The 71,390-nt window shown below is 36.6% G+C and overlaps 2 protein-coding genes and 1 pseudogene across 4 annotated transcripts; 1 reads left to right on the top strand and 2 right to left on the bottom strand.

Annotated features, from left to right (window-relative positions):
• Nucleotides 1–12,467: 12,467 nt before the first annotated feature.
• FAM227B (family with sequence similarity 227 member B) lies at nucleotides 12,468–18,956 on the bottom strand. The gene is given in 7 exon segments (XM_052807017.1): nucleotides 12,468–15,245; nucleotides 16,198–16,238; nucleotides 16,389–16,395; nucleotides 16,565–16,632; nucleotides 17,054–17,252; nucleotides 17,254–17,300; nucleotides 18,902–18,956. Coding segments are annotated over 7 exon segments (564 nt in total). The 3' UTR covers nucleotides 12,468–15,098.
• A 1,914-nt stretch (nucleotides 18,957–20,870) lies between these two features.
• On the top strand, nucleotides 20,871–32,256 carry DTWD1 (DTW domain containing 1). 3 transcript variants are annotated; one of them, XM_052807983.1, is made up of 5 exons: nucleotides 20,871–21,124; nucleotides 23,685–23,966; nucleotides 25,048–25,191; nucleotides 26,467–26,740; nucleotides 31,095–32,256. In XM_052807983.1, exons 2-5 carry the CDS (start codon nucleotides 23,691–23,693, stop codon nucleotides 31,322–31,324), a joined length of 924 nt encoding a protein of 307 aa, XP_052663943.1. In that variant the 5' UTR covers nucleotides 20,871–21,124; nucleotides 23,685–23,690; the 3' UTR covers nucleotides 31,325–32,256. The 3 variants fall into 3 exon arrangements, with proteins under 3 accessions (XP_052663943.1, XP_052663944.1, XP_052663942.1); XM_052807984.1 differs by lacking the exon at nucleotides 20,871–21,124 and adding an exon at nucleotides 22,713–22,873; XM_052807982.1 differs by lacking the exon at nucleotides 20,871–21,124 and adding an exon at nucleotides 23,275–23,307.
• Nucleotides 32,257–38,822: 6,566 nt separating this feature from the next.
• Nucleotides 38,823–69,713, bottom strand: LOC128150656 (NAD(P) transhydrogenase, mitochondrial-like; annotated as a pseudogene).
• Between the last annotated feature and the right edge of the window lie 1,677 nt (nucleotides 69,714–71,390).

Genomic DNA, 71,390 nt, shown 5'->3' with positions numbered 1-71,390 from the left:
GCATGCTTGGAATTACACCAGGTAAAAGAAGGTTACAGTTCCAGCAGGTACTGGAACTAATCCGCAGATGGTAGAACCTATACTCAGAGATACAGAAATATGTCAGAGTCTATATGACTAGTCTAAAACTTCAACTAAAACCAATGTGACCTGATGAAGAAAAGACATCTTAATTTTCTAGCTATTAAAGTGTTCAACTAAGCCCTACATGACTAATGCATCGTACCATTTCATTCTGTTCAGTTTGCCTACAAGTTTTCTCAGTATTGTGATACTTGTGCTTAGATAAAAATCACCAAAAAATTAGCTAAAACAGCTGCTAGATGACTGGGATGGAGTCAGGTTAATTACTAATGGTCCTAAATGCTCTCTACTTTTCATTACAAGTGCCTAGAGTCAACCATTTTTTCCTACATGAGACACTTTCTTTTTAACAACACTCACAGAAAATGGCAACAACTGTCTTTAACAAATGTTTTTTTTTAAAAAACATTTGTTAACAAATACTATAATTTGGAAATCATTTATTATTTTTGACTTGCTAATATCAAACATCAAAGTGTAGATATAAATGGGTCTATGCAGAAAAATTTGTCAATACAGCTATATCAGTATATCAGTGCTTTTGCTAGTTTATCTATTACTGTTCACTGAACACAATAGACTGTACTATCAAAGAAACTTTTTCGCTGATAACTGCACTCCTTTCTGTGAATATATAAACACTGAAGCAAAGTTCACACTCATAATCAACATTAACATACTAGCAAAAGTTTCTAGATCTAAACTAGGTTAGGTGAAGCTTTGAAATAAAAATTAAGAGAACAATCCATATACAGACAAGCTCTTCTAAAGATATTTTGATTATGTAATTCAAGAATACAGAAACTTAGTCAAACAATTCCTGAACCCCAACAGTAATTAGCCCTTCCTGCTATATGCTTTATCTAATGGATCACTATATTACCATCATTATCAGGTAAGCCAAGGCTGCTTTACGTTTTGCAGCTGTCATATCTGAAATGCATCCTATGAGTGAATGGTTCACAAAAAGACACCTGAGTGCAAATGATACAGTCCTTCAATAGCACAGTCATATGGCCTTACATGTTGCAATACCTTCCTTATGTTGACTTAGCAGGGGAGGCGCTGTATTTGAGAAAATTTGCCTTTCTTTCATGCTTTCTCTTTCATTTCTTCTGGCATTTTAATAGCCAAACAGACTTAAAGGTTAGAATATATCCTGGGTTGTTCTATTCCAGTACATAATGAAAAAGGTGAACAGAAAAGCAAGATCAGATCGACTCAGTTGAGCAATTTTCAATGTATCTTTAACTTAGAAAATATCTTCTGAAATAAAATATTTCTTTTCAGCTGTCTCTAAAAAAATCAGTTTAGTGCTAAAAACAGAGAATAATAATGAGAAAATTTACAGTGACGATCTACAGTGGCAAACTATTAAAAGGATGAAAAAAGAGAATCTATTAGATTTTAACAGGTGTTATTCAAATAGATGTCGGAAATCCTCACAAAAGCCTTTGAGATCAATTACATCACAATCCAATCTTAACATCAATCATGCAATACACCATGTGGGAGGAAAACATGTTCATATGAAAAGAAACAGGTACACCTGTCTGGATATGGCTCATTACTAACCTTTATAATACCAAAAGTTCAAGAAAACCCAAACAAAGTGGGCTATAAAAGCCACTCTCAGTTGTAATTTCTTTGTTTTTCCTTCAGATGCATTGGCTTTCATATAGCTTTTTTCTTTGTTTACCACAGATACTACAAAATGTAAATAAACTGTGGTTTAGAACTGAAATATAAGGTCCTGTGGTTTAAATAGCCATTCTATTTAGCCACATTCAACAACCATTCACATTTTCCAGAAACTGCTCCATTACGCAGGCTCTTTAAATTTAATTAACAAGGTTCTACTTACTTATCTTTCGTATTAGTGCTGATAAATACTCTGTGACACAGAAATGAGCTAATCTCATCTGGGGAACCTCATAGAACACTGCAGAATCTCCATTCTCAGAGGTTTTCAAGACCTGACTGGACAAAGCCCTAAGCAAATTAGTCTAACATCAGTGTGGGCCCTACTTTGAGCAGGACATTGGACAAGAGACCTGCAGCACCCCTCCAACCCAAACGAGTCTATGATTCCATATGAAAGTTATTTTTCTTAAAACAGCCATTTAGAGTGCAGTTTAACCTCTTTGAACAACTACACAAACACGTTTTCCATGTTAGGGGGATAATTACACATTTGCCTCAGTTTATCTATAATAACTTGTATGTCATTAAAGGTATGCAAAATGGTGTAAATGCATCCCATAACACAATAAAAAAAAGCCAATTGGACAATTTCCATGACCTTTAAAATATATGATATGGTACAATATGGTCTCACTTTTAGTTCTGTTGCAAGTACTGTGCATAGCATCTGTAATAATCAGATTACTAAATAATTAATCAATTAATTATTAAAATACACTTGTCTGTGTTTTAAATTACTTTTTGAAGAAAAGATGTATATTCTTTTTGAATGAGCTGAAGCAAAATGTAAGTTAACATTAAATCAATAAAGTAATAAGAGAACAACAGTATTTCACTGGACTCAATGACCAGTATCCGAGTAGTCTAAATACTTCATAAGCCTATGCAATCTAACTCCTCAATACTAACTTTTTAAAAAACATAGTAATTTCATAACATTTAACATATGTAGAAAATGAAAGTGACAGGTTAGATGGTTTTCCCCAAACTAGGGAAACAGTCATCATCAGAGTTGAGATCCATACTTAGAACTAATATTATACTTTTTTTAACTAACATTTAATAACAACAACAACAAAAAATTCAACTGTTTACATCACTGGATGAGTTTTAAAAGGTAACAGTTATTTAAATCACATGTTTACTTAAAATAGGGGAGAAGGTGAATTTATTAGCAGAAAAAAAAAGCTAACTTCTCTGTGCTGTTAGTAGAATAATTCTGAAGATTAGGACGGTCTTTAAAGCAGAAACTCAGATGGGAAAATATTCAAGGAGTTGCATGAGGTTTTTAACATGACATTTATATTAACTCTAATGATATTCACACAGCAAAATTTCTAAAAAAGCTTTTTAACACCATACATTTAAATTCATAGTCTTACCTAAAATACAACTGCAAATTTAATTATAAAAATTAAAAAAAAAATCATATAGTATTAAAACTACCAAGTGTTAAAACTTGAACTCTGTAAATAACTTCACAATACCTGGCTGAGGAAAGCTAGCTTGTAAATCTCAAGCATTCCAGACACTGAAATTCTGTAACTGCTTACATTCCAGACCTAAAAAGGGAAATTTTCTTCAATTCTGTTTGGAAGGCAGATGCTAGCTTACCAAGATTGGTTGTTTCATTAAGAAAACTCTTTTATTTAGAGGTCTGGCACTTGAAAAGATTGACACAGAGGGGAAAAAAAGAACTCAGTTCAGAGGAAATTACTTCATGAGAATAAACTATTTTCCTTCAGTGCTAACCAGAAAAGCTGAAGGAATTAGAATGAAGATGCATAAACTTGTCACATAAAGGTTACAGTGTTTTCAGACTGAAGTCCAACATCAGATAAGAATCCTTTCTTTTAAGATGATTTCTAAAATAGTGTTTTAGTGAAGATGGTTAAAGATCTGAACACTGAGCATTCTTCAATGAAATACAGATCTTAAAGGATACCAGGTACCTAAAAGGTGGATATGGGTACCTAGTGAGAACTTGAAGTTGTCAGGTTAAGTAGGCTGCCAAAGTTCAATGGATTTCAAAAGGAAGTTGATATCTAGTGTGCTCAGCTACCTGAGAAAAGTAGGTATCTGCCTCATCTAGTACCCAGATAGCTTTGTGAAACTCACTACAAGTTCACTTTACATATATCAACAGCTTCCCCACCTTTGTGGAGTTAGGCTGGTCAAGTTTAAGCTGAGTCCTCTGCAGACTAAGCTCTTTCTGGAGCTAACAGAGTTGGTGAAATTAGGAAGCATTTGTGTCACTTGGATGTTCAGAATTTTGTAAGACTAAAACACAAAAAATCTTCTTCTAGCTTTGCAAGGTAAACACTGAAAACAGCTCATTCTACAGACCAGTCTTCATTGGTATGCACCTCTGTTTTCTGACCATGTGCCAACAATGGACTGAGATATGGTGTGATGCTAACTGAACAACTCATGCGAATCCTTATGTAATGTCTTATTTATATATTTCTGGTTTTATACAGCAGCAAAGGCACTATTTCTAGCCTATATCCCTCTTCCTGAAGGGAATAACCCCAACCAACGATGTTTCATTGTTCCACCTTTATTTAAAAGAATCTCTGTCTCACTTTATTCACAGAATCACAGAATGGTTGAGGTTGGAAGGGACCTCTGAAGGCTATCTGGTTCAACTCTCCTGCTCAAGCAGGGCCACCTGAAGCCAGTTGCCAAGACCATGTCCAGACATTTTTTTTAATATCTGCAAGGAGAGAGACTCCACAACCTCTTTGCATAACCTGTGACAGTGCTCAGTCACCCTCACAGTAAAAAAGCATTTCCTGATGTTCAGATGGAACCTCCTGTCTTTCAGCTGGTGCCCATTGCCTCTTGTCCTGTCACTTGGCACCACTGGAAAGAACCTGGCTCAGTCCTGTTTGCACCCTCCCTTCAGGTATTTATATACATTGACAAGATCCCGCCTGAGCCTTCTCTTCTCCAGGCTAAACAGTCCCAGCTCTCTCAGCCTTTCCTCACAGGAGAGATGCACCAGTCCCTTAATCACCTTCATGGCCCTTCATTGGATTCTCTCCAGTATGTCCATGTCTCTCTTGTACTAAGGAGCCCAGAACTGAACTCAGTACTCCAGGTGTGGTGTTACCAGTGCTGAGTAGAGGGGAAGAATCACCCCCCTATTCTACCAACTGATTCAGCAATATCTTTATTACCACTAGAAATGTTTTTATAATAATAATGTTATGTAGTATAATTTTAATCAGAATTCAGGACTGACTCCCTTTACAATTACAGCTGTCTGTCTGTCTAAGCATAAACACAATTTACTATTACCTTGGACAGCACCAGTTTTGATGGACAAGAATCAAGTCATTGGCTAGTGACTGCTGAGTTTTCATGGTTCATCTATTTGGCCTTTGAAGCCTGGTTCTGCTACAGATTTCTTATATAACTTTAAGCAAGCCACTTTCAACGTCCTATTCGATAAGTAAGAAAAAGAAGTCCAAGTCTGGTACATGCTGCTAAAACATTAAATGTACACCCACAGTAGCTTTTAATTACCGGACTAACCACAACAGGGCACAGGTCAGCAGAGGAGATATAGTTGTTTCTACCCATACTCATGGTGACTTCTGTTGCTACACAGGACTCCATACTGTCACAGTTAGATTGTTATCTCTGTTCAAGCTAGCTAAGAAGGTTAGCTTGTTTATGTCTACATGAGTTGCTATGATATTATTGCACAGTACAGGAACACCAGATGAGACCCTTTAGAGGAAAGGGAACATTTGGAAACCATGGACACTCAATTCTTGTGTAAGACACGACACATTAATATGACAGCTAACTTGCCTATACACCCTATTCCTATTGATTTCACCAAAAGCTAGGCACCAAAGTGGATCGGGACAAGCAACTAACTTCTCAGTAGTCATAAAAGAGAACAAGTGATTATTGAACAGAACTGTGAGCATACTGCAAGCCTAAAGCAATAAAGTAGCTCACAGAATAAGACATTAACAGTAAGAGCTAAAATAGTAAGGCTTCTCCCTTTTATTTTATTGTCATAGGAAAAAGCAAGTCATTATATCTTGGAGTGAAACATCAAGATAGCAATAGCTTCAGTGACTTCAGAAATTACTGTCATTAAACCAGACTCCCTTGGGTCAGAAGTGGTATTACAATCAACAGCTGAGGTGATTTACTGAACCTGCTTCACAAATAATCACTTTCTACTCAGTTTCATATTCTTGTTTTCATGTACTAGTAAAGTAATACAATGACCAAGATCCAAAGGAAATACGATTATACCACAACAAAACCATTGGAATTTATAAAAATCATGGATATGTTTCCACTGGTCTTAGGTTTTGTAAAACTGTATTATTTTTTAAACCCAAATGTTCCTCTGTTCAAAAACATAGATACATTTCTGTTTCTAAAAACTGTACCGCAAACTGAGCAACACACAAAAAAATGGATTCTGGAAACAAGAATTTCCTTTCAAGACTGCAACCTGATGAGATTAACACTGACTTTCAACTTTAAAAAAAACATATTTCATTTTTTTAATTGTACTTGAAAAGAAATACTAAAGTTAAAAAGGAAAATTATTCAGGAAAGCTAACAGGCAATACATAAGGACAGTAACATAGTTCACTTTATTAAGCCACAGATGTGCATAGCTAATCCATACAAAGATTCTACAAAGCTGTATTCATTTGTAGAGACAAATCCTTCAGCTAGGTCTCAAGAGCAACTCTCCTCTTTGCTTAGATAGCCTGTTCCACTGGGAAAACCTCACGCAGTTCTCTCACATCCACATTACAAGAGAAGGCTTTATGGGAATCATGGCACGTGCCAGAACACCTCCATTCCTCTGACATGTCTGCAGTACTCACAGTAAGTCAGGATTTCCTGAGTACAGCATGTTCCAAACCTTCTCTCCTTAACATTAACGGATAAAAGAGACAACCCTCTATCTTTTCCTAAGCATTAACATAACTGTAGAGAAAACGTGTCAGAGTGGTATCATTGAAAATGGTAGGGGCTGGGGAGTGGGAAGACTGTTATCAACAGAGCGGGGTGAGTAGCCTTGAAAATCTGCACAGAGATATCTTTTCCCATTCAGGTGGATTCCATCACTAAAGAATTTCAAAAATCATTCTTCAGCTTATCTTTAAGACTGGCAATGACTATCCCTATATTATATAACCAGTTATACACTAGAAAATGGAAAATCAAAGAATCACAGACTTCACTGCCTTAAATGACACCTATGATGCAAATTTATGAGTTTTCTCCCAGATGTTTTACTCTGAATTATTTTGCAACAAAAATAAGGTTTTCCTACCTTGGTGAATAGGGAATGAGCTAAACCCAGAAAAAGCATATAAGTCCATGGAAAAAAGTATGGGAAAAAAAAGGCAAGGATAGGAAAAGTTGTTTGGTTATGGTTGGGGCAGAAGGAAGATAAAAAGGAGTAAGAGAAGATTGGTGGCACAAAACGATGGCTGTAGTTGTTAGAAGGAGAACAGTAATTTCAGGCAGGGAGAAGAGAGAAGCAGCTGGCTAGCCTGAAGAAACAAAATATTGGTGAAGAAACAAAATGTTGGATAATGTTCAGAAAAGGAACAGGCTAGAAGCAACATCAGCTCAAAAAGCTTGAGAAAAGATGTTAAAATAGCAGCAATGAGAAAGAACGGCAGGCTAGTATGAAAGAATAAAAGTCAAGATCTGATCCATCAGGACAGAGAAGACAAAGGGGTAGAAGTTAGAGGCTAGAATGCAAGACATACTGAAAACAGGAGCCAGGTGCCAGAGAAAGGAATAGAAAAAAGAGTAGCTGTCATTAGTATTAGAGGAACTGACAAATCAAAACCATCAGATTTTATGAGATAGAGTATCAGTAGCTTCTTTAAATACCTTGTAATATTGTTATAGCTTAATCAAATGGAATTATCTGATCAAAATCCACAATTCATTTTTAATTGCTATAACATTTTGATTTTGTGCAAAACAAACTGAAAATATTACTAATAATTTATGTTGACAATTAGATTTTGCAATGTACTATAAGTTTCATTCCAAAATGCATAAAGTAATGTGCATTATATGTTTAAAAATATTTACAAGACTTACTGGCTGCTGTAGAACTGGCAGATGCACAAGCTTATATGTTAGCAGTAGCATCTTTACTAGTATGATTTACTGTGGCAGCCTTAAAGCTTTCGAGATTCCATTTCTTCCATACACATTTCCTTGGTTTTAGACCTGAAAATAAGAAATTTAATTTAGAAAAATGTTTACGTTAATTTTGAAGATCACCCTATGAATATTCCCAAATGAAATAAAAATTGTTTTATTTCCTGTCTCCAATGTGCAGATTTTTATGCCCATGGTCAACTTTAGGCTTGGGATCCAAGCCTGTTAACTGAAATAATTATATTCATATACTTAAAGTCAACCAGGACAGTTTTCACTATCTCCCTTTCTGCTTCTGCTTGGTTTTGCACATGGGTGAATATCCTCACTTTGTGGTTCTTCCAATACTGGTAATTTAATACATTTGCATATGTTTTGTTGAGGTTGTGAATTATTCTGGCAGCAATACAAAATTTACTTTATTCAGTGGTTTTCAATATTCATTCCAGTAGAATTTTGCACAGTTCTCACACCGTAAAATTCATGCAGATACAGAATCTATGCCATAGCAGTGGTCTCCTAGTTTCTTGGGATTTTTTTCTGGTCTGACTAAATCTCAGTTAATTCTATCCATTATCTATTTATAGTGGCTACACATTACAGAGTATACTGTGGACTGTGGGTTTACCCAGCTCTTCCAAGTTAAAGGCCCATTTGGAGTTTGGTGCATATATAACTTTGAAGTATGTAAACCTTCTCTAAATTAAATTTTTCAGGGTGATTTTTCTATATACAATTTTCTCTGTCTGTAACTAAAAAGAAAATTCTGCCCAACAAAAGTGACTGACACAGAGAAAAGTTTTGAGAAAATATTTCTGTATTATATATCTACTTCAAAAACATATTTCTATTGCATTTGTCAATCAGCTTCAACATACAAGATAATGAAATCCACATTGTCATGAAATCTAAGTAAATGAGCACTAAACATAGAAATCTGCTCTAAAACTAAGTTTTGAAATGGATATTAAATGACATATACAATCTAAAAATTATAAACTGTTACTGTTAAAACATGCAGATATTTAATGGTAATATAATACTACTTCCAATAGAAACTTCTAGGACAGGTTCAGTCTGAATCCTGCAAGAATATTTATACAAAGTGACCATATTTTATAGAGAGAGATCTTCAAGGCCACCTACAAATAGTTACTGGGGAAGATCTCCTAGTCTTCTGTTTTAATCAAAAAAACCCAACCTCACTATGTTCAGCAGCTTTTCCAGGAATTATTATAGTTTTGCTTAGGGCTTGAATTGTAAGACTTCCTTCCTGACTGCATTTATGTGCTTACCATAGATTCTTCCAGAATACTTCTCCTACACAGTAGCACAAAGAAAGCAGTGAAATGAAATCTGCATTCATCAGTTCAATTATAAGTTGTCTCTGGGTAGGATTATATCCTTGCTGGGTAATTCCAAAATAGTTAAGCACATTTACAGCTAATAGAGCTACTACAGAACGGAGTCACTGCAATAAGGCAATGATTGGACTGGATTAGAGCCTATACATAGTCTTAAAAATACAATACTTCCTATTCAGTATCATCCTGATACCAACTCTAAAGAGATTAATCAGTTCCCATCCACTCAAACTCTGAGGCATACAAGCTTTTACATTTGTGACATCAGAGCTTAATTTAATGGGGAAAAATATTTAATTAAATTCAACTGAAAAATGCCAATCTAGCTTCATCCTTAGTCATCTTACACAGGAACAGTTCCAAAACTGGATCTAACATGTATCATGATAGAAAGATAGAAACACAAGCAGGTTGTCAGAAATGTCTCATATTTGCAGTAAGACTTTATCATGAGTAAACACGGGGATATCCAGTCCAGCTAATCTTGCTACACAAATAAATAATTAGAATGCAGTATGCTTCCACTGCGTCAGCTGTGGGATACTAAACAGGTTTGTCAGGATAGATTTATACGGCATAGTTTAACAGTTAATGCAGGTTACATACTTTGCTTGACATGCTTTTGCCAAAAACATTTTGAAATGTCCAATCCAGTTTTACCTTTCCTTAAAGAGAAATAAGGCCATGGACAGTCAGCTCAGATTCTTTGCCTCCTTTCCAGGCTAGTTTTAAACTATTTATCCATATTTATATACCAATAATCAGAATTAAGATATCATCATCATCATTATTATTGAGCAGAGAAAGCCAACTTTGACAATAATATTCCTAGTACTCAATTTTCTATGTATGTATATATATGTATATAATTACTAGGGGAAAAAGCAATGGATTCTCACTGAAACGCAGACTTGGTGGTCTGGACAAAATATGCCTCAGGGAGAAGGAAAAAAACCTACCAGTACCTGATGTCCACTGAAAAATTAAGTCTACCAATCTATCGTTAAAATAATCATCAAAACATGTAATAGATTCAGGAAATGCTTCATAGAAAGTGGCACAAATGACTTGTGACAAACAATCAGGATATAACTGCCAACATAAGAATAATGCTGTATCTAAAAAGGCTACAAAAGATATTTCACATTACAATTTTCTTAGTTAATGTAAAAATATTTAAGTGAACTGTAGTAATTGCAAAGCCATTCTGCTAAAAACAAAAATAGTACAACCTTTTATTATTTGTGTGAAACATTAGGCAACTGTATCAACAACAGGGGAATTCACTTCTCAAAAATTTGCTTAATCAATGTATAAGTCTAAGTTCCCAGTTAAGCCTGAACTGGAGGATGCTGATTTCAACTAATTACATACTTTGAACAAGTCACTTAGGGTTAAAATTAGGATGCAGAATAAAGTACTATTTGTTAATATTTAACTAATCATTATATTTAATGAAAAACAAGATGTTTTTAAAAAATCACATCTTTTAATATTATCATTACATTTTACTATTCACACATTATATGAGCCAAAAAAATTACCTTCTGATTGCCCATGATAATTTCTAGCTTTTCCTCACCATTTCTGATTGTTCTCTCTCTGGTACTTACATGTGTGTGCTTCCAGCTCTCTTTTGGAGCCAAACAGTGCCAATCTGGATACATGAAAATTGGTTTACGTGACACATGAATACTTTTATAAGCTGAAATACAGCATCTACCCATATATCACTGAAAATGTGAATTGTACTGTTGCCTGAAAAAAAGCATCTTTAGCATCCCCGGGAACAAGAAGAAAATGTGCCACAAACTCTGCAATTCTGTCAAACAAGTGGTATTGATAAGTGGTATTGATCTTCTTGGTTAGGCTTCAAAGGGGGAAAAAAAATCAGGAAAAAGGTATCAGCATAAATGCAGGTATAGTTGTGTCCTAATATACTGATGCATGACATTATTAAAGTTCATGGTTATCTATCCTATGATGTGAGGTATTGACAATACAAAGGAATACAACTGAAACACATATTCTTAAATTAGTTCCACCTCTTACTCCAATATGTTGTTTTTCTAAATATATTAACAGATCTTTTTTTAGTATATTGCAGTAGTTCCTGATTCAGACTAGCACTTAAGAACATGCATTATTTGAAGCATATGTTAAGTCTATCAGCTAACAATCAAAGACGGAATCTAAGTGCTGTACTGAATCAAAGCCAGTGTACATAATCACAGTGTCCTGCCACATCAGTATTTTCCTTCTCTTCTTAATAAAGAACATAGTGATCACCTGAGGTAACAGAATCCATACACTTGATTTATGTTCTTAACCTAAATATTCCAAACTCATACCTTTTATAAACCCTAGCACCATTACACAAAGTAAGCAAAGTAAAATAAACAGTCAATTTGATATAAAAGTTTATTTTAAGCTTCATGGTATAAACCTGCTAACTAAATTAGTTCTTCATATGTTCAACTACTGCTCTTTAAAGTTACGTGAAAAGTTAATCTTGGGCCTACACTTGATGCAGTTGAGCTTAATCAGTAAAACACTTGCATTTTTGTACTTGCAGAATGTGCAGCTTATTTGTTTGATAATAACAGATCTAAGAATGCTCGAAATTAATTTATACATTAAACTTTTGGAGAAACCACCATCACAAAGAATGCTGAAACACTGCAATAGATGATTTTGAGAGAAACAAACTTTTCCAAACTTTGAGAACATTTTCCTGTCAAAACAACAATAAAATATTAATTACACTGAATGCAGAGATTTAAAAAATTCTAAAACCACAAAACAAACCAAAACTAGACAAAGGCAAAAAGTACAAGGATTTTAATTTGGAACAAATTCCACAAGCAAATAGGAACTTCTTTCAGTTTGAGGAAGTACTGAAGGGAAAAAAACTTGCAGGGGAAATGCTTAACTGTTACTGAGAAGAACAAAAGCAGCTTCTTTGGGTACCTCAACATTTGGTCATCAAAATATAAGGACTGATCTGCATTTGCCAGATACCCACAACTCTCTCAGCATTTTACTGGTTTTTTAAATTTTCAGTAAACCTAAGACTGAAAGTCTAAATACCTAAAGTTTAAAACACAAAATGAAGGTATAAAAAATTAGTAAGACAGCAAGTCACACTTGTGGCATTACATTTATCACATAGTTTAAAAATATGTAAGAACAGAAATTTTGTAAATAACCACAACAACAAAGCAGATGAAGACACTGGATTAACTTATTTCCTTTTACATTAGGAGGCAAGCATCGATTGTAAACTGTGCCAGAACTGTGTGCAGAAGTGCTAACACGATTTCTGTGTTCCTTGCGTCTTGCTTATCTGGGTACATTTGCACATATTTAAACACAAATAAACAAAATTTTAAAATCAGTCCTCCAAAGTTGGGTTTTTTTTAAAACACAGGTGTGGCGTTTCAGAAAGCTACATCAGGTTCTGGCAGTGTATTACAAATGCCTCTAATAGGAATAGCTGTAGATTATAAACCCATACAATATTTTTATCCAGTGCAAGTAGTAAGGTCTACAGCCATTCTTTGAGTGCCAAGATATTAGGTTTTATGCAAAAAAATTATGACTTTTCATATTTTGTAGGACTAGTGATTACTTCTGCATATTGATATTTCACTGTCAACTTCACCAAGCATGCTTCTGTTTGTATTTAAACACTTTTTCTCAAAAATGTTACATTCATGCACACATATGTTTTGCAGCAAGTACTATCAACAGGTCACTATTTAGACATAGAGTTTATCAAGGTCGCTTAACAATCAGAATTTTAAATCTAACCTTCATTCTGCACAACTTGTTTTTATCAGCTTGACAGTATTTGGACTTGGACAAACGACAGGAATTAACAGTTTCCTTCATTTATAAATTTGAAGCAGTCAGAATTCATTCAGAAAAATGCAGTAGGTAAGTGACATAACATTTACAATATCCTTCAGTCTTATCAGTTAGTAACTATTTTAACATAGATTGTGAAATTCAGTCTGTGTAATAGTATTTAATGATAGGTTAATTTGCAAAAAAGTTATAAAAATAATTTTTATTTTGATTAATAATAACACCTTAATATGCAAAATGGATCAAAAGTCAGGATTTCAGAGTATCTGATACTAGTAACAAATTAGTGATTGTTTTATGTTGGTGGTAACTATGATCACATGACTATTAGGAATCTGTTCCACTTGTTTCTATATATTTCTGTACCAATGCAAACCTATTGATCCAACAGCATAAAGGAAGTAATTTGGGGTAGCTACTTATCAAATTTTTAAAATGTTTCTATAGTGAGAATTCAAATTTGTTCGTAAAATAAATTACTTTTTCCTTATGGTTTCATTTATGCTCTAAGTATGTATACTTATCTAATCTGTATCTTATTACATTAAGCATTTACATTTTAAAGATAAATATTAATGAAGGCTTACACATTTCCACTTCAAGTGGAAGTTATAAAAAAATCTAACGTACTGTATCTTGGCGTTTCACAGTGCCATGAATTCTGACTCTGCCCCAAACTGACTTTCCCAAAGAGAAAGCTACCATGACCTACCAGTCAACTAACTGGCCACAGGAATAGGGATCACTGTTTGAAGCAGATCACAAAGACAGGAGACACATAGCTCTAAAACAGCCCTGGTTTTGCAACTGTTACTTAAAATTCTGAATTCACATGGAAAGACTATGACTTCTCGTTTGTCTGCTAGTGAAGTAACTAAGTATTTGAGGCCATAGCTAATTCCCACTGAAGTGAGTGAAAAATCAAACCAGAAAGGTTAGCATTGCAATAATACTCTAAATTGTCATTTAAAATTTTTATGACTAATTCAGTCAAGGGGCAGGTGGAAAAGCTTTATCTTTACATATAATTAGTACCCCACATCAGTCACATAAAAGATGGGTGCATGTACACTGGGGGAATTAACATATCATCAAATAAATCTTGTCTTGGCTGACAAAAAACAGCTGTTAACTAGCATTATTAATAGCACATAGAAGCAGCTGGACACTGTAAGGGCTTCATTTTGCTGCTGTTGGTCATATGAAAGAAATAAGGAATGTTTTCACTTTTTATGCCCTCAGGTGAGAGGCATGAGTATGTATTTGAGTATGTACATGCTGCTGCTAACACTGCTGCTACAAGATCAGTTTCACAACCTTGAGGTTCATGCTTACCAGCTGTGGAGTAAAAGTGAATGATCACCCACAGAAGAAATTAATTTGAAATTAATTTGCATGATAGCATTCAAGTGTTTCACATACTTACTGCAAACTCCTACTTTTCCAATCCTACAATTCCTGCAGCGAATCAGATGTAGGTGTTACAGATAATCATCTCACTGCATAATCTTAAATCACTCCCTGAGCATTGTCAGATTTGTGTACTCAATACATTAAAAAAACTGATCATGTAATTTAAGATGATGTGTAATATATATGCCAAAAGGGACTGCAATAAAATTACATACTCTACATTCTAATTCTGGGTTTACATCACTTTTGAAATTCTTTTCAAAGTTTAATACTATTTTAACATTATTTATTTCAGTACTTTAATTATTGGTCAACTCTGGGACATAAGGACAGGGCAGCAAGAAGAATCTTTCAACAACAATGGCTCCTAATAATAAATGACTACTAGATTTTTCAATTTTGTAGCTTCAAGAAATGCTAATAGTGCTAAAAGGAGAATGAAAATGGAATGCAAAGATAGATGTGTCAAAATATTTGCAATACTCCATATCAGCAGCTTCTGTTTAGGATAGTGGAAGAAAGAGTACATACTTGGGAATGCTGAGCTTTTATAACTAAGTCCCAAAGTTCTGGAGCTTCCAAATGTCTTGGTAATTCTGAAAGTTGTTTTACCTTGGAACCAGGGTAGTTACAGGTCTAAAAAGAAAAGAAAAACATTTAGCAACTAAAGCTAATTATTAAGTTCCCTTTGTGTTAAATAGCTGCTCCAATGAGAAAATACTATTTCAAACACAACCAATTTTTTTCTAAAGTAAAATTTAAAAAATATTTTACAATAGAGGCGTTCACTTGCTGGTGACTCCATTTTATAAAGATACTTTCTTTAGCAGTTGCTTTCTTTTATTATGCTTAAGAGTCTGTCAAAAATACATGAAATGACCACTTCTATCTTTGATGAGGTTTGTTTCTTGTGAGTTTCTTCTTTCTCAAAAATTTCTTTTCTATCAGAAAATGACCAAACCCATGCCAAATTTCCAAGATGTCTCAGAAGAATCGTACAAATGATTTGTTATTTTTACATATCTCAATATTTTCTTCAATAGAAACTTTAATTAACCTTTAGTAAGCCAAATTACAAATATGATATGGCCTTATGTTAAAAATTTTGAATCACTTAACACATTAACTCAATGTGTTATTAATAATTTAAGGCCCAGTTTTGTCAGTATTCACATTAATATTTAAAATAAAGAACCTGCTCATGTCTGGTTATGCCTGAAGTCTAACCAACATCTAAGAAATACCAGGATCAAGATATTCCAAACTACCAGAGACACATTTGTTCTCCTTCAAGTCCCTCATCTAGCACATTGTAAAGTCCCAGACACTAGGCTCCAAAGATTTGACCATAATATGCCAGATGACTAAAACTAATCATCATATTTACACTGTATTTGGAATTTCCATTACCCAATATATCTAAATTCAGGTAGTCTTAGAAAAATTGACTGACTCTTGAATGAGTGAATCTCAAAACTTTTCTTTCCCTCAGTTTGGTATCAGAAGTATTTCTTTGACTTCCAATTCAAAGCACATTCATAAGACAGAATGCTGTGTACTTTTTTACATGTAGTGTAAAAAAGCTCACCTCTACATTTCTACTCTTTGACTCCTCAACAATTTGGCAACCTGAAAAAAGATTAAATACTTAATTCATAATTAATGCTATTTCAGACAATGATATAAACAATATTTTCAGCTAAGAGAATTCATACTAAGAACTGTGAATATACTTTAGATAAGGAACAATGGTCTAAAATGGAGACTTTAGGTGACTACAAAATACCTTTGGAGATATAAGGAAAAAAAAGTACTTTTTCAAGTAGGGTTTTTTTTTCCTGCCCCAACAAACACACAGAGATAGGTGAAATCCCACTTCTGGATCCAATGAAAACACTTTAAAATCTGGTCTTTCTTGTCTAATCCGTGTAAAGAATTAAAAATATGTAATATACCTTTGCTTTCCTCATCTCACTTGTCTGAGTCAGAACTTCCTCTGCTTCAATTTGCTCAGTAGCAATGTCTTAAAAAAAATTAGCAAGGTTTAGCTAGAAATAGAGGCTGGATTGATGCTTTTATTGATTAGAAGTTTTAATCTGGCAAAGACATTTTATATATCTAGATCTACATCTAAATGTGTATGTGTACAAAAGTTAACACACTGTGTAGTCCGACTGCATCACTGGAATGATTGGAAGGCTTAAAAATCACCATTTTGGTCTTTCTGTGTATCTCATCTTTCCTTTGTAACACCAAAATCTGTGGAGAACAACATGTTTTCATAGACACTTGCCCGCACGTTGTTTAGGCCTGAAACAAAATGTTCCTAAAACCCAGGCAGAACTGGGACTTCAGCTTACTAGAATTTTTTAAATTATAAACTTCACACTTGCAAACTGAGGAAAAGCTGGAAACACTTATCTGGGCCAATGTTGGTCGGTTACTCTGTTCAAGGGCAGCAAGATGTTCCTCTAGATATGCTGGTCCACATTGTAATGAAAATATTTTTCAGCATGTTTCTCTTAGCTAAGTGATACATGTGTTTATTCTCTTCTCCAAATCTGAGGGTGGACTGATGGTCAATGGAACATGGTCATACAAATATTTACATATAGCAGTGAAAGAATAATCTTTTTGTATACTTACCCACCAAAGAATAAGGCTCATTGAGAGAGATCAACTTGGCCATTCCTTCTGCAATCAGTAGGTAGTAAAAATAGTTATTTCTGAAAATGATACAAATGCAAAGATTAAATTAGGTAATCTGTGAACTTTATTTTGCATCAAGAATTGTAATACCAGTATAAATACATTTTACATATACCTTCTAAGAATCTCTAATTTTGGCAACATTGTTAACATAGACTGTGATTTCCTCCTCTCCCATGTACTGCATTCAGAGATGATTACATCATCTCAAAAAGACAGAAAAACAGAAATAGGCCAGGGAGGCCCATTATAGCATACACAGAGTAATTAAAAAATAACTTTTTAGTTACAGAAGGAGATAAGTCAAGAAAAAAAGCGCTATTATGTTTCTAAAGGGACAAATAAAATCATGTGCAATTTAAGTTCTCAGAAAGGACAGTAACGCCTTCCATCTGTTGAGAACAGCCTTGGAAGCAGAGGAGGAAACTCTGTTCCTTGATCTAGCAAAGAATTTAAACTACCAGCTTAAATATTTGAGCAAATTGTTGAAACCAATGGCAGTCATTTGAAGTTAATCATCAAATTGGTCACTTTCCTGAAATAACTTAGTAAGTATTAATACAGAGTAATCAATGTGTTTTTAAACCCTCTAGTATAGCTGAAAGACAATGACATGTTCTATCTTAATAGCAGGACAGTAAGACAATTTCTTTAAAAAAAAAATCAAATTAAATGCAAACAATTAATACACATATGTATTTTTGGGTAAAAAGGGAAAAGGTGAGTAAAACCAATTTTAAAATTAAAACATATTAATATTTTATTTTGACATTATCCCAAATTTAAATGTTTCCATTTTTATGTCAGATTGCTCCTCTTAAAAATACACCTTTTAAAGAAAAAATTAAATTTTATAATGAAATGTTCTGCCCATCAAAATACTATTAAACATTTTTCGTTTCTTTGTTCCTGTGAGAAAAAAAGTTCTGGTTCAAAGCAAAAGGGCAATTTTTCGCATAGCTCTGTAGTTAAAGGCTTTGAGTGAATCAATACTTGCAAATAATGTAGGCATGTCAAAAGGAACATTCTGTTTCCTCCAAAGAGAATGTAATTTCGGTGAATCACCGGTAACCACAGTATATTAAATTCTTTAACAAAATACAAAGGCATAGTCAAAGATTTCCCTAGCAGTCTTATCAGTACAAGAAAAGAAAGAAATCTCATTAAAAAGCAAAACTAGCTATTGCCCTTTTCATACTCATCCAAACTTTTTCCCTCAGGGTTCAGGACTTTCCGTTACGGTAGTAATGCTGTGGACTGATCAAATATTTTAAACAAAGCTTGATTCAGTGTCATCACTCAAGCATGCTTCCAACAATAGAAAATTGCTGTACAGCAGACAAAAATTTTCCTCCATGGTTTAGCTTTGAGAAAAAGGGAAGTTAACAACAGAGAGGCTGCTCTCTTAAAGGTTCACCATTTCTACAAACCTCTTAGTTTCCAGTGTCTGAGGGTCTTGGAAACACAATCTATGCTCGAACTCAGTTCTCAATATTTACATTCACATGGCTTTGCTCAGGACCTGACTCCTGCATGTTCAGTTCACCATACACATGGGTAGTTAAAATAATAAGCAGTTGGACTCACCAAATCTTGAGACCGTAAGAATTCTTCAAAAGTAAAAGGAGGCTCTTGCATTTTCTGCTGACATACAGTAAGAATTGTTCTCACCAGAATGCCTTAAAAAAACTTAAGATAACATACATTAGCAACAGAAGAATACTACACATTCTTAGACATTGAGAAACATGCTAAAAATGTGAAAGATATGCAAGGACATTTAATCATAAAGGCAGAACTTCCATTTTCTTCTCAGTATCTCCACGTGAAATATTTGTACTATTATTATCGACATACTAATACATACTGAAGAAAAAGTGAATGTCCAATCAGCGTGCAAATTGGCTCTGTTCTTACTTATTCAGTTTTTGTTTAGAAGTTGGAAGAAATGCGAGGGTTGCAGATTAGAAGAACTCTTACTGAAATCAAACAACTGGTATCTTCTGAGTTCAGTATAATTAAGAACTCAAACTTTACATGGTTACACATGAGCAGAAACCAAGTGTGAGAAATACTGCTTTGAAAAAAATTATCTTTTTAGTAAATTGTGAAATTCAGAACCCCCAAACACAAATGATATAGCAACCATTCCTAAAAATGGTTTTGTTAATATCACAGCTTTTGTGCAAATAACAATAGAATAAAAGTATACAAAGGAGTAATTCAGATTTCAGAGCCTGCTTTTAAATAATGAGCAGGCTCTGTTCATTCCCAAACAACAAGTTCTGGATTAAGCACCCCAAGAAATCACCCAAACAAAGTAAGAGATGGTACACTTAGTAAAACCTACCATAATTAAGAAAAAATTTTAGAAACTATTACAAAAGTCGTCTTTGCATCCAATAAACATTTTGTTATTTCAACATGATTAACTACTGCACATCAAGACGTACTGTCACAGCGTAAGGAGGCAAAAAAATACGGATGGTGAAATGTAGCCATTTTTTCCTACTACTGCAATGTATTACAAACTGCTAGCACAAAAAACGGATCAAGCCAAAACAAAACAAGTAACAACAGAATGCTGGTAGAAATCCTCTGCTACTGAATGTAATACCACACTGAAGTCAGTGAGGTTTTTGGGGTGTAACTGAGATCAAAGTTTGGCATAAAATCTGCCTACAATGTCAACTTTTTCCCCTAAAGCTATTACGACTAATATATCACAGACTTTATTTCACTGAGTTGGGAGAAATATCCTCTATACCAAAATTACTGCTTTAGTTTAGTCACTTCAACCTAAAAATGCAGTTACTGAACACTGAATATTGGGTAAATGCTACTGTAGAGCAGCATCCTCAACCAGGCCAAGGAATTCCACAGAAAAGGTCCCATGTCCTTATGTAAAGAGAGATGCAAAACAAGAGAGGAATACAGCAACACGATTCCTCCACCACTTGAAGTCAACCCTAAGTGTGCAGTAAGCATACTACTGGGGGGGGGGGGGGGGACGGGGGACGGGGGACAACCAGGTGAAAAAAACCCATCTAACTGATCTAGCTTTCCTGGAGTTAACTAGGGAGTGAAACAAAACCTTCAGCCTCCCACCACAACGGTTTCCAGGTTCTTCTACCGAGCAAACAGACCCCGCAGGACGGCACCGCGTCCCATCGAGGCGAGGAAACGCCGCAGGGAGAGTGAAGGATAGATCTTTCCCGGGGGCTAGTAAAACCTGGAACGGAAACCCGCTAGAAAGGGCGGGTTTCTTCCCCACAGGTAACAGGATGTGGTTTCTGGTCGGGTTTTTGTGACACAAAACGTGGAAAAGCCGGTTCCGGGCGGGAGGCCCTCAGATAAACACAAAATCCAACGTTAGAGACGACCCGTTATGAGCTACACCCTGACTCAGGCTGCTCCGAGCCGTCCTCCTCTACCGGGGGGTGACCCCGGGCCGCAGCCGAGCTGAGGGAGAGGAGAAGGAGAGGGAGAGGAGGACACCCCGCCGCGGAGAAGGGCCCTCAGGCCCGCCCAGTCAGTCAGTCAGTCAGTCTGTCTGCCGCGTGGGGCTGCCACGCGGCCCCTCGGCGGCACGCGCTGCCATCGCGCCCGCGCGTGCCGTCACCAAGAGCCCCTAGCAACCGCGCCGCGCCGAAAAGCACCCTCCCGGGCACACTCTTCCGGCCCTCTCCTCCCCGCGGCGGCCGAGCCCGACACTTTCGTTCCGGCGCCTGTGAGGGCCGCGGAAGAGCCGGGCGGCCCTCTGCGGCGAGCGCCGGCCCGCGGAGGGGCTGGAACCGAGGGAGCGGGTGAGGAACGGAGCGGAGCGGAACTCCTCGCCCCACCGCGAGGGCGTCGAGGCCACGGGGGTCGGGGGAAGGAGAGAGGAGGGAGCACGGCGCGGAGGCAGCCCATCTCCGGGGCAGCCCTGCGGAACGCGAGGGGCAGGCGGCCGCGACGGGGCTGGCGTGGCCTCGGGGCCGTGCGCGGGGCGGCCTGGCAGCTCTTTCCGCGGTGGGGGGCGGCCCTAGACCGCCGCCGTGGCCGCCGGCTAGGCCGGCCCGCAGTAGGCGGCGGCTCTTTGCCCTCAGAGGCCTTGGCGTCCCTGCGGTAGCAGGCGCCATTCAGTCAGGCCGCGACAGCAGAACCGCTCTGTGATTTGCCGTGAGACACCACAACAGCGGCGGCCTGTGCCCCGCAGAGCTCCGTTGCGTTTCCCGCAGCCTGCTTTATGCTGCCCTGGGACTTTCTCGCCACAGAAAGGCCCAGTCCCGTCAAGTGCCGGAGCGTGCCCTCCCCCTGGCTCGCGGCTGCGGGGGTCGGCTGCCTCCTGGGAAGCGGTTACCGCCGCGGGCTGAGGCCGAAGCGTGCTGCTCCCGCATCGCGCAGCAGGCATTGGTGAGCAGAGACGGGTGAGCTCACACGGCCGTAACCGAGATGGGCGTGCTTTCTGGCACTTCATGAAATTTACACAAAACCCCTGTGTCCTGAACTGAGATTTTAAGTTGTCTTAGAAGGGCAGTTGGAATGTGGAGGGTACCTTCCAGCGGCAGTGATTTATCTGGGTTTTTCAGTTAGGTATAGATGGAGTTGTTATTTACGGTCTTAAAATGTTATGTCTTGAGTCGAGATTTGGATCTTAAAAGTCGTGTAAACTCTATTGCTGTCTTTTTTTTAAAAGTATACTGTAAGTATACTGCTGTAACTTGGTGGACAGCTGTTATTTTGAGACAACAAAGGTTTTCCTGTGCCGTTGGAGCAGCATATCTCTTGTCAGTATCAATAACGAAAGTGCTTTGGGGTGTCATAGTTGAACACCACAGTGCCATAAGACATTATACTGAAAAGAGTCAGTTTGCTGGCTGGGAATGCATGTCAAATTACAGGGCCTCTCGCCCTCTCTGCTGCTTGAGGAGACTTGATAATAGTACGGGTTAGTCTCAGATGTTGGGGGCATTTGCTTTATCTCGGAGATATTTAAAAGTAAATTGCACTATAAAATTTGTATAGATATTTGATTTTGTGTTTATTTGAATGGACATCCCTGACCTTTCCAAAGTTAGAGCCTGTCAGCAGGGGAGGGGAAGGTGTCATAGCATGCATGAGTATTTAATTTTACCAGAAAATAACAACTACTTTTTCTGGGATTAATTTTAAATTTTTATTGGAAAGTTAGCAGAGTGTTTTGGTTTTGTTATTTTTCAATTAAATTACACTTGGTTTTATTTAAACACTTAATTTTGAATCACATCTCAGGAATTATTGTTTGTTTGGTTTTGTTAAACATGACTGTTTTGTTACATCATTTCACAAGTGTGATCCCTGACATGAAAAAGTAAACCTAAATTAGCTGAAAGTAAATACTGGGAATGACTTTTTTCATTTTAAATGATGCAGCACAGAGTGCAAAAGGCAGTTTATGACTACTGCAGGCTGTGAGGCTCCTGACTGTGGGCTGCTTTGAAGACCCTGAGTGATCTAGTCAGAAGGGTTTCACTAAAACTGTCACTGTGAATGTGAACCTCTGCACACAGCAATACAAATTCTGTCTGGTTCAGGTATGGACATACAGTCATATTTCTGATATGTTACCCAGAGTACACAGTGAAAATTTTATGCCAGCTGCGGAGGGTGAGACGTGTCCTGAAGAAAACCTGAAAAAAATCCATCAATGTTACTAAATAAATCCAAGCTTGCAGAGTGAGTCTAGACTAGGTCAGCACTTATATCTTGTCTATGGAGCACCAAAGCTGTGTTTTAGTTCTTGAGACTAATTTTTCAGCCTCAAGCCTTGCTCCTGGAAGATTTCTTTTATCTCACAAAGTTCTGTCAACAGGGATTTCATTCAGGTAGTTCCATTTGCCCACACACAATAAATTTCAGGATGGAGATCTAAATTTGTACAATTGACTTTTCTCTTATGGATTTGTCCTGTAGACATTTAATTCATTGTCAGTAGTCATGGTGAGGACTAATGGGACTGCTCATCCAGGTAAATAGTGTCTACCAGTGTTTTCACAAGCTTTTAGACACTGATCCTACCAATAGAAAAAAAAATATAATTCTGCACGAGTTAAGTGAGTGGGATAACTTATCTTAATAAAATGATGAATGTGCATATGTGTGCATTAAGGATACAGATCTCAAGTTCTTCCTAGCTGTTTATCTCATGCTCTTCTGAAATCTGTTTGGAGTTCTTGGTGCTATAACAACTGAATCAGATTATTTTATTATTCTTTCTGTTACAGGAAATACCTTCTTTAATGAGTATTTTTTTGCTAAATAGGATCATACAGAATCACGTCCAATAAATTAGTTCATAGTATGTTGGATTTTTACTTAACAGCTACAACATATTGTCTGTTTCAGCTAACCATGTCTTTAAATTCATCTACGCTTTTAAATGAAGAAAACTCTCAAGGACCAAAAAGAAATCCTGAATGTTTGGAAAGTCTAGAGTTGCAGACTCCATCATCGTTTCAAGATAACCCACTTCAACAATTACAGTTAGCATCGCAGGAAGTGCTTGAAAAAGCAAAAAAGAGCGGGAGATCAAAATGCCCCCGATGCAGTAGTTCAAGGATGTTTTATTGTTATACATGCTTTGTTCCTGTTGAAACTGTCCCTACCAAAGAAATTCCGACTGTGAAGGTTAATATTTCTTATGGATTTTTTGTAATATTCTTGTGCCTTTTAGTTACTGGGGACAGGGAACAGTCTGTCTGTGACAATTTCTTTTCTGATTCATTCTTTACAGATGTTCATCTTTAACACAGCTATAAGTATGAATAAACTATAGTTAGATAAAATTATTGCTCTTACTTGAGGAATTACACATACAAACACTGACAGTGTTTCAGTCCTCAGATAAACATTTATGTATGTACTAGATGAGAAGATAAGCTGAAGTCACTCAGCTTCTCAAGCAAATGATGTGTTTTCACTTAGTTCCTAAAAGTTTCTTTGCAGCGCTCTTACCTTCATTCTTCAGTTTCTAAGAATTCTGGCCAGAACAGAGTATATTGTGAACAAAAAATATGATTTGTCTATAACCAAGAATGAATTTTACATAAAGTAAGTGTGAGCTAAAAGGCATTCCTAAATGTCATGGCTGTATAATTCAGATAACCACTCTTTAAATAAAGAATAAAAAGTGTAATGCTTTTCAGCTAAAATACTTAGAGAAACCATCAGAGAGGAGTAAGACGTTGTGCAAAATCACCTAGGAACTAAAATGCATTTTGAAGACACTCTGTAATTTGAAAGCATTGTGAAAATACTTTAGAAGTACTTTGGAAATTTGACCTAGTGGATTTAGGTGTATTTTCATTGAAATGGCCATTTTTGCAATAGAGTAAATACCTAATACATATTAGTATTCATATTTAGGACCATTATATTGCTCAAATTAAGACCACATCTTATTTATCTTACTGATACTATTTCTAGAGTTTTTTACCACACTACTACTGCAGCATTCCAAATTGCATTCATTGCATACTTAGGTATTTATATGAACTGAAAGAATGTAATAGGTGCTTCTTGTCACCTGTCTCTAGTTTAGTTCTAAACCTATTAAAAAAATTGTCAAAAATTGTCAAATATGTCTTAATTACATGCCCATGGGGATTTCTCCTGGATTTTGCATAAATTTCTGTACAAATTTTTGTACCCATATATATGATCATAAATATTGCTTGTTTCCTTTTTTTTTTTTTCTTTCTTACTGTAGTTACCTTTGAAGATTGACATTATTAAACACCCAAATGAAACAGATGGCAAAAGCACTGCTGTGCATGCTAAGCTCTTGGCACCTGATGATGTTACAATTTATAAATACCCTTGCATTCCAGAATATGAAGAAAAAAGACATGAAGTAAGAAATTCTATATAGATAGCTGGGCTTTGTGCTGGAGAGGTGCAGAGGTATCTGCTGTACTTCGTCCTGCAGTGGTACTGCACTCTGCTGGGAGGGAGTGGGAGGAAAGCATTATTTTATTAATCCACTCCACTCCATCTTGCACTTTCTCAAAGCTTGGGCCTACAAATATACAGTGATTATGGACCATCCTCCAAAGTTTAGAAAAACTGTAGTGCCATCTAACCACCCTGAATTTCCTATATTCACCACCACAGATAATGGATAATTTGATTCATTGTGTACTGTAAGAAATATTTTGCCAAAACATATGAAAGTATTCAACATACAGCAAGTTAAACAGTAGTTAGGTGTTGTGCTCATCATATTCAGCAGCTGCAGTATTTAAACTTAAAATTTTAAACTTTGCTGTTACAGAGAAAACCTACTAAAATGCAACTATTGTCTATCACAGTCAGCACAGAGCCTGAAAAAGCCTTGGATTTATATGCTCATTTAAATGATGTGATTAATCTGAAATCTAATATTTACACATTTGATGTCATAATTAACACTTTTCATTATTGTTTGACTACATGAAGAGGAAGATAATGTACATATCTGATAGAGATGTTATTTTTTTCAAGAAATGAGCCATCAAGGAAAGCATAGGTGACAAAGAGGCAGGAAGCTGAAAAAAGCAGAAAGAGGAACAGGGAAGGCAGGCAAAAGTGGGAAGAGATTGCAGCGATTTTGTATTGTCCAGGCTTTCCAAGTCACAGATTCTGAATGCTGCAATAAGATACTGAAAAAATACTAAATACGGCCATCACTGGTCTTTTTCATTTAAGATATTCATGGGACCTGCAATAGATGCAAGGGCAGAAGAGAGTATTTCTTCTGGTCTAAAATTTGTGAACAAAATTAGAAACTATTCTTTATGGCCTTGCTGCCCCATATACTGCAATGACAAGTGAAATCTGAACTTCCTCAGGGCTGACACCATTGCCTTGGCTGAAAAAAGTTTTTTTTACAGAATTATTAGAGTTAGTAGTAGAGGCGTGGAGGTGACATTTAATTAAAGATCTCTAATAAAGTGTCTTTATTCATTATTTTAACATAGTTTTTTATCCTTTTAGACAATAGAATGTTTTTTAAGAAATGCTTTTTTGTCATGTCCTGACTTAACATGTTTGTGGGAGGGGATAGAAAATTTCTGTTTTTTAATGAAACAATTCCTGGTGTTTTATTAGATTCTGTTGACAGTCAGATTTCTTTCTTTTCTTCGTTTAGATAGCGCTTATATTTCCTGGCCCTGATTCAGTTTCAGTAAAAGATATTGCTTTCCATCTCCAAAAGTACACTAAGAAAAGCATTTGTGATAACGACAATGACTGTTCCGGAGAGCCATGCCTTAAGCAAGCAAAAATAGAACCTAAAGAAGAAAAAAATCTAAACGAATGCATCTCGAGCAACAGGAGTGAAGGCACTAGACTGAAGAAAATAATATTTATTGACAGTACCTGGAATCAAACTAACAAAATAATAACTGATGAACGACTTCAAGGTAAAAAAAAAAGTTGATATTGAGATGTTATTGCTACAGGAATGATTAAGGGAAATATATGTCTATATAACAGACCTGAGCATGATATAAGTGTATACCTGATCCTATATCTTGAGTATACATGAAAGATTCAACAGCCTATTTCAGTGCTGTAGAAGACTTCCTGAGCCAAAGACTCCATTACTTTTCATGTCATATAACGTGTTTTGCAAAATGGTAAGACTAGTATTAAGAAAGCATTTACATTTATTTCTCCCACCTCTCTATTGGAATAAATTTCCTCAATCTCACAGAACGTAAGCTGTCATGTTAGACAATAGAACAGTAGTTTGAATGACCTCTGAAGGAAGTCAGAAAGATTTCCTTTGCAGGTGGCTATCTGTTTTTTCAGGACACCCAGGGGACCATTTTTATACATGCTAGTAGCAGACGGGCCACTAGAAGGTGAACGAGGGATCTAGGAGATTCAGCGCAAATATGTTATGGCTTGGTTTCTTTTTCTAGTAAAGTTCTTTGTTTCATGGTTGTTTCAATGACCTCACTAATTTCAAGACAAAAGGGGAATGCCTCCTTGCCCTCCACACCTTCCCATCTCTGAAAGCAAAAACTTGTAATTCTGCAAAGGGTTTTTGTCTTAGGTTCATTACAAGAAGTTTACATTTAAGTATTCTAAATAAAACCATAAAAGATAAAACAATTTAGCAACAGCATTCCATTTCCTTTGAAATAAATAGGAATTTGAAAATACTTTCATTAGTGAAAAAGGTGCACTTAGCTGGGACGCAGCTTATCAAGTTTATATGTAGTATATATAACTGCTTATTCATGCCTCCTTTGCACTGGACCCTACAGGGAATTTCACAGACTTCTTACAGGCAAGATGAATGTTGCCTTGGTATCTATCTAGTCAGTTTATTAAAGAATCCCACATGTTAGTATAATGTATTGGCTAATTAAAATCCTGTTACTAAGTATTTAGTTTAACACAAAACATACTCTATCAAATAAATTGAAGTATTACTGTAAAGATTAGAGTAATTGCATGTTGCAAGTTACTGTAAAGCATATGGAACTTATTTTAAAAGGATGAATTTAAGAAAAGTAACAGGCAGCCAGGGGAACTGAAGATTTCCATGGAAGCTTATGCAGTATATCATTAAAAAATTAATGATTGGTGTTACTTTGGAGCTCTTAAAGAACGATTTCCAGTTACCCCATGTGAATGCTGATCTGGTGGACTGTTCCCTCTTTTCTGGAACTTCATCTCTGTTCCAGCTGTATTCCAGTCCTCTGTTTCCCTGAGCACCTTTCAGGATTGCTGTAAGGTGTGACTAGTGTCATGCAAGTCACTCTTATCCACACCCAGGGGAGAATGTTACCCACCATACAGCAGGTATAAGTGTGCACAACCCATGCATTCATTGCTTTCCTTAGCGCCCATCATAGTGGATGTAAGTTGCATTAATACTCCTTTTAGAGATTGCAATTTTGACTTGCAAGATGAATGGGGCAGAGTTTCCTTAGGCATAAACTGATGGAATTTTTGTGTTGTACACACATGAAAAAATAGAGAACTATTGTCATTTTTCAGTTCAACTACAAATGAAGTCATCATCCAACAAAATATTCCTCATATATTAAAGTTCAAAAAGGAGTGTTCATAATTCTAACTAAAAAGTAATTGCTGTACTTATTCAGAAAGATTAAGTTTCAAGAAACACAGGATGGAAACATTAACAAAGCCAAGAAAATGTAAAGAAAAGCCTTGTGTTTTGTAAGCCTGCATTTATATAGAGTGTAAATCTAGCTAATTATACTGCAAGAGAAAGCAAATGAGTACATCAATCTTAAAAAAAAAAAGCCAAGAAAACTTGGACAAAAAAATACTTCTATATCTTCTTGGAAAAGTGGTGTAATACATCTTGAGAAAGCAAAACTAAATCACTTGTGTTAAAGACAGGAAATATTTGAAAGTTGGTAATGTCCAGGATTGATTACTTCATTAAAAGCGATCACTAGATTAGAAAGGAAACAGTTGCATCTAATGTTAATGATTACTTTTTCATATGAGTGATGAAGCTTATTGTCAACATCAAGATGGTGGTTAAAGAAACAGATTGCTTTGGTATTTTTTCCTGTAAGTTTGATCCACTTTGTATTAGCCAAATGTCTTACTTTATTAGCTTAGTGGATCTCCCAGTTCACTATACAAACTACAGGGATGAAGAGGTGATGGAAGGCTCAGAATAAGCAACAGGCTTCAGCCTGTGTGTAAACTTTACAACTTACATCTTGTTGATAAGAACTTAGCATCTCTAGATGTAACATCAGTGACCAAACACAATTAATATAGGATCCTACAGGTCTGAGCATTCGATTTATTATAGTGAACACAGGGACTGTGCTGTGATAATAGGATGTAGCATATCAGGAAAAAAACCAGAGGCTTAAGGAAAGGTGGGAGATCTCTCTGAAAGGTATTGTCTGCCGTAAGACACATACACAGAATAACTTTTGTAAGGGAAAGTTGGTTACATTACCTAGGCAGATTTAAATGTAGCTGTATTTCCATTTTTTCTTGATCTCAGATTCACAGAAACATTTATTTCTAATGAGCTCAAAGTATGTGGATGCTAAAAAAGCAAAACCAACATGTTGATTTCCTTAGTATTTTAGGCTTTCATATGAACAATCAGTATTTGTAATAAAATATTGCCTTTGGTTGTATGCATATAGATACAGTACAGATGATAGAAACATGCTCAGTAAACTGTAACCCTTAACCCCCTCTAATTTTTTTTATTAAAAAACTCCTAAAATTCTGTGTTTGCAATTAACTGATCTTGCATTTGTGGTAAGCTCAGTAGTGTCAGTGGTCATGCCTAAAATGAACTTTTGTTCATATTCAAACCACAGAGGTGGGAGTTGCCAGTGGAGGAATCATCCCCTAAATTTAGTTCACTGCTGTTAAGGTGGAAATATCACTGAACTTGATGAAATTTTTCACTTTGGTTAGGGCTGAGAATTCAAGTATTGAAACCTCTTGAGGGAAACAAGCTTAATGCAGTTTCCGATTACTATTTTGAATACACATGTATGAGATTATTAGAGGTAATAGTTAGACTATGTAATTTTGAATTTTTGGTTCCAAAATGCCAGCAATAAAATTTAAATTCAGTGATGGAATCTCCTGTTGTTCAGTTTTTTAAATAATGCTGTAGAAGAGGTCTCTTTTACTATGCAAGATATCATACATTGCTAACCGCAAAGTAAACAACTAAATCCATCTTGCAGTTACAGTAGAAAGAATTAAACGTAGTTTGAAGGTTAAAAGTATGGAATTACAAATGCTTGTCTATAAGCCAGTTTGCACTCCTGAATTCGGACCTTACTGAATCTTCTCTGTCCAAACTTCTCTGTCCATAACTTCCAAGCAATTCTTAAACCATATTGTAATTTACACTATTACTTGTACTAAACCATCCCATTACACACACTTAGTATCAGATTTTCACATTTAGAAAAAGATAATTTTACAACTTGATCCTAGTATTATTGACAGGTGTATACACTATTCTTTATAGTCCAACTGTCCATCCTGTTTACAAAGTGATTACACATAAAGGTGGTTTTCATTTTGAGAAGTTTGTGCATCTTAAGGAACATAAAAACCAAGATACATGTTTAAAATTCATCTGAATAATAAAACAGTTACAGAGACTATGGTAGATAAAAGATTTTCATGTGCCATATAGAGACCAAATTTCTTTCTTTCATCTCAAGTGGGAATGCTTTTAGTTTCTAATAAAATTAATGACCAGATTCTGTTGTACTTACTCCTGAGTAATCCCAGTGATATTTCAGTTACTTAACAAGCATAAATCTTAGCAAATATTCCTCAGTTCAGCAAAACTAACAGTCTGAGGGATTCTGTTTTATACTGGAAAGGTATTAGCTTTACAAAAGATGACGTTTATTAATCATGTTATGAACACTGCTGAGTCTTTGTAGGTATGGGTTTCACTCTTCGCATCTGAAGACACCCTGCAGTTTACTGAGGGCTGTGAGGCTATACGAACGAAGGGATAACCTATAAGTTTTAATTACAAATATGAGGATTGTAACCTAGAACTTACAGCGCTTTTTCATCAAATTTCATAGTGGTCCACAAAGGAGGATAAAATTATTGCCTCCATTTTACAAATAAAAAAAAGGAGGTACAGGAAGAGAAATTATTTGCATGCAGGCATCTAACAGGCTAGCAGCAAAGTCAGAAAACAAAACTAAAGACTTGTTTGGCATCCCATCCACCAATCCACATTGTTTAATCTATGTCATCTTTTTTTCTTGACAGGGTTGCTGCAAATTGAGTTGAAGACAAGGAAAACTTGCTTCTGGCGTCATCAGAAGGGAAAGCCAGATACATACCTTTCCACAATAGAAGCAATTTATTATTTCCTTGTGGACTATCATCAGGAGATTTTGAAAGAGAATTACAAAGGACAATATGATAATCTGCTTTTTTTCTTTTCATTTATGTACACATTGATTAAAAATGCCAAGTGTTGTGCAGGAAAAGAGTAAGATGTCTGTCTATAGGTACATAACAGTACATTTTATTGTTTCTTTTGTAATGATAACCTGCACAAACATAACTATTTTAATCTAACTGAAATCTGGAAATAGATTGTACTCTTAATAATGGCTACAGTGTTTGTCCAAAAGTAAGCTGCAGACCTCATGTCCTGCACACTTGAGGTTGTAGAACTCAGATGAGCAGTCTGATTAGAATTGCTTACTGAAAACAGTTATGCTTTGCTAAACATTGCTGTGTTTGAACCTAGAGAACTGATATGCTCATCACAGTGAGAGTATTTCCTGAGGTGGGGATAGGACTTGACCCCTCTTGCCATAAGGAATGATCTCTCTAACCGTAAAAAGGAATTAGCATGCTAGCTTTCTATTATTTTTAATACTTTGTTTCAGGTGTTTTCTTTGTGTTTTACTGAGTGATACTGATTTCACTTTCATGACATCAAAAGCTTACTGAAATTATTGGGATGGTATTTAATTTGTGGGGTGGGGAGGTGCGCCAATACAAAATGAAAGACCACATTAGTTAAGTGAATAGAATTAAATTATGTACTTTCAAGATTAATTCTGGAAAATTGTCCTAGTAATAGAAAAGAGCAATCTCTTTAAACATCATTATACGTTGCATGATGTCTATAGTACCATTCACATACTGTTCTATTAAGATTATTCTCAACTTCTTGGATAATTTTAGACTTCAAACAAGTCAATTTAGTTAAGATTTTATTATTATTATGTAATATCATTATTATTTTGGGGAACACTAACTTAACAAATGTCACTATGGTGTATCATAGACAGTAAAATTTTGTAGAAGCCACATACTTGTATTCTAAGCAGCAGAAAGGGCTCATTGTACTGTAGGAGTTGTCTGAAAATGTAGATCTTTTTGCAGGACCTAAGACAAAGTAATTTGCAGAGAAGAAATAGGGAAGATGGTGGTTCCAACCACAACATTTCTGACAAGACTTCCTTAAATTAGGCAGACTATGAATCTGCTGCGTTTTTTCTTTTCCAGTAATAGTGCAAATATGAACAGCATAAATAAGACTTTGTCTATGCTGATGAAATTTTTGCTGGTATGTGTAGCACTGCTGGCAGAGTCATCACATGTGAATGTAATTATACAAGTGTGACTTTGCCAAGCTATACCAGTACAGCTAATGCTAGCAGAGGTAATAGACCTAAGCTATATCTTTACAAGCAAGAGTTATACAAATATATTCTTACCATACTGGGATGTTCTCACAGAAAAATTCACGTTTGTAAAAATTATAGTCTTAAGGTAGAAAAACTGTTTCACTAGAGGTACAATGTAAGATGGGTAGATATTTCTGAATATTCTCAGAAGTCTGTTACTTAAGAAAAAAACCTAAATCTTGTCAAAGTGATGCAGATTGAAAAATTATAATAGATTATTTTTGTAACAAAAATTCTGAAGTTTTTGTTGTATATTTTCCTTAAAAAAATCTGCCTAAATTATCACCTGTAGCATACTCTCCAGGAGGGCACTCTCACACCCTGGTGAACATAGAAACAGTGCCTTGAAAAATACTTCAAGAAAATCTTTTTACGCTTACTCAGCAGTCCATACAAGCTCAAACAACTGATTTGTACTATGCTTTTTAATGCTTTAAGATATTGAAATCAAAGTTAATAGTGCTTAAAACACAAGATACAAATACACTCTCTCTGCAAGTCTTATCTTCAGATTTGTATGCTTATTTGCACAAGTGAATGCATACAAAAATGCATTTCAGTGGACAACCAAAAGATCTCCTCCATTTGCAAGAAGAAATGCTAGTTAAGGTACAGAAGTGCACATGAAGCGTGCATGAACTATAACAGCACCACAAGAAACACAGGCTTGAAGTCAGAATGAGAAAGATCATTTTTAAATATACATTTATATTGAGTTCATGTGCCAGGCAGTGAGAAAAATCAGCAGTCATGTCTCAGTGCTATTGAAACATTTCTTATTCATTTGGTTCTTATTGCTATTGAGGGGTTATTTGGGCTTTTTACAATGATTAATGCTATTTCCTTTGGTATGAATTTTGATAGTCTTTTGACATTTCCATCTGTTCTTGTATTTCTTAAGGATTATTGTGTGATTTTAAAAAAGTATTACAAGTATAATAGCTCAAGAAGGAAACTTTCACCCACTTTAAACAAACAAAAATAAAATTAACCCACTGACCTAATGTTTTACAAGAACCAGAGAGAAAAATCGGGGGGGGGAGTTACTTCCAAGACATATTTCCCTGAAAACATGTTTTTTTATTTAAGAAGCAGAGGTCAGATAAAAGCTTGTATAAGCTGTTCTTTGTTACTTTTGGAAAATAGTTTCATAAGGTTAAAAATGGTTTCCAAATTTAAGTTTTGTGTACCTCACTTTATTTGAACAATGGGAATTAAGAATCCATTCCAAAAGTAGGTTAGTTTTAATTGTCAGGTGAAATCAATGTACAGAAAAGATTTTAAATCTGGAACACTGTGTCCAGGAATTGGGTTCAGATTCTTTTTCTTTGAGTGCAACCTAAGTGTAATGCAAGAGTCAGTCTTATACCAAGTGACAGAGGCACATCTAATATCTGTAATTAATTATGGTCTGTTGATATTCCTGCAATAACCTTTTATGAAGGCAGGAAGGAGGTTATTGTCACTTCTGATGCAAATCTCTTCTCTGAGCAGGAGATACAGTTTCCCCTTCTTTCCCATCTCCTGCTCTCCCCTCTGTAAAAATATTTTAAGCCCTCTATTTAATTTCAGTACTGGTATAAGAAGCCAAACCAACCAAGTCATCGACCTCATGCTGAAAATGTCTCAATACTGCTGATATATTTTTGCAGCTTTGAGACTGAATAATTTTTTTCCACCAAATGAAAGCAATCAAGTGGTTAATCCTTTCAAGTGCAATTAGCAGCACTGACCTCCCTGTTCTTTAAAATGAGGGTCATGGGGAGGTAAAGGCCAGTTCTGGGCCTTTTCTTTCATATCAGAATACCCCTTCACTATCTCTTCTGTTTCCAAAAACATCAGAGAGCAAGGGGGAAAACAGGCTTCTACTTCCATTAGCAGTAACTTAAACAGCCATAAGTTAAAGGGGGAGGAAAAGGAAGAGCATCTCTATCTATCTCCTTTCACAACAGAAGACATCTGGCCTCCTGTGGGGAGGCCCCAGATAACAAAGAACCTGTCATTACAAACCTCCATGATGTGTTCAGAGAACCATTTTACCTGCAGTCTGGCTCATTCATTTCCTGCCACTGAAGCCATCTGCTTTTGCTTATTGTGGGTATTTTTGTTCTTTGTTTGGCCAGGCGCGTGAAGTGGCTTCACTTTAGCATGCCTGTATGCTTGGTCAGAGGGAGTATTTAATCCTTTTCTCAAAATGAATAAGAGAGGGAGCTGCAAAAAACAATTCCTTTCCTGGAAGGTAGCACAAATGTCATCCAAGCCTAGGTTGAATAAAGGGTCATGTCAGTGCATGGGGTGAAGGTACACTGAGATTGAAAAGAGATGGCAACTTGGAATCTACAGCAGAACCTTCCAAAGTATTTGTAATCTCACCTAATTTAAATCCTTTGCTACTGCTGCTTGCAATTTTTTTTTTTTTTTCAGTTTGAGTCCATCTGGTTTTCTACATAGGCTTCATCAGACCCAACTGCAGAGTAATGTAGTGACCTGTTCTTGCATTTCTCTTGCACTGAGTTTCAGTATTTTGCCTGAATGCTTTAAAAATCAGTCTGTCTTCATAAATGATGGTCATAGCATGCTTACAGAAAATGTAGTGTGATGTGAAAATCCATTCCACCTATCCCTATCTTCGAAAATACCAAAATACGGGGGGGGGGAACTTTCTGTTAGTTTCCCATCATTTACTATAATGCAGTTAATACACTCCCAGGTACCATTAACTTGTGTTTCAAAGTACTCCAGGAAGCTGCGCATCAGCTGAATTCATCAAACTTGTTTTGTGACACAAAATGGTAACTGCAGCAGTGTTAAAACAGGAAACCTTTCCCACTAAGATGAAGAGATCATGTGGCAGTAAGATGCTGATCTATTGACACCAGAATATGAGGTCACCCATTAAGGTACTGAACAACTCAACATAATTCCTGAACTGTTATCTCTTGTCTTGAGAGACATTATTCTAGTAAAATTCCAATGCTGTCATTAGTAAGAATGTTGATTTTGACTAGTGACACTTAGTAATACCAACATTCAAAGTAAGTTGTTTATATGAAAAATTTACAACATTCTTCCTGTTCACTTGTTGGGAAAGATAACGCATTGCTGCCATTTTATGGATTCTGAAAAGAAATCAGATGCTGTAGAATTTTGAAAGTAATGTATCACATTAAAGACACTCATAGCTGTGTGGTTTCTTCACCACTACCTGCCAGAAAAAAATTCAAATCGCTCGAGTCCCACAGCAAGAGGTGGGAACTACTTCTCTAATGCAGAATAGACTTTGTATTTTCACCTCACTGAAAATGGAATTTTTTGTCTAGCTTTAGCAATACTGGTGCTGTTATCACATTCAAATCAATTATGATTTTACTGCTGACTTTTCAGACCACTGGTGTTGCAATAGGATGGTTAGAAACATAGCACAGAAGAGTGAACAGAAGAGGATCCTCCATACCAGTATACCCAAGATTGAGTCCTATTCAACCTGTGATCCTGTGCATTTCACTTCCCTGACCTGTAAAGTTAATTTCTGCCTCCAAATAACGTGTCTCTACATATAAAGCTGGGCCCATAAGCCAGTTGAACTCAGCATGAAATCTAAAGTCTGAGTATTGTTACTTCAAAGGTTCTGATGCTAAAATTTTCCAACAGGGATGGAAGAGCTATACAGAAGTATGTGCACATGTGTAAATATCAATAAATATATACCTTCCTCCTAGCCATAAATGCATTAGGACACAAGCCAAAGATTTTCTCCTACGCTGTTTCTGTCTTAGGGAACATAAAGACAAAGAAAATCAGTGTGGTATCAGAGTTTACAAAATTAAAGAATAAACTGTTATATGTACAGAGCAAATGTATACTTTAATTAGATACAGACATATAGCTGAGCCTGTTAATGTACACAGATGAGTAGTTGACTAGGAATTAATTTGTTAAGTTTGAATGCACTATCCAGCACGAGTGCTGTATTATCCCTCCAAACAACACACTGAAAAAACAAATATTTCATACCTTTTCACCATTCTGAATATCACTGCTAATGAATCTAGTGTAGTTCCCTACTGTTGCCTCGTAAAGTATCACACTTTCTTTGCATCTCCAAGCAGCACTGCAGGACTAGATTTGTAAAGAAAAAAAAAAAAAAAAAAATTAAGCACATCCACCCAGGCTTAACAGGGCATGCCAAAAGAGGCCTAAAGGGTAAACAGGTTATTCCAAAACAATTAAGAGTAAAACTGCAAAGAAAAATTCAGAGACTGTTGAATTACACAGAAATTCTGACTGCCCTGCACAGAGAAAATGCCATGGATCATGCTCCACCATTTGTTTAGCAGAGAAGAGGAGAAAGGAGCAAGAGCACACCCACCCTGGTACTAAAACTATACGTTTTCATCAAATAATTGCATGCATGAACACCTACAGTGAACATGCACATATGTGACCCTTGATGGAAAAATCATGTTATATATAATGCAACATGATGTTTTCTTTTCTGTCTTTTGATTACTTACTGGAGAATAATAAAAAAAAAAAAATCAGAGTTAGCGTTTCTCTGATGTTTTGGTTTGTTTATTAATAATATGCAATTAGTTTATAAATTCCTCAGTTCATACTAGTATTTATTTCAATGTAATTTTATTACAAACAACAGCATGTAAACCTATTAATGTAACTGTAAATTTTATAGTATATCTTCTGTACTACCAAAGAGATAAGACCTGGCCTTTACTCTGTGAGAATACATTTTGTGCATATGATCTGGAATAACATGTAACTTTAATAAAACAAGTTGCCCGTGAGGTAAATAACATGGATTTTTCATTTTTTGTGACGTTTTATGTCTCAGTATAATCTTCAACAGACATGCTAGCAACCATGATTGGCTATAATCTCTAGTCTTATTAATGTCTATATCTGTTAATGTCTACAAGTCCTGGTTTTAAACATACTTTAGGACTTTTGAGGCTTTCATCAATGAGATAGCTGGTTTCCATATGGAAAACCTTACTTCTACTCAATTAAAAATTGAATTATAAAAAACATTCCTAGGATGCACTCCATTTTGAAGTGTCTCATATAATCAGTGAGTCTTGGGTTTTTTTTTTTATAAACCATAATATTCAAGTTTATAAACTTGAATGCCACCCTCACAGTCTAAAGGTCTGCTTTAGTACAATTTCTGAAACTATTTGCTTTGGAGACAGATACTAATGAATTGAATAGAATCAGACTCTTTGTAAGTCTAAAAAAAAGCATCCGTAGTGTCTTTTCTACAGAAGAACAGTACTTTGGGTTCCAGCAAACAAGTTTGCTCAAGATGAAACTACAGACTTCATTTCAAATGTTGCTGCTAATGCTAAATAAAAGTTCTGTATTTCAAATCATCATAAATGTTTTATTTCTTTCAAAAATTATTTTTGGGGCTTCAGTTTCATGACTAAATTGTTTGCCAAATGCAGCATGAATTCCAGCTGACCTGAACCTGCATTTTCTAGTGTTTATTCTGTGCAACAGAAACATTCTATCTAGCTTTCTCTGTTCACAGGCTTCCTTTGGGCTGAATCAATGCTGCAGCATCAATTTTTTTCATATTTACAGCAGACAAGGAAGCAACTTGATACAGCTTCAATTTTCAGAAACATCATATAAAGCACCTCAGTCTACTTGAAGCAGTTGGATTACGCTACTTCCTCTTTTAACCTCACACATGTCTAAGTCTGTTTAGAATATTGGCTTCAATCTGCATACCTATGTCAGTTAAGAGTACAAAAATGCTTGCATTCTTTTCTATCATGACTGTGTTAGCAAAAAAATATAACATAGAAACCTTTACATCGCCAAAAGCTTCCTCTTTTCCTTGAATATGGCTTACTTTATCTGGGGAACTGGTTTAAAATCAATGCCTGAAGCAGCTGCCAGGGAATTTGCCAATGAAACTATGCTGATAAATTCTTAAATGCAGAATAATGTGTAAAGTAGGCATAGCCTAACTGATTTTGCTCATTTTAAAAGGAGAATGTATTGAAAAAATACAATGGGGTAAGAAACAAAAATCTTGAATCTTTTGAAGTCCATGAAAACTAACACAGTAGATTCAAGCAAGCAAGGTAACATCCAATACTGTAGCTGTTCCAACATACAGATGGTCCTATGGAAGCAGCCAGGATTTCTTTTTCTAGGCCCCTGCACTTCTGTATAGGCAGTGGCCATTTTCAGTTAAACATGTGCCTGTGTATATTCATCTTGTGAGGCATCAGTTAAGAAAAGACATTTCTTGCTTATCTCTCTATATGTCAGCACTTTTCTGGTGAGAAATTAACATATCATAACTAACACTGTACTGAACTCTGTCATTGGTTTTTAGCACCTTTTTTGCTTTCCAGCGTTCCAATATTGGCATGCTAGTGATAATAGACTTGGGATCTTCCTGTGCTGTTGAGTTTACTGTGTCATTTGCACCAATAACCAGAGCCAAGTCTGTATCTGAGACAAAAAGGAAATATATTACAAAATGTGTTATTATGAAAGGAAAAGCCACTGCTTCAAGTTATCAAGACAACACCAAAGTACATTAATCAAGCATACAATAAATGACGACAGTTTGTTGTTTCATCTGAATGACAAAATTAGGTCCATCTGTTGGTGTTCAAACCTAGAATCGAATCTTGGCAGTTACATGTGCTAATGAAAACTATTAAAAAATTTTTGTGCATTCTCTGAGTAAGATATCATGAAAATAAATACTCCTAAGATTTAAGAGGCAGTCTTATGCAAGGCCCTTGTGAGGTCGCTAAATAGAGCGCATATGTGGAATCTGAGGATGACATCCATTATATTATAGCATGTGGTTTATTTCAACACTACTCATGGTCTAAACCTACAATCTCTATTCTGTTCAGTTCCTCAGCTCCATGGTTCTGCATTCAAGAAGCACTCCATTTACACACAATCCATTGTAGGTCCAGGAATTAACATTTTAGTAGTCCAAGAGATTCCACAGCTTGGGTTAAGATGGTAGAACACAGCTCTAAAAATTGCTAATAATTCCTAAAACTTCTAGCCACAGTGCTCATGAATGGTGTGTTTCTAGAATAATTCTGCTGATAAAGAAATGGGGCTTAGTTTAGAGCTGTAGCACCAGCAGTATCAACTAGATCACCCTTATCCTCATGCTCATTGGAATCCTTCAAGTAACTCTTTAATGGGTTTGTGAAACGTGACATCTACAAAAGCAGCAGTGATCCTCTGCCAAACACTTACCTGTGTGCCTACCAATTCCTTCCTTTTTTTTTTTTCCTTTCTAACCACAGGGCTGGCTATGCCTCCCAGGAGCCTGGCAACCAGAGAGGGCAAGGATGTTCCAGCTGTGCCATTTTTCTATCATCTTCTGCAAGAGCCCTCCAAGTGACTGAGATGCACGAGCCAAAGGAATTTAGTGTACTGTTACATGGAGAACAGCCTCCAGGTGTAAGACAGCAGTAGGTCTACTTCAAGTAAAGAGGGGAATAAAAGCAGTCTAACACAGAAATATCTGTTTTCCATGCTAAGTTCCTAAAATGCCTGCAAATATAACATCGACAAACTTAGAACACCAGATAAAACAATGCAAGCAGATTAGCCTCATTTACAGCAGTGAAGCTACACTTCTTTCAGACATTTATGAAAAGTAGATACATCATCTTGCCTTTCCAGACTGAGTTTATAGGATGGACAGTGAGTCAGAAACTTTTTAAGATTGTCAGCTGAAAACATTTGACATGGAGTCTTCTCAGAGACAGTAAATTCAAGATCCCATGGTACTAAATTTAGCTCATAAACCTTCCTTTATGAGCTATCGCCTGCATATTGCTTGGAACAAAATCATATAGTTTGAATCCCATCCATTAAGCTGGGTCCAGTGAAGCAAAGCAGCTCTAAAACAGATAAAGCAGTGAAGAACTGTTATTTGAAAGAAATATGGCCAGTGCAAGGTGATACAAAGATCTGAAAAGGTGCTGTTGAAATTACCAGGTCCCCACCTGTCAGTGGCCTACGTAGTCTCTGGTTTAATAGTTGGCAGCCTCAGAAGGAGGGGAGAAGGCCTAGATGCAGTATAGAGCCATTTTTGCCTTTTTTTCTGATGCTACAGATCATATGCATCTCCAGAGAAATGATCACAGCTGTTACGGCCTTCCTCACTTAGGCAATGTGGAATATATTAGGAAAGATTTGCCATCCTCACAAACTTAGGACTTATACAGAAAAAAAACCCCAAAAGAGACAATTAAGTGAGTGAAAAATTAAAACCACAAATCATTAACACCCTGAACATCGATTTGTGTGTGTGTGTGTTTTTAACACTGCAGCATTCTATTTGAAATTCACTATTTTATTGCAAATAAAGCCTCTGACCCTTTTAAAAATAATTTCTTTAACCTTCAGGGGAAGAGTATATAAACATCTTGACTAATAACAAATTTCTAGGACTTTGAGTGTTTTCGGTTGGATTTTTTAATGTGACTATACAAAAACAACAGGACTTAACATTACCCTCTAGAGCAGCCTGCTTTGCTGGGGGAGGCACTTTGGCAGTTCTCTTTCTTTTTTTCCATATCCCTCTCCTTTCAGAGGCCCCTCATCATGATGACCCATCCATTTGGCTAAGGACTGCATGCAGCTGCATCTGAAAGAAGCCAACTGTGTTCTTGGGTCAGCTGGAGAAGTCTGCTTGATTACAACTGTAGGTATATATAGTGCTTCTAACACTTGTAACTTAGTGGGGGAGAAGACCTAGGTCTTACCTCAGGTTTCAGCAGAGGTGCAAAACAGATCAACCAGCTATGTAGCAAGTGCTCAATAGCTTCAGGCAATCCAGTGCATAAAACCTATTTTATTTAAGGATCTTCTCCTAGATATTTGGAACCATAGTCTTTTGTTCACATGCATTCATAATATACTATAACTTTTTGCAATTTGTTATAATGAAAGAATGATTAGCTAGCACATTTCAGTTCAGTGGCTGTGCTGTCCTGTAGATAGGATGTGTGAAAACTGAATGTTTCCTTATCTCCGTTAATATTTTCCATGTATAGTTATCCTACAGAAATGAAACTCTCCTAAAATATCATGACACAAACTTTTTTGTTATTGTTGCAAATTGAAAATGAATGTTGGCCAAAGCTTGCTATTCTCAGAGAAATCTCAGACTGAATAGCTGATTACCCTGCATAAATCTTAGCAGTGCTGGGTTACCCATTTTTAGGAAGAGCAAGGGATTTTATTAGAATTAACATGAAGAGGGAGGCCTAGTGAAGTAACTTCAGTGACTTACCTCATTTTTCTTTGCTATAATCCAGTACCATTCAAAGGTTAAAAAAAAAATCCATTCAAGGTTTGTGCCCAAATTCTTTGTATTTCCACTGTCCCCAGCTCTATGCTAGAGGCCTTCATTATTTTTTTAAGATGAGAAAAACTTCCAGCAGAGTTCACAGATATAAAGTGAGGCATTGTTCATTAAGGTCTAATCATAAAGAGCAGGTCTGACTTACATCATAGCTGAAATATACATCAATAGTAAAGCCTCAAAATTCCAGGATATGACAAGTGGCATAAACGTGATGAAATTAAGATTAGTGTAGTCTTAGGTCTAGGACCTTGGTGAACCCTTTTGGCCTATGCTGTACCATTACAAAAGGATGAGGACTGTAGTACTGCCAAGATGTATTATCAAGTGTGATACTTCTGGTTAACCAACATCTTTCATTAGAACTATAACGTTAATTATGGTTGTAATTCAATACATCAGGAAGCATTCAGCTTTCACTAATGTCACATACATCCAGGACACTATTAAATGGGTTTACTGGTGACAAGTAGGCACCGAGTCCCAAAAACGTACTTTTTTAATACATCTGAACAAAAGGTTTCACTGCAAACATAGGAAAGGAGTAATACAGCCTTGTATTTTGTGACCAAACATTTGTTATAACCTCCTTCTTAGCTTATATTGTATTTTTAATGTCTATAGTGCAAATTTTCAAGTCTCTCGCATATTTGTACATCACTAAAATAACAGTTAATACTTAGCACTAATCTGCAAAAGACAAGAAAGCAAAATCTGTGCCCTGAAACACTTAAAATCAAGGATAAAAGCTAGCATCAAAGACAGAAGAGTAGACTTGTCAAGGTGAAGGTGGGCAATGCTTTAATAGTGTGCACTCAGGTAGTCTGCAAGTAAATGACTCGGCAGGCTTTGGCTTTCAGAACAGATTTCAAAGTGAGGTAAAATGGTACTCTGTTGGAAAGCTCAGGACACTCCAGCTTCTGAGGAAGCATAGCATATACATTGGAACAGAGATGATTGGGCATGAAGTTGACTAATGATTGTAGAGATCTGTATTTATGGGCAAAGCCCAGGCAGGAATGACTGCTAACATCAGTGAGACAGGTGACATATAAGGAGAGAAGAGGTATTTAACAATTTTAATATTTGGGTAACAAGCATGAATTGGATAGATTCAGAAGAAATGGAAAAAAGAGTTTGACATGATTCAAGTGACAGTGAACAGTGAAATATGCAGAATGTTATGCAAGACTCAAGGTAGCTTGAAAAGCCTACTATTGAGTAATTGAACAACAAATATCTGAACTCTCACCTGGGGTAATGATAGAATTAGACTCCTTTATCATTTCGATAGCTTGGTCTAATCCAGCTTCAGTGCAAGGTCCAACAATTTCCATAGGTTTCCTTCCTGCTGTAGATGCTGTGCCATATCCACCCAAAAATGACATTTGGCAAAGGTCTGATCATGGCCTAAATATGAACATATTAAATAAGCATATTGGTCAAAACAACAGTTCCAAGTCCATTAAAAGAATCCCAAAATAAATAGTTCATTTGCTGTAAATTCCCATGTAGTTTGTTTGGGAAGGCAGACTGCATTATTCTTCAGCTCATTAAAGTTTACTTTAACAAGCTGTGAAGCTGATATGGCAATGGTTCAACAGTTCAGTATTGCATTGCATTTTTTTTTTTTTTGAAAGCTTCAGCATCCCACTTGGCATAAAAATCACACATTTCAAACAGATTTTCAGATACACCTTTGAGAAAACCTTGTTTTCAAGCCATTTTTAAACATTTTTTCTTCTCTTCCCTAAACTACCTTAACATTTTTTCCTAGCAAAACAAAGATGTTCTTTGTTTAAATAACATCTCCCATTTTGCTTGTTATGAAACAGCACATTTCCCATTTCCTTAACGTCAGTTGCTGCGTGAGATCCTTCAGTGAAGGCCATTCAGCATTTCATAAAATGTTAACTTACATTGTTGGTTTTAAGAGTAAATCACATTGCTGTTATTGCTTTTCCTAATTGTTTTTAAAGTTCAGTTGCCAGGTTTAGTGTACTAGGAACTGTTAACATACAGAACCACTAGAACTCAGGCAAAGCTATGCAAGTTCTCTTATGGTACAAGACCACCACTCTGATCTGAAGGAATCAGCTCTCTGAAGGCCAGTAGTTTAATCCCCATGCTGACACGTGAGTGCCAGTCAATGCCCACTCCATCATGCCTGTGACCAGCCAGCATTGAAGCGTTAGCATGTTACACTCTTCAGTGAAGTGCCACATGGAAGTGCTTGAGCTATGGGTAAAGGAGCTACTTAAAAGAAGGGTAAAAATGAGGAAGGGCTCTCCTAGCACATATATACTGCTTGCAGCTGGCTGGATATCTCTATACAGCTCCACATTGTGCAACCCAGACATATTCCGATTTCTTTACTATCTTTGACATTTAAGGTAACATCTATCCAGTTGCCGTAACTTTTCATTATTTACTACCATTATGAGCAAAATTCTGTCAGGAAGCCAGTCCAGTCATCCAATCTCCCACATCTTACAGCAGTTTCTAAAGTAGATGCCCTACTGTTATTTCACACAGAAAAGGGGACAAACTAGTGGTATTTCCTTCACACACACACAACACGTGACAGGATAGCTCCATCCAGAGGAACCAAATCAAGGCACCCACAATTGTCAAGGCTTTTGTCACGGAGAAATCCTTCTGCACACAAGGCTCGGCCAGAGTAACTGGTATGTTAGTAACAGGCATATCTGCTCCACCTACAGCTGTCAGTGTCAGTCCCTGCAATTTAGTAAACACCACATAAGGAAAAGAAAAATTAAATTAATATTTCAAGAAATGATATAATTCCTAAAATATTTAATAAGTTAAACAAAAGCAAACAAAAGCTCATTCAAGCACACAGTTAGCAGAAGATTGTTACTTATGATCATTATTGGGTTTGGTCATGTAAGCAGATACGCCTTTAGAATTTTTGCTGCAAGATTATACAGGCATAATAGGAGCTGAAATAATTTGTTATTTTTCAGGAGAAGACCCTTACTCTTATTTCTTTCCAAAACTAGTCCACAGTTACAGCAATGGCTAGGATTACATATATATCTGACTAGATAAACATCCACAGCTTATTTTACACCACTGCTGCTGGCTAAAAAGTTTTGGATCTCTGCAGTGTGGTTTGTGTGATCCTGCAGGGTCTTGCAGAATTGTTATGGAATTTCTATAGGGTTAGATAAACATTCTGCAGAATGCTTTGTTGATTCCTCATAATTTATGCCAAATTTTTCAGCTAACATGCAAGACTGCATTGTGGCTAGCATTCAGCAAGTCCTGGATGTGCGTGCAAAAACCTTACATTTATTTGCAATGAAGCGGTTCAAGAATTGCTCTCTTGATACCATTACCATAATTGAGGAGAGTCCTGTAACACCAAGACTTCACACTAATCCAGGGGTGTAGCTTGGATCCGATGTAAAAATTATCATCCTAGCCATGGATGCTGTAAGCAAGCCAGCACTCAACTACTGGTGCCCAAGTACAAATGGTGCCGAGTTCAGCAAACCTGGAAGCAAGCATGGCTACTCTAATGCTATAGTGACTTTAGCACTAAAATATTTTTAATGCTAAAGCACTGGAAATTAAGACAGGCTACAGATACAGAACAAAAAAACCAAAGACACTGGTCTCCTTGGAAATCAGTTTAGCTGGAAGAAAGAGCCACCTATTGCAGATACAAGACAAAAACTTAGGAATTTTTTGGAAGGAATTCTCAGAAATTGAAGTGCTCCAGCTCCCGTCATAATATGTGACTCCTCCTATTTCAGCCTTGTTAATTATGGGAAAACAGAAGCAGTTTGTTATATGATTGCTTTGTAGTAGCAAATAGGACACAGTAATTATTCAGAGTACAAAGCTTCCGTAGCTGTATATCATCGCAGTAGGAAATAATTGATACATAGGGACCTAAAAGATCTCTTACAACAATTCCTCTAGCCACTAGCTGTTCACATCAGAATCTTAGGAGTAATGCTCTATAGAACCTAAGTTAGACTCCTAGTTAAACAAATGCTCTAGCAAATCCAGCAAAAGAAATCCTTGAGACCAACATCAACATCTCTCCTAATCAACACTAAAGCCAAAGTTACTAACCTCCTCCTCCTTGTGTTCCAGTCCTACCAAATTTGTTAAGCTAAGTTGTATAAAGCTACATCCTTCCCCTCACAAAGGAGCTAAAAGAATTAGCCCCCAAGTCCTCCTAGGATTCAACTGTATTTTGAGGGGAAAAAAAGGGGGGGGGGGGGGCTGTAGTGAACTTCATCCTAAATTTCATATCACAGGCTAAAGTAAAGAGTACCCAGCAGTTTTGCATAAGTCACTAAAGCAGCACTGCAAAGCTACACCCCAATATAGTGCCCAGATATGCCACAGTTTTGAGAATCTTGGCAGAAGCGTGAACATCAAGGTATGGATATTCAATCACATATTCGGCAATACATGCAAGAGCTGCTGCTGCCAAACCAACTAGACTATGAAATGCAGCTACAAGCTGAGGAAAGTCAGAGATTTCAATTCATTTTGCAATGGTAAGTCCTGCAAAATTAAATTATTTAGATCCAAAATAAAATATTATATTGTGTTTCATACTCAAAGCATAAACAGACCAATTGAGCAAGAAAGGGCTGTTTACTTTTTAATGTTGTTTTCCTTTTTGTACAATGAAAGAGAAATATAATAGTTAAAGGAAATTTTAACCTAATTTAAGTATTTTCCAAAAATACATTGCTAGAACATTTTGGGATAACAGCTTGTAAGAAACAGAGCCAGAACAGCTCTTTTGAAGCCACTGTTTCTTATGTACGGGAGAGAGTTGTGTGGATGCACTCGCCAGAGTTTCCAAACACATTTTGCCTACAGAAAATCAAGGCAGGCAAAATGGCTCTGGATGCATTAGAAGACTGCCAGAATTTAAGTGACAAACTGGCAAAGTAGTAGTACCTTCCCCTCTTCTTTCACCAAGTTTCAACCTCAGCCTTTGAGAATTTCTATTGGCCTCCATAGTATCAGATACAAAAATCTTCCTTAGAGAATCAGCATTAAAACTAAATTAAATTTTTCAAATATTTCTTTTCCTGCAAATTAATAAATTCTAATTCATATCAACTGAGGCAGTTGGTAGATTCATAATAAGAATATTGTTTCAGTTGAGAAAATAAATGGGAAGTTCTAAAAACAAGTAATGATTTCAGTGCTTTTTGCAACATCAGTTTTTCATTTCAGAACAACATTTGGCTTTGACAAAACTTAAACTTTTTATCAGCAATTAAGATATTTCACCCCAGCTTACACTCCCCACTTAGTTAAGAGTGCCACCTTTAGGAATTCATATACTTTCATAATATATTTTCCTATCCTCTCCAAGAATAGTAAATTAATTAATAACACTTAACAAGGATGCTGTGAATTGAGCACATATACTGTATAAGAATTGTACGTACCCATTGTGCCACCCAGAGCCATGGCTATAGACATCTGTGCAAGCACTTCTGGTGAGGATTTCGGTGCTCCTACTGCTGCTTGCTCCTAAACCTCTGATACCCCAATCACACCAAGGGCACTCCCAAATCCAGAAGTGTTCTGACCAGACAACCCTGCCAGCACTTCTGCATACACATTGCTATACTTGAAGCTTTACTGTTTGTAAAGGAATATAAAGGCATTGAAAGGCTTTTAAAACCTCCAGGAGGACTGAGAACCAATAGTTTATCTTTAAAGATGAGAAAGATTTCTTCTTTGTTTATTAATGCAAGTGAATATCCATTTTTGATTATAAGACTTCTACACATTCCTCCCTTCACATTTTCTGGTTTCTGTATTTCTTTGACACCAGTCCACCAAGCAACCATGAAACTAATTAGCATCCCAGCAACTCGGTTCCAGGATCCATTGACATATATATGAGTACATGTTTTCAATTATCATCAACACTGACGTATTGTTTTCTAATATTAGTCTACAGTGCCTCAACTACTGCCTTATTCTTTATTGTTTTCAGGCTTATTTCTTAATACTCTGTCCCAAGAGAAAAATACTTATCGCATTAGTTCAAGCTGAAGGATATTACACCTTTGCTGGATTTGCCCTGTACTGGACAAATTTAAAACTGTTTCAACCATTATATTCTTTATGGGTAAAAGTAGTATATTTTATCAAGTTAAATATGAAGTTCTGATTCTCTCATTTTTATTTTAGAAGTTTTGGTATAAAAATGCTCTGAAATTCCTACATGACCTCATTTAGTAAACGTGGTCTTCCTTATAATACTTAGAGCACATGGTGACTTAATTTTAAATAAATAGTCTTTTAACCTGCATCACTGAATGAGTTGAAAGTATGATCCAAAATAATATAGTCAGAAGAATCCATGATGCTCAGATCATAACTAACAGACAAATATAGCCATTCGACAACATTCTTAGAACATTCAGAAAGGCCAAAGACCATGTGTTGGCTGGTATCTTCAAGAAATATTTATGGGCTTTTCAGAAGTCTAAATCCAAAGACTTAAGTCTGACAGAAAGGAAACTGTCATATAAGGATATTAACAATGCTGAGATGGAGCAAGTTTATAGATACTCTATCCTGAGGAGATTTGGGGTTAAACAGAATAGCCGTATGACTCTGCTGATGTGGCTTGTACTATGGCCTGTGGAAAAGATGCAATGTAACAAGAAGCACAAAGCAACATAACAAACTTTCTAGAACACATCTCAAGTACTCATTTGTAAGATAACTGAAAAAAAAAAATTAGCTTCAGTGATTTTACACCTTATCTTTAAGAAGCAACAATGCAGCATATAATTTTCATCCAGTGTTTATCTAATTATTAACCTGGTCCTCACAATGAATCAGGTCAAAATCTAAGTGTAAGAATTAGGGTCTCCTTTATTTGTATGCAGAATATAAACTGAAAATATCTACTACTACTTCCAGTTCAGTCTAGGCTTTCTCAGTCTTTGAAACATTTATTACTTCTAAGATTTTATTGATCCATTCCTTCCATGTATTATAGCACAGAGGGAAATGTTTTACTTTATTCTTTTAATACACATATAAGCTGTTCTAGTATGCTTATACAATATCATTTCAAAGAATGGGGTTCCAATGTAAAACTAACTGTGAAAAAATCATTTGGACAATAAGCTTTGTTACTATGTATATTGACTGCCATGTAACCTTCTGATAAGTTCCAGGACATCCATCAGATTTCTCTCCAATAATGGTATTGTTTGAAAAACTTTAAAGAATTAATGAAAACCAACACCTCATTTCTTCCAGATTTAGTGCTGAACTCTTTTCTAGGATGTAGGAAGCCTTAAGGGCAGGTAAGAGAACCAGTTCAGGTCTGATTACTATCAGATTATTTTCTTCCCTAAATACTTCCTTTCTCTGTCTTTAGTAAAGATAATTGCCAATTAGATTCTACCTCTAATAAATAGTTCAGTTTTAATAAGTTTTGAACAACACATACATCTGGAGGTGGATTAAAAAATAGCAAATAAGAGTAAATATGGTCTCTCTCCTGATGCACTCACACTCTAAACTAAATACAAATTGGTACTTCTGCAAATGAATTAAGTTCTTTGAAGAATGTGTTGCTGCTTTGTAACTGACTGAACATTAGAGAACTGGAAATGCAAAGCTGTTTTCTCTTGAATGAAACATAGCACAGTCAAAGGAATATGCTCAAATAAGGAAACAAAAGGCTATAAAATTGTTTCCCTGGCCCTAGGGATAACAGATTCCATGGTCTAATGAAGAGAGATGGCAAATATTTGCCCATATAAGTGAATGGTTTTCCTGGAGGGTCTGATTCTGCACATATCCCTCATTCCTTGCCACTTGTAGCATTAATATTTTGGGCAGAATCAGTCTCTCTGCTTGCTCATATGACTAGCTTTGCTAGCCAAGACCACCCTCCTAGTTTTGGATTACTTAACTATTGAACAGAATACAACTTAATGTTGAGTAACCTGTTCAATATTATGTCCAATGGCATAGAGAGGTAACTGCTTATAAACACTGCTTTAGGGAGAAGGCAGAAATAATCATGTTCTGGAGTAGGTCATTTGAACATATCCAGCATTCTGTGTAATTAAGAAAGCACCTGTTCAGAAATACAAATTCTACCTGTAAGAATTAGCAAGTAAAAAGTCCCATGAGTATGGTTTCTTTCTCTGCACATTCCTTTGTTAAAACTGGTATAACTGTCTGTTGTGGTTTAAGCCCAGGCAGCAACTAAGCACCACGCAGCCGCTCACTCACTTCCCCCCCACCCAGCGGGATGGGGGAGAAAATTGGGAAAAGAAGTAAAACTCATGGGTTGAGATCAGAACAGTTTAATAGAACAGAAAAGAAGAAACTAATAATGATAATGATAACACTAATAAAATGACAACAGTAATAATAAAAGGATTGGAATGTACAAATGATGCACGGTGCAATTGCTCACCACCCACTGATCGACACCCAGTTAGTCCCTGAGCGGCGATTCCCCGCCCCCACTCCCCCCAGTTTATATACTAGACATGACATCACATGGTATGGAATACCCCGTTGGCCAGTTTGGGTCAGGTGCCCTTGCTGTGTCCTGTGCGAACTTCTTGTGCCCCTCCAGCTTTCTCGCTGGCTGGGCATGAGAAGCTGAAAAATCCTTGACTTTAGTCTAAACACTACTGAGCAACAACTGAAAACATCAGTGTTATCAACATTCTTCTCATACTGAACTCAAAACATAGCACCGTATCAGCTACTAGGAAGACAATCAACTCTATCCCAGCTGAAACCAGGACACTGTCATTTTGTGTTCTGCAGCAAATTCAGTTCCCATATGGAGTCGGACTTTACCTTGTTTTCCTTTTAGTAGGAGCATTTTCAATTTTATTAACTATCTGTGCTCTTTTTAAATGGATTCCTTATTCTCTCTCAAAGTCAAGCCTTCCTTATCCGTCTTATTTCCTAAACTTCCAGCATGGTTATGGTACTATATATGGTATGTTTGCTTAGTTTTTTAATTTTCTACTTAGAAGGGACTTTGTGTTGAATGTTTATGCTATTTTTTAAAACTAATTTTATCAAATTCTACCTTTGTTTTTCCTTGAGATTTACAGAACTTTATTCTAGATTATCTAATTTATCTGCTTTTCCCTATCTTGCATTTTAAAAACTATTCTGTAATCTTTTTAGTAAGTGCCAATAGCCTTTCATATTCCATTAGATAGAACCCACCCTTCTGTTGTAAACTATTTATTCCATAGGTTTCCCAGTTCCTAAAAAAAAAATCTAAACACATCTTTCTTTCCTATCAATGCAGACTTTGTCTATATACATGGTTTTGGGGAGTATTTTAGAAAAATGCTAGCATGAAGGTTCTTGTCTTAAATCACTGAAAAAGTTGAATCATGATTCTAGTGTCTCTTTTCCACCTTTATCACATCACTGGTTGACCACAGATTACTACTCAGAACCTGGCTAGATAGCTTATGAGATCTGCTACATCTATACCCACAGACAAATTACTATGAGGTCCTAATCAGCATGACAAACCCACTAATTGAAACAACTGATAAACAGATGCCCCAGCACAAGGTCCTGCACCTAGGTCAGGGCAACCCCCAGCATCAATACAGGCTAGGGGGATGAAGGGATCAAGAGCAGCCCTGCAGAGGAGGACTTGGGGATACTGGCAGATGAAAAACTGGACATGAGCCACCAATGTGCACTCGCAGCCCAGAAAGCCAACCATATCCTGGGCTGCATAAAAAGAAGCATGACCAGCAGGTCGAGGGAGGTGATTTTGCCCCTTTACTCTGACCTGGTAAGACCCCACCTAGAACATGGCATTCAGCTCTGGAGCCCTCAGCACAGGAAAGACATGGACCTGTTGGAGTGAGTCCAGAGGAGGGCCGCAAAAATGATCAGTGGGACAGAACACCTCTCCTGTGAGAAAAGGCTGAGAGAGTTGGGGTTGTTCAGCCTGGAGAAGAGAAGGCTCCAGGCAGACCTTATAGCAGCCTTCCAGTACTTAAAAGGGGGCTTACAAGAAAGTTGGGAACAGACTTTTTAGCAGGCCCTGTAGTGATAGGACAAGGGGTAATGCTTTTGACTAAAAGAGGGTAGATTCAGACTAGATAGAAGGAAGACTTTTTTTTTTTTTAACAATGAGGGTGCTGAAACACTGGAACAGGTTGCTCAGAGAGGTGGTAGATGCCCCATCCCTGGAAACATTCAAGATCAGGTTGGATGGGGCTCTGAGCAACCTGATCTAGTTGAAGATGTCCCTGCCCATGGCAGGGGGGTTGGACTAGATGACCTTTAAAGATGCCTTCCAACCAAAACCATTCTATGATTCTAAGACAGGTTTCCAGCAGAAAACCCTGTCTGTGGAGGGGTAGTCTCAGTGCAAGTGTGATCAAACTAAAATATGAAAGTATGTTTTGATTGTGGCTATTTACAATGAGCCCTTTGAATCAATTTACCTTAACAATCTATCCCTCTCCACTGTGTGCATCTGTGCAAACATTTTTGTTACAGGCTTGCTTCTGAACACTAACTTGCTGACTCAGATACTTCTGTAATCTGAAGTTTTCCACACCTGAGTACTAAGTCTCACGTACTGAACATCAGAGATAGATATGCTATATGGAAAAAATAGGTCAATCATCCTAGAAAATGTTTTTTCGGAGCAAAGGTCTTGAATAGTGACAACTGACTTCTACTACCAAAACAATTAGACTACTTTCACAAAACTGTACATAAGCAGTTTATTAAAAGAGCAGGTTCTTATTTCTAAAGTTCTATAAAAATTTAAATTTAATTAAAATGCTTCTAGACCCAAACTGAGGTCCACTTGCATTCAGGTTTGCTTAGAACAGAATCCAATTTTGAAATATTTTTCCCATCTGAAAGGGAAATTTAAAGCTGAAAATATCAAGAGAAGTCTGCCCTGCAAAATGCTCTACTCCAAGAAATTGACAGTTGACTCAGTAAGGATGTTGATAGTATCTCAATTAGGCAAGGTAACCTAGCTACTTGTGTATCAATGATCTTTCGAAAATTTAACCTAGTCGTTTCAACAACTGAAGAACCATCCTCCTTTTTTGGAGACATCTTCCTGTTTGGACAAGACCATGCAGAAAGAAGCTAATCCTATGCAGATGAAAAAGCAAAGGATATAGACACACATACCTGAGGTGACATCAAAGTTTTCTCATCACGTCTTCTCACTATTCCCATTAATTCTGTTAAACATTTTCTTCTTTGGTCATCTTACCGCTCACAGAAATATGTATATGTACTGTAGAAACAGTGGGTATAAACATAAAGCTCATGCTTATGTTGGCATTCCTATATTTACAAGCAATGATCATTATACAGTCCTTTGGTTGCCAGTAAAATTTCTGTGCATGAATGTTCAGTGCCTGGAGTAAAAGTTTTGAGGCAGGAACTCATAAATACTAATCTCATTTGTAATTCACTTTGGGTAGGTCATTAACCTTGTTTTGACTTCCTGTAGGTCCCTCCTAATGAAATTGGACTCCAATCTGTCATAATGAAGCATACAAGAGAAGAAAGCAGCAGATAGTACACTTAGCAATAATAAATACAGTTTCTGGTATGAGAGGCAAATGGAGGCCAGGTGTGACTCCCTGGCTAGTGTGCCAACCACTATTCCAAGCAAGAACAAATCTGGTCACTATTTGACTAAAGGAAGGATTAGGAGAAACAAGTGTCAGTCCTAAAATACCTGCCAAATCTATAAAAAAAAAAGTATGCACTCAGAAGAATAAAAAAGCACTTTTTATTAGTCATAAAATAAAAACAGGCGTAGAACCCAAACCCTACTTCAGCTGAAGTTGTGTCACTGACACCCATGGCAGCGGAAGGCATTTCCTGCACATGCTTTTGCATGCATAACTTGTATACATTGTTTTTGCCAGAAAACTAATTTTGTAATAATTGAATCTTTGTCAACCTGAGGATGAAGTGGGGACCCCAGGATCCAGCAGATGCATATGGGACTGCCAAACTAAATTTCTTAAATAAAAAATATTCCACTTGGGCAAATATGGAGAAATAGTTCATCAAAAAGCCAAAATTAAATATGTTGTAAATTCCCCAGTGACTTCTCACAACCTTTACTGCTTTAGTAGGAATACAGACCACAGTGTAGCATCTGAACATTGTTAAAAGATGCAGACCACACAAAGAGTTCAACAATACTTCCTTGGGAGAAAATATTATTGCTCCCAGTACTAGTCTCTTTGACCATATGTGTTGGTGGTTTAAGGAAATGTTTTTCCCTCTTTAGGAAAAGACTAGATCATTTCATTAATCCAAGATAATATGATATTTTACTTGGAGACATATTTTGTCATCACTTGCACAATGTTTTGTTAAATATACCCAAGTAAGCTCTGAGCAAATCAACGTACAGTTTGAATTTCTCCAATCAAGACAAAGCCCAATGTAGAAAGATATCACAATCTCACTCTTGGAGATCACAGGAGTTTAATTTTCAGTTGGATTATCGTTTTAGGAAGTTTTTAATAAAAACTTTAAAACTTGTATACAAATTGCCCAACATTAATCAAAGAAAATAGATCTTCAAACAAGGATGATACTTTGGACAAAACATTTTAAGTCAGTGACCCTGGGAGAAGGCAGTAAAGAAGGTCTTTCAGATGCTGTACAAAGCTTGGTTATGGAATGGTTCACTGAAATGAAACAGACTTCCTTCTCTTTTTTCTTCCTTTAAAATCAACTTTCTGTACCACCAAAAAGTGGTTTCCTTGAACTAATAGACATTTCTACTATTACTCATTTATCTTGAACAGGAGCTTTGAAGGTAATGAACCCTTGAAAAGGTGTGCTATATGTATCATTTTCTGTCATCATTTGCATTATTCTTTTTTAAAGGCAGTTAATACAAAGAGCATAATAAACTTGTTTATGAGGAAAAATATTATTCAACATAATCAAAACCTTGCTATATGATTCATTTTCCATTTCATATATTTCAATAGAGATAATGACATCTGGAATTATGCAGTATATACAGGCCCCGATCCAAAAGCTTTTGAGAACAGTCTATGTTAATTTCAATTGGTCCTGCATTGAGTCCCTAACCTATACCATATTGGCTCTATTTCTACTTCTAATTAATGTCAGAAGTAGTTTCTTGGTAACAAAAGGTATACAATGATTCACCAAGGATCCTGAAAAGTTGAATTTTTAGCCTTTCATTCAATTGGAAAGCAACATGATATGTTAGCAACCCTGACTTACCAGTGCCTGTTGCTTTACAATGTTAATCCACACTACCTTTCAGGAGCTCATTTTATTTTTACATAATTATTCCTAGCATTGCTCATCATTTAAATGCCAAACTGGCAACAAGAAATATAGATAAATTAATTCCCTTGCAGCTTTTATATAAATTCCAGCTGTGGTTATCATTTTCCTAGATTGTAAGAGTATGGCTCTTCTTGTTCTTGTGCCTTTTTTTTTTTTTTTTTAAATAGAAAGGGGTGCTGATCTTGGTTATGGAAATAACACTTTACACCTTCCTGTTGCAGAAAAAAAATTCTTTGTGATGGTTTCCTATTTTATCTTGCCTGTCATTATATTACAGACTGACCCTTCAGGCAAAATTCTGTCATGGTTACGCATTTGTCCTTCTCAAATTAGTGGGATTACTCACACGAGTAAATAGAATGGGATTCGGCCTTTACCTTATACTGATTACAGTAACCATTGGTCTGTAAAATAGCACCGACCATTGAATTTGGTCAGTTGTAAAAACGATCTTTGTGTTGTTACTGCACCAAATTTGGCCTGATATATTTCAGATGTAATACACTTGACATTGGAGGGAAAAAAACCCCACCACACCAAAAACTCAAACACACACAAAAAAGTCCAAAACCCAAACATTAAACAAAAAAACCTACCTAAATCCTAGACTACATTCCTTAAAATCTGAACACGAATATGCTTCTCTTTACAAACACTTTCTTAGCCAAACACTAATTCCAGTCTGCCAATATTTAAATTTTTAGCATGACTGTACTTCAGTTTAATGCTACCTGCAGGCAAATATGCATTCCTGTCAATCTTCAACTCACCATGACTACAGAAATTAAGCCTCCCTCTTTACTACATCCAAAATAAACTGAAAAAGAATCGGTCTCTTTCAAGAAACATCTTGCATACAGAAAGTTGCAGCCAACATACAAGTAATATCAGTTTTCGCAGATCTTAAGGCTGCCTCCTGATTTAACTCTATATCTAGTTCGTTTTCTTCTCCCAGGATAAGGGGCCAAATGAGGTAGGAAGGTATGAGGGCTACTGCTATTACAACAGGGACTATGCAGGATATAGCCTAACGATGTCATATCAGGGTTGAAATACGTTTCATATTGTGAGGCTAAACCCCTGCTTGTTTCAATAGAAAACCACTGTATCTTTATAAGCAACAATGCTGTACCTCTCCTGACCTTGGCACAAAGACGTAGTAAGTGTCATCAAACCATTTGGCCTTTGAAGTACTTGCACTACTTGAAGTCCTTCTGAGTATCACACACAGCTCACCTATTCCTACTTGTCAGCACCTTTGTTCAACACATACTGATTTGAGTCCATAAACTATCTGGCACTTGAAGTCATATTGCTTAAAGCACAGTTCAGTAGCTCAGAAGATAGGCTGATTCTCAGTAACACATTCTTTAAAAACTAATTTTATAGTATCAAAATTTTTATAAATCTCTTTTTGCCCCATATTTCAGTGCTTGAAACATGCAAGAAGTTCCCTTCACCACATTATCATGTAGACATTGAATGATAATGTTTCCCTGGAATGACTAAACTCACTAACAAAATCACTTCTTTCATACAACACATTTTATATGTTTTTATCAAAAACATTTAAGTAGTGTTGAAATTCACCTTCATTACCAAAATTCCGCTAATGACATGATCAATAGCCCCATAATCTAAATCGTCCTTTTGTTCAAAGTGAAAATATTCTTTCTCGGGAGAAACCGCTTTAATAATTTCAAGATGTTATTGGAATAAAGGCTACTGGCTTGAGTAGCCATTCTACTTGGCAAGTCCTTGTAACCAGTGTTCACCACACCCTGATGAGAAAGGAAAATAAATACTTGTCAAAGCTTTCATGTATTGGAAACTTTTCACATGTTCTCCACAGTTCTGATGCCTGTTTTATACATGCTAGCAAATCAAATTTGCATATTACTGCAGACATGAGTTACTAAAGCTTTCTTTTACAAGTTAAGGATTCTGTTTAAAACTAATAGCTTACTCTGATGCATGACCAAAGAAAGTCAGCAATTTTGTCAGGAAGCCAGAGACTAAATGAGCTGGGAGGCCAGTCAGGGAACTGGTTACAAAACCATATGGTGCTTATTTTTGAGAATAAGAAGTCAACTACTTCTTCAAATTCGAAAACACCTCATGATTGTCTGATAAGAATCACATTGCACAATGTGTTTCACAGATTAATTGCACTCCAGTCAATCCTAAGGAAGAAGATAGAGATACCTTCAAAACTTAAATTCTTTGCAAGTACATCTGGGTTAAGATCATGTTTCTTTAACATCCCTTCATATTATTGTGAATGCAGAACATCAAAAAACACAAAAGAATTCTAATGCCATGCTCTGAAAACAACTTATATTGAATTCTGATCTTGAACACTGTACTCTAAATTATTGTTTGTTTCTTTCTTTCACTGCATCATTCCAGGATAGCCATCTGGACATTGCAGTTACCAGTTCATCCCATATGCAGCCACACATGTTGGCTTCAATACACATCCTGGAATAAGTCATGACATGATAGTCAAGTATGGCAGCTACAGAGGTAGTCAATACAAGGTAAAACTGAAATACTTTTAGCTGGACTGTTCTTTTTACCTAGCTTTCCAGAACAAGCCAATTCATGTATCTACTACCTGGAGGACACTGAAGGCTGCAAGTATTCTGCTATTGCTTTATAGCTCACTTCCCAAGTTGGTTACTGATGAGACACTTGTCCTCCTCAGGTAAATTCCCACATACTAAAATGACACCATTTTTAATATCTTCAAATAATGGGTCTTTACAAAGGAAAACAAATGACAGTACTAGAAAGAGGAGGAAAAATGCAGCATTATAGTTATCACTGAAGAGAGTAAGGTAGAGAATAGCAGGTGCATAGAGGATTTTTCTCAGCACAACAGTACTTGAAGTGTTTTCGCACTACAGGACTCTCGCAATTTGGGTAAGTTTTTCACTGTGTAAGCTGAGTATTTAAATTAATACATTGAACAAACCTTTGAGCCCCACAGCACATATGCAGGCCTTCAGTGTGCCTAAAGCCCACTGCTACACCAACACAAACATAGTGCAACATGGGACATTCAGTCTAGGCAGCACACATGGGGAGGAGAGGCAACCAATATCCACTGTTCATTATACGTGACACTAGATCAGCTCAGGCACATACAACCTGACCCAGAACAAAATACTTGGAAACGGTTCAATAAGGGGAATATTAAAATTTGCAAGATCTACATAAAGTCTAAGTATTTCAATTCAAGTTTTCAACAGAAAATCAACAAAAATATTTCTTCTCCCCAGTGAAAAAGGCATAACTGGACTTTTCCCATTAAGAGAAGGTGATGGAGCAAATTTCCTCTCAGCTCTGCTAAACATAGTGAAGTTTACATAATTCCCAACTCTGTCTTTAATCAGGCTCCAACATTACAAATTTAAAATAATTTGGACAACCAATTTAGCACATAACTGGAGATGCAAAAATCAAGAGACAAAGGTAGACCCTCCTAGAAGAACATCAGCGTAGGCCAGCAAGTTTACAAACACTTGATATCATCAGTTTTACGTCATTGAGATTTAACTGTCAGAACCAGATCATTACACAAAAATAGACTTCCATTCAAAAAGAATAATATCTTTGTAACTAAAGAAATAAGTTGGAAGTGTGATCCCTGAAGAGATAAGGAAAGAAAAAGATTGATTACATCTTTACACATTTTGAAAATGGTCTCCCATCTTCTTAGGCATATCACCACTTAGAACTGCACTGTTCCAAAAAAAATAAAACAAAACCAAAACAAAAACCAAAAAAACCCCAAACAAACAAAAAAAAACAAACCCAAAAAATGCCCTGAATCAAACCACCCAAACTCACAACAACAAAAAAAAAACCTGGTAAAACTTGAACTGTTTAGACAATACTGTAACATGTGCTCTGGTGGCAGACAAAAAAATTGCACCTTTATATGATGTTACCATTACACAGTGCATGATTTTTCCAGCTCACACCTGAATTTAGTCTTCATCTAAAAATGGTAATCCTCTTAATGGTAATCTGTTAAAAAAATCTACCATTCATATTGTAAAACAGTAACACAGAACACTTAATATTGAAATTAAACAAATCTCTAAATTTATTTTTCTCTTTTTCTATATTTGGAATTGCACACTCAATTCTTGTTAATTAAGCTCTAGGGATGAATTTAAGAGCATTTATAGATATCATCGTTAAAAAATGATGTTACCATGCTTATAAAAGTCACAAAGCATAAAACATTCAAAGATGGAATGGTGTCTGGATAATATTCCAATTTGTGGTTTCATTACTTATGAAAGACTCTGCTTTATTACCCCGTAACACATTGGTAAGAATTCCATGACAGACTTGCAGTGGCTTCAAGGAAAGACAGTCTTTATTACTATAACATCTATTACTTTTTCATTTGTTAGAGCAATACAGATATTATTTGTATTTTCTCTGCACATCAGTTATTTCTAAATGCTGATGTATAATCTACACACCTTAAAAATGTAAGGTTCTGCAGGATGAGTCATTTCTACTTTACCTCCAGCCTCAGCTCCACAATCACTGATCATTCTTTCATTGAAACCATCATACTCTTAGTGATTAGAATTGGAGCTTTCTTCCCCAAATCCATGTTTAAGAAAGCAAACCAAACAAGTTTATTAATTCTTACTAGAAGTAAAGAGGGTGAATGGGGAAATATGTAATATACATAGGTGCTTTCAGAAGTATAAAATATTAATCACATTGAGTCTGAATTGAAAATTACTAGGTAATCATTAGGAGAGAGAAGGAAATACTCTAAACTATTGAATAAAAATGAAATAAAGCCTAATCCTGAAGCCTTTACTCATTAATAGTTTTTAGTACATATCTAGATACATGCATATTTCACTAAGCATGTTATACTAATAGGGACATGTGTTTAGGCTCTCCAGTAGTTATAAGCAGTGTCTTACCTGGAATAAGAGCTGTACTAATATCAATATCACTTCTTTACACTGTTTGGCAAATACCACCAGGTTTGCTTCAATATATTCTTGGGACGTTTCTTTTGCACAGCCACCAACACCCTTTCCTGTTTCAGCAGTTATCTCCTTCTAGAGGTTCTGTGCCAAGGAATTTAAGCTGTTCCAGTGCTGGAGGCCAAAGCACAGATATGGAGACAACAGATACATGATTATATTTGTCCTGGTTTCAGCTGGGATAGAGTTAATTGTCTTCCTAGTAGCTGGTATAGTGCTATGTTTTTGAGCTAGGTATGAGACGAATGTTGATAACACTGGTGTTTTCATTTGTTGCTAAGTAGTGTTTAGACTAAGTCAAGGATGTTTCAGCTTCTCATGCCCAGCCAGCAAGAAGGCTGGAGGGGTGCAAGAAGTTGGCACAGGACACAGCCAGGGCAGCTGACCCAAACTGGCCAACGGGGTATTCCATACCATGTGACGTCACATCTGGTATATAAACTGGGGGGTGTGGGGCTGGGGGGATCACCGCTCGGGGACTAACTGGGCATCGATCTGTGGGTGGTGAGCAATTGCACTGTGCATCATTTGTATATTCCAATCCTTTTGTTATTACTGTTGTCATTTTATTAGTGTTATCATTATTAGTTTCTTCTTTTCTGTTCTATTAAACCGTTCTTATCTCAACCCACGAGTTTTATTTCTTTTCCTGATTTTCTCCCCCATCCCACTGGGTGGGGGGGGGGAAGTGAGTGAGTGGCTGCGTGGTGCTTAGTTATTGGCTGGGGTTAAACCACGACAGTATTTTTTCTGTTTTTATAAAAACAATCATTGCAATGTTAACAGAAGCAAGACAATAGTAGTTAACAGACTCTCTCATCATAACTAGATCTGTTAAAAAAAGGGACAAGAGTCAGTTTTTCATAAGCACTAGGTAAATCAGGCTGTGCCAACTTATTCGTCAGCTTTACCTCAGCAGCTTCTAAACTTTTTATTTCAAACAAAAATTTCAAAAATAAACTGATTACTAAAATTAGTTTCATACATGTGAAAATACTTACCTGGGTGGTTATTCTACTAAAGAAAAACTGAAGTTAGTTTGTCAAAACTAAAGAAAGGCTGCTTTTGCTAAGTCGTCACTGCTCAAAGATAATGTCCCTAACACATGTCTAAGCATACAATTTAATAACTTCATTGGAAAAACCTACCTGCTTTCTTAAGTAATGAGAGTTGCTGTTCCCTTGGATAAACCACTTACAATAAATTCTGCAGCAATTAAATGGCATGTTTTCTCTGTTGTGCATTAAAGTACATTATAATCTATATGGATTACTGAAGGATTTTTGTAGCACTTTCATTTTTTGCTGTAGGTACTGCAGTAGTTATTCCATAATTGTATTATATTCATTAACAAAGTATGTTTAGGATTGCAGTACTACTCGTCGCTGCTACAACACCAAGGTTCCAACTCTGTCTCGTACATGCAGAGGAACAGCTGTTCTTGTGCAGATTCCCATTTTATTTTGATGGGCTCCAGGTGAACAGTCTGTAGACTTCGATATAGAATTGGAGCCCAATCACATCTACATAACTGTCTGAATAAAAAGGAAAAAAAAGGCATTTCCTGACTACAAGTAAAGAGATTCCCAAAGGATGTGAGAGGAACCAGAAAAGTTCAGTTGCTTGGGACACAAACTTGATTAGTCAAATAAAAAGGGACTGTAGTTAATGGATTACATTGGCAGAGAAATGGACTGAATGACAACAGGGTTTTCTATCCAAAATTATTATGATTTGTTTTCCAGTTTTTGAAAGTTTGAACATGAAGCAATTTGACTGACAGGAATACAAGATCTATAGCAGAATGCTAGGTAGAAATCTGCTTACCAGTATTTCCTTAGCTGCAGCTGGGGAACAGCAGGTACCAGTACAGGCTTAGGAGCAATGACTGGAAAGCAGCTTTTTAGAAAAAGACCTGGCATCTTTGTGCACACCACATTGACCATGAACCAGCAACGTGCCCTTGTGGCAAAGACCACCACCAGCATCCTGGACAAACTGCAGTGTTAACAGGCGAACACACAATTAATTTACCCATGAACACCCAATTAGTACATGCATGAGTGCCTAATCAGTTCATGTGTGAGCACTGTAGTGGGCATAAGTTGCAAGGTTAGGTGGCAGGGACTGCAGAGATGACCTGAACAGAAGGCAGCCATGAGCCGCCCCATGCCATCTGGTTGCATCTAGCTCTGAAACCCACGTAAACACCCTCTCACATACCAAAAGCTGCCAGAGCAGCACATAGCACCCCTGCTCACACATGTGTGAGCACTAGCTGCAAGGGTCAGAGATGTGAAGAGATACATAGAGAGACATGGAATGCAGAGGAGACAGGCACCTGGTGAGACATTCTTGGAAGCTGGCATACAATACCAAAGGGAATGCCATATCTGAGCGACAGCAGCCCAGGGATGACCCACACTGGGATAGGCGCAGCCATGAGGGGTGGATCAGAAACAGTTGCACACAACCCCACACTCGAAGGAATTGGGATGGACTGAGTGTAACATGCAAGGAAAACAAGGAAAGCTGAGACTAGGAAGCAGGGAGAAAGATGATGTTTGGCTTAAGTTGGACCTAGGAAGTAGGGAAAAAGCATATTTAAGTGTTTTGGTTTTTCTAATTATGTTCTCTTTTTCTGAATACTTAAATCAATAATTTGAAGTTTGTGTTAATTAGCAATAAATTAGGTAAAAATTCTGCAAGTTGACTCTTTTTCCTGTGACACAGAAACCAGGCAGATGTTTTTGAAGGACATCCTTCAGTGCAAAGCAGAGCAGAACTTTGACCAGAATATTTTATAAAGTGTTAAGCAGTGTTCTAGATTCTAAGCCATATTTTCTTACTCTTGCTGGTATCAAATCCCCTGACAGTAACTCCTATTGCTTTGGCAGCTCCTGCTGCAGCCAGCCCAGCAACGCCACCACCAATTATCAGCATCTAGGGAGATCAAACAGATAGTAAAGTGCATTCTATGTTCACTTATTCCATCACATGCTGTGTCTGCAATATGCCTTATCTTCAAAAGCACTTGAACTTTAAAGAGCGTCAAAGGCTAAAAACTGTAAGTACTTCAGGGAAGCAAAAAAAATATCTCAGCAATGCAACATAGTTAAACAGCTGGTTTAGGCTATAAGAGCAGGTGGTCATCTGTACAAAAGGTGCCATATGTAGAAAATAAGATAGAAATAAGTTTTAAAAAATTAAGTTAAACAAAACATGACTAGAACCATTTTTTTCAGTTCCACAGGACATAGACCTTAACTCAAACTTTGGTAACAAAGGATGCTAACCCTATTTGTCCAGCTATACAAATATTTTCCTTTACTATAGCTCTTTTCAGATATTAATTCTGACAGGTATGCTGATATGGGTATCAGAAGGCAGAGTTCAGTCTCAGAATGAAAAAATAGACTGTTTTAAGATTCTTAAAAAATAGTGAGTGTCCTTCTGAGGTATGATGTGATTTAGTGTCTTTTTTACACTTAAAATAATTGCAATCAATCAAGCATTTGGCAAAAATAAATTAAAAACCCAAGGCAGAACTAAAGCATACATAATACATTCACCCACAAAGTTCAATTACCCTTGGCTGCACTGCATTAAGACAGGTGAGAAGACAGGAGTCCTTGATGCTGGTGTCCTGCCAAGCAGAAGCAGATCTAATACAACATCCTTTGGGGGACCGTCCTGTGAACAATCCAATCCTGACCCCTTGGGGAAGTCTTAAAAGGTTCTGATGAAGAAAATTCTGCATTCAGAATTCTCAAATACAGCCAAATCAACTTTTACAGGATGGCTCAAATGTCTAAAGCCAGTACAGTCCAGCAAACCCAAATAAAATCACAAGGAATCAAACACTATTAGTTATCTCTTAGAAAGGTCATGTGAGAGAGCTGAACTGCCTTGTTACACTAGTAGTCCAGCTTTCCAGTACAAAATTTTACTCTCTAAATATCAGTTGTAGCAACTGTACCTTCACAGGAGAAACTTGTCCTGCTGCCATTATCTGACCAGTAAAATCCCTGCCAAAATTATTAGATACCAGCACTTGATACGTACCTATACCATGTAAACAGGTAACATTGTAGACAGATAGTGACACCCTCAGATGAGAAAACATTCAAGTATCCGTGCCAAAAATATGCCGTGACATATCACACTCCCTAGAATTCAGATGTCAGTACACAAATTACAGAAGCAGAGCCAAAACCTCTTGAGACAAATACATAAACCAAATCAATTAGATAATTAATAGAAGCCTCATAAAAACAATAGCATAATGGACATCTTAAAGCAATAAATTTTGAAACAATACATTCAAATATCATTCCAATTTATACCAGTGGCTTGAAAATTAAAAGTTTGTTGGAAAACAAATGCTGGGAAAAGAATGCATACCAAAGGCGGTGACTCATAGCATAAAGTGCTTCTTGCAACTACAATATTTGAATTATTTATTTTTAATTCTGTGGATCAGCTGACATGCCTATATTTGACTGTCATCCCACTTGCACAGAATGTGGACAGTGCACAAGGCTGCTCATAGCTATTCCAGGAATTTACAGCACAGATTCCCTTGCTAAAGTAATGAGTTGATGATTATATAAAATTTACGTGAACTGGAAAATAGGGCAAGCCTTTCAGTTACCTTCAAAAGGAAGTATGTTTGAAGCATCAGCTGCATTCATAGTTACATGCTGCTTAAGCATTCCTGTACAACTTATCCCTCCCAATAAGCTATTGCTCAAAAGTCTTTTGAATTTATTGTTCTTTGTTCAGAGAACAGGAGGTGGCCCAAAAATTATTCACTAAAATGCTGTCTTGTGTCAACAATTTGCAGCTATATGGACCACACCAGAATATATCTTTGTTACAGCAGGCTTTTTTGTTAGCAACATCTAAAACTTGTGGGGGTTTTGGTGGGTGGTTTGTTTTTCTTTTTTACTTATTGAGGAATTAAGGAAAGAATTACTGATTTCTTCAAAAGTACTGCAGGTATACAGTAATTTCAAGGGGGGTTGCTGTTGTTTTGGGCTTGTTTTGTTAAAGAAAGATTTTCAGGCCAGTTAACTATGGGTTTCTCAGCGCTTTATAGTATTTGGCCAAAAGGCCAAGCAACTTCAAGATTTTGCTTAGCAAAATTGGACAATTGGAAAACTCTTTTTTCATCTTTATAGTTTTCTTAAAATCTTTTTCTCCTGTCAAAGCTTAAAATAAAACTAACCTGGACATGGGAGTAAAATTCTTTTTATCCTAAAAGGGTAACAGATATAAAACCTATCTAACATCAGTGCTCTAAATGCTGAAGCAGGGTACATCCAGTGCAACTCTTCCAATTCCTTGAATACAGATGGCAGAGAAGTTAGTCCATTGTCAGTACCGCAGGGTAAGATAGGCAGCCATTCTGGGAATTCCTATACAACTCTCCAAAGTTAGTATTTTGTAGCTAATGGTGAGTGAGAATTTCTCCCTACTGAACAGCCAAATTTCTACTGGCTTCACTGATGTGAAATTTCACACAGTGGAAGGAGATTAAAGACTGGCAAAAATGAGAATTGCTAATATCCAAGTTGAGCCAAGGCAAGACAGTCATTGTATACACATGCTTTCTGTATTAGTTGAAAAACTGTTTTTCTTCTGTAGGTACCATCTGCTTCAGTGTCATAGCCATACAATCCTGAGGTAATAATCTATTTTGGTATACAGGCAAATAAAAGGATAAATGTTAAAAACAAATACTTTAAGAGAAGTTGGTATAAAAAACCAACGCTGTTTAGGGCCATGTGTTAGAACATTGAAGGGAAATCAGAGAGTTTGACACTAGGTTAATTAGATTTAAATAGCTTGAGAGAGAGAGAATGTGCAACAGGAAAATACCATTCATCTTTGTAGCCAGATTGCTTAAATTTACCAGAGCTGTCATCAAGACCTTTTAGAGACTAGTTTCATGATTTTGTTTATGGTTCTGTAAACAGAAACAATATTGACTGCTGACATTATCATGGCTTGTAATTTTTTTCCCCCTTTAACTTCACTGTGGCTGACTACCTGAAAAGTCATTTGTTTAGCTTCATCTCCTTCTGCAACAAAAGAGAAGGATACCCCTTTTAATAAGATAAGAAGCAGCAACTGAAGGGCCCAATCTAGGTCATGAGGTCCAGTCTCCTTCAATTGCAACCACCACACAATCCCCATCATAAACATAATTTGGCTTTGGAAAAGTAGGAAATGTTTCCTATTAAAGGCAATTTGAAGTGTGAGGTCATAGTCGTAATTTCCTTAGAGATACAAACAAAAGAGCAAATCTACTGAACTAAACTGTTACACTGTGGATGAAGGCCTTTCTTCATATCTGATTCCATTCAAACCTTACTGAAGTCAGATGAAAAGCAGCACCAAGTTGGAAAGAAAAGCAGACCTTTTTTTCTTTTTTTTTTTTTTTTTCACAGGTACAGGACAAGGTCTTGTTCCGTGTCCTTAGAGATGTGGGAAGGTTATATATATTCATCACGAGAAAGCTTGTCATTTAGGTTATTGGTTGCATAGAGAAGAATCAGACATCTATTAGTTCTCTAGAAGTTTTACGTTGTTCTTCAGCCCAGATATGATGCAGTTAAAGGAGCTTTCTAGCTCTCCAATACTGTTACTTCTGATGGCACTGAACTAACATCACTTTCCTCTGTGAAAAAAAATTGATGATCCCCACTTGCTGTCAGCTAACTCCCAGCTTGTTTTCATCAACACACCTTACTGCTCACCAACTTACCACATCTCACTTTTTTCATTCTCAAATATGGACAGAAAGTGAAAAGACAATTTCTGGCTTGTATAATACACTTCAGTTTAGTTTGACTACAACGGTCTGGTTTGAAAACACCAGGGAGTGTCAACACCACATCAAAGCTCTCCAAATACCAGCATATATGAGTTTTTAGTTCTCTTCCTTCTTTAGTAATCATTACTGAATCTTATTCTGTGGATTAGACATCACTTAGAAATTAAACCTAGCTGCCCCCAGCCGCTCTGACATCTGAGAATAAGCTGGAATGCAAGGGGGTTTATTTTCTGCCAAACTTCTTCACCCTTTAACGCAACAACATGGCACAGAGCAAAAACATGCACATGATGACACAGAGTTATAATGGAATTGAGGCAAGGTTTGTGTGAAAGCTGACATGACCACAAGCACTTACAGGGCACTCCAAGGAGTAACAGCATGAGAATACAGGTATCGGAGTGAACCATTACTCTCCCTTCAATAGAAGCTTAGTGTTCATATCTAGTGGGGAGAAGGGAGGACAAATTGTTGCTCTGCAGACTGCAGTAAGTGCCAAGTTTTTTTGCTAAATGGGTCTCCTATAAAGCAACATGAGATCTTGGTTTGAATTGTTGTTCTGATTCAAAGAAAGCAAATTAATGGTTTGATTCAGCCTAACTCCCTACATGTCTCATTGTGGTTTTGTTAGACATACTATGATAAAGACATTAGCCTCTGAGTATGTCAGGCTAGCTGTACCTTATTCTTAAAATTAGTCAAGATTTGAAGAAAATCTTGCATAAAAATACAGATTTTGTACAATTTACCCCTAAAATTTAAGTTTATTTTTTACTGATTCTCAAGACACTTAGATATCCGACTCCTGGACAAGTTTTGCGAAAGTAAAAATCCCAGGAAAGAGTTGTTTCTCTTTTGCATATAGGATATTAACAGCTAAGCAGGAGTGGCCCAGGGATGGGCCCAAACATCCTTTTTGCTATAAAGGAGCACTTTACTTTTTTGGATATACACAGAGCAGAAAAGAAATGCATAAAATTACTTTGCTATAGCACGGTATGCATGATGTGAAAAACAGAGGACTACATTCACTCTATACTTCCACAATGGAATGCCATGATATCATAAGCAGTGGTATGAAAAACTGATTTCTGAATAAAACATCAGTGGCAAGGCAGCAAGTGGCAGGGAAAATGCCTTGTTCAATGAAGCACTTACATGTTTGATATCTTTACCAAATTGATTCTGTTTGAGATGAACTGGTTCAAATTTTAAACCATTTCAATATGTAGCCTATATACATAAAAAATTGGTTCAGTATTTAAACTAGTTGTTTGTGGTTCGTTTTTTGTTTTTTTTTTAATGAACTCCTTATAGAAATCTAAATGGCTTTGAAATCAGTTCCAAATCTGAATTGTTTCAAAATGTGTCTTATACTGAATGACGACTTTTCTTGACTCTTTGGCCACTAATGCAATGTGATACTACATGAGGAGCCAGAGTTCAAAACTAGCAGGGAGAATGTTGCACTTTTAGTTGTCAGAGGCTGCGGGTTTAGGAAGGGCAACAGATTCTTTTACCCAGTTCATACTGTCCCCCAGGGCCAGGCCTCAAAATAAACACAGCAACTTCAAAGACAGTATTACAGGTTCTACTCCAAGCTGAAGACAATACTGTTTGCATGTTGTGATCAGTTCACACTTTCCTTTGCAAACAATCTTATATTACACTCCTACTCACGTGAGATTATCATGGAAAAATAATAAGAAGTGGTATGTTAAAGCTATGCCAAATACAAGACACATTTATCATGCTGTCAATGGAATTTCTTACCATATGCCTCAATGGATTTACTAAAATTAGTTTTGTTTTATACCTATAATAACTATCATTCTTAGAAAGAGCCTGTATAGTGTAATTTACAAAAAGAAAGAGTGATGCTTAAGCAGCAACCCCCCCCTCCATAATAAGTGAGCCCTAAAAAAAAATTCAACCTTTTGGTAAAGCAGTCAAAAGCATTTCATTAGGACTGCTTGTGTAAAGCAGAAGCCAGAACACAGGGGGAGTATTCCTAAAGCTCAAATTGCTCTAGTTTCTAAACTGACAATCACATTTAGCTGACACAGACTAAGTTAATTCAGTTCTTTTTTCATTCCCTTCTTTGGGTTGTGCTGGGTGCCTTGAATGGTGAGGAAAACCATCCTTTGCTAGCTCTGTTTTTGCTTCATGTAGACAATATTTTGGCTGGCTCCTCCTCTCCCAGTGCCCATCTGGAAAGCAGGTTCTAGAAACTGCCAGCATTGCTCCAGTCGTCCTTCTAAGATAATTCTACCTGTGTGGTAAAGCCTGCAGCAGGACAAACAATAATCCAGTATGATCTGGCACTAATGTTATTGTCTGGTAGTGCTCTGCAGATGTTGGCCATCATGCCAAGGGCATCAGATCCTTGAGCAACTTAGTCCACTGCTAGAACTGTAGCTTTGCATTCAGTAAGTTTGTCAGGAGGACTGGGTTCTGAGCTGGATAGATAAGGCTGGCAAGTGTTGCATTTTTCTTGAGCAAAGTTGCTTCATGCACTCCTAGATCCTCATTTAAGCGTGGACAAAAAAACATATCATGCTTGTTTAATTAAACACCCTAATAATTTAAGCTGGTATTAAGTCTAATTTAAGATTCAGCTTTAAATCATATGGATTCTTTTCCCTTGTGCTACCCTCTACTATGCTCTCAATATGTTCCCTATACTAAGTACAGCTGTAACAGATCCTGGCACAGGACTGAGGCTCTAGGACCAGCAATAGCAAAGAGAAGCAGACTAAAGTAATTTGCATTAAGTGACCAGAATTCCACTAGTCAGGCAGGTGACTTATCTGGCTAAAGGTTATACAAGCTAGGAGATCACTAATAAAATTGTCTGGGACATACATAAAACAAGATCTCTAATGCAAAAGAAATTTAATACAAGTCTAAAGCACTGGCATACAAAATATCCATTTCTTTACTGCAAATATATGAAGCTACATCTACTTGCTGAATGGTTTCATACTACAGGTAATTCAACTAATTTGGTGGTACAAATATGAAAAGAAATTTGGGGTCTTCAGAATAAATATGGTTACATTATTCACATCAAATTACAAACTTACCTTTGAAACAATATCTGAACAATATATAGTTTTTGCAACATTAATTACTGCTCCAGCTTGTCTGGATTGCTCAGCAAAGAACTTTGCTTCTTTGTCAGCTTTGTGTTCCACTTGCACTTTTAATCCTTGTTTTACCAAGGACTAGATGCCGGTAGGAGAGTCTGCAACTCACTTCTCAGCTTTACATTTCTTTGGTAACTCCCCAAAACAGGTCCTTATCGGGAACACCTATGAAAAAAGAGATACAACTAAATACAAAGACTTTTCCCCACCTAGTTCATATCATCTTAGTTTTTATTTAATTCCAAAGGCATAGATTGCATTTCAACATCCAATGGATGTCAGCAGACACTGTTTATCTAATTCCCTTATGAAGTCTGAAAATTCCATCCATATATTAAATCCAGTAAAGTTTTGTGCACATAAGTCATCCTTAAAGAACTATAATCACTGGCTGACCTTAGTGGGATAGTTAGCGTGAGAGAAGGTGGCAGGATTGGGCCCCAAGTTTTCATAACTAACACAGAACATCTCCAGATGAACATTCCACTGTTAGTTTTTATAGTGCGTCTTCCACAGCCAGCCCACATGGTCTCACACACATTCATAGATGCCAAAACAATAACAAATTAAAGTTTGGTTTATAAAAGGGCCTTGGCTCAGATGCTGCTTATACAAGTTTGCATGCTGTTTACCCTGAAAAAGGTGTGGAACTGACCACAATGAGGTGACAACCTCAATTCCACTCACACATGAGGTGGGAAAACCAATAACAAAACTGCAGGATTAGGAAAGGACACTTTTTTTTTCCTGGCTTGTGTTTGAATAAACCATGTTTTGTTAATAAGAAATGAAGTCATTTCGTGAAGCAGACTAAGGAGCATCTCTCTTCCCCCTTAGCGCATCCATGCATGTAAACATTTTCTTTTATATATATAAAAGAAATATATAAATATATATATGCCTGACTGTATACACATATCCATACTAAATATGATGATCCACAGAAGGATGAAGTCCTAGATTATTGTTCTCCTAGCTCACTATCCCTTGCAGGCAGTGGAATATTTTCATTGACTCGGGGAAACTGGATTTCTAAGCATTACACTCCCCCTGTGCTGAGCACTGGTTCAAGAACTACATT

This window comes from Harpia harpyja, chromosome 14, assembly GCF_026419915.1.
Source record: "Harpia harpyja isolate bHarHar1 chromosome 14, bHarHar1 primary haplotype, whole genome shotgun sequence".
Classification (NCBI taxonomy): Eukaryota; Metazoa; Chordata; class Aves; order Accipitriformes; family Accipitridae; genus Harpia; species Harpia harpyja.
This window is presented reverse-complemented; position numbering and strand designations above follow the sequence as displayed.

Excerpts from the sequence above, each read along its gene's own strand:
- DTWD1 (XM_052807982.1), top strand. Across the intron at positions 25,192-26,466 it reads ATGAAGAAAAAAGACATGAA|ATAGCGCTTATATTTCCTGG; the intron begins GTAAGAAATTCT and ends TTCTTCGTTTAG. Across the intron at positions 26,741-31,094 it reads AACTGATGAACGACTTCAAG|GGTTGCTGCAAATTGAGTTG; the intron begins GTAAAAAAAAAA and ends TTTTCTTGACAG.